Source organism: Haematobia irritans, chromosome 1 (genome assembly GCF_050003625.1).
Source record: "Haematobia irritans isolate KBUSLIRL chromosome 1, ASM5000362v1, whole genome shotgun sequence".
In the NCBI taxonomy this organism is placed as follows: domain Eukaryota; kingdom Metazoa; phylum Arthropoda; class Insecta; order Diptera; family Muscidae; genus Haematobia; species Haematobia irritans.
The window spans coordinates 108,924,826-108,996,914 of record NC_134397.1 but is presented as its reverse complement, the minus strand read 5'-3'; the positions used below and the strand labels follow the sequence as shown (position 1 = coordinate 108,996,914).

The window sequence follows — 72,089 nt, the reverse complement described above, 5'->3', positions numbered from 1 at the left end:
CTCCTGACTCGCGAAATAAAACATATTTTAATTTCAATGGGATCCAAAAAAATGTATATGTTATTGATATAAGATAGCTGGTTCAATTTTTTATATAAGATTGTTGTTTATTTTTATTAATTTATATTTAATATTTTTATATAATATTGTAATGTCCGTTAGTAGTACATTGTAATTCGTTAAATTGGCCCTGTAAAGGCTTTGAATTGCTTAAATAAATGGAAATAAATGAGATTTTTTTGTTGTTGCCTAAAATTTAACATTGTTTCATTAGGAAAATTAAGTTTTTCATTTAAAAAATAAAAAAGAAAACAAATAAAAAAATTCAAACATGTATGGAACTAGTTCAAGAGAGAAGTTCACCAATGCGGTATCACTAAGTGAGCATGATACATCGGGCTGCCACCTAACCTAACCTATGAAACTAACACCGTCAATGCAAGATTTGGTGTGACGCATGCCAATCTCCCATCTTCCTAAGTGTATTGTGTTTGTTATTTATACATTTACTCCGGATGAACCAATTCAACATAATTGCCAACTAATACATACAAAAAACGAACTCAAGCTTGAATAATTATTTTCTATTTTTTTTTTTAATAAATTTTATTTGTATAATTTTAACACTTTTTTTTTGTTATAAATTTAAAATTTCGTAATAAACTAATATTCTGAATTTTTATTTTAACTTTATGACATTGTAGCAGATGGACCAATTAAAGGGTGATTCTTTTGAGGTTAGGATTTTCATGCATTAGTATTTGACAGATCACGTGGGATTTCAGACATGGTGTCAAAGAGAAAGATGCTCAGTATGCTTTGACATTTCATCATGAATAGACTTACTAACGAGCAACGCTTGCAAATCATTGAATTTTATTACCAAAATCAGTGTTCGGTTCGAAATGAGTTTCGCGCTTTACGTCCGATTTATGGTCTACATAATCGACCAAGTGAGCAAACAATTAATGCGATTGTGACCAAGTTTCGCACTCAGTTTACTTTATTGGACATTAAACCAACCACACGAATGCGTACAGTGCGTGCAGAAGAGAATATTGCGTCTGTTTCTGAGAGTGTTGCTGAAGACCGTGAAATGTCGATTCGTCGCCGTTCGCAGCAATTGGGTTTGTGTTATTCGACCACATGGAAGATTTTACGCAAAGATCTTGGTGTAAAACCGTATAAAATACAGCACGTGCAAGAACTGAAGCCGAACGATCTGCCACAACGTCGAATTTTCAGTGAATGGGCCCTAGAAAAGTTGGCAGAAAATCCGCTTTTTTATCGACAAATTTTGTTCAGCGATGAGGCTCATTTCTGGTTGAATGGCTACGTAAATAAGCAAAATTGCCGCATTTGGAGTGAAGAGCAACCAGAAGCCGTTCAAGAACTGCCCATGCATCCCGAAAAATGCACTGTTTGGTGTGGTTTGTACGCTGGTGGAATCATTGGACCGTATTTTTTCAAAGATGCTGTTGGACGCAACGTTACGGTGAATGGCGATCGCTATCGTTCGATGCTAACAAACTTTTTGTTGCCAAAAATGGAAGAACTGAACTTGGTTGACATGTGGTTTCAACAAGATGGCGCTACATGCCACACAGCTCGCGATTCTATGGCCATTTTGAGGGAAAACTTCGGAGAACAATTCATCTCAAGAAATGGACCGGTAAGTTGGCCACCAAGATCATGCGATTTGACGCCTTTAGACTATTTTTTGTGGGGCTACGTCAAGTCTAAAGTCTACAGAAATAAGCCAGCAACTATTCCAGCTTTGGAAGACAACATTTCCGAAGAAATTCGGGCTATTCCGGCCGAAATGCTCGAAAAAGTTGCCCAAAATTGGACTTTCCGAATGGACCACCTAAGACGCAGCCGCGGTCAACATTTAAATGAAATTATCTTCAAAAAGTAAATGTCATGGACCAATCTAACGTTTCAAATAAAGAACCGATGAGATTTTGCAAATTTTATGCGTTTTTTTTTAAAAAAAAGTTATCAAGCTCTTAACAAATCACCCTTTATTAGAAATAAAAACCCACTTGAAAGAATCTGAAAACATGTTTTTGTTGCAATATTTACACTCATTTATTTTATAGGGAACGTCACGTTATCTTTTCAAACTTATTCCACAACAGCTTGCCCTACTCAATAATTTCCTCATTTACCTTTTAAATTGGCCCCTTTTTGTTTGGTTGAGGTTTTTCTGTGCAAAAAAAACAAAAACGAAAAAATACACAAGAAATACAGCAGATGTTCTTCCACCACTACAAAGGTATGTGTAGAGTAGTGCCGTCTCCTATGATATTTTACCATACTTAATGTTGCTAATTACACGTTGCTCGAAAGCCTAAGTACATGAGACAATTTTAAGATAGAAGAGGGTCAATCATCAAAAATAACAATTGGACGAGAAAGAAGAAATCATCTGTTCTAGAGGCAACGAGAGCAGTTTGGAAAGAGCACCTCTCTAAGGCAACTAATTAACTGCATTTATTTCTAAACAATATTCGAAAATAGCATACATGACAATTAGTATTAAAAGACACGTTTTAATGCATTTTTTAGTTTTTTTTTCATTACCTCCTTCCGGGGATTCGGAAAATTTGTTCTTCTCCTCCTTGATAGATTTCAAGCAACATTGCAATATACGCTGAAATAAATTGTGTATTTTTTTTTTTAATTCCATAAAAAAATATTTTTGGAGAACAAAGATAAGAAGCCAAGAATTTGTTTTACATCTAGCCAATAATGGGATTGCACCAAAAAAATCGTGGAAGTGGGGAACCCCAAAATATTTACGTTTAAGTAAGTCCGCAACTAAAAGGCTGATTTGTTATTCAAGATATTTGCCATATAAATATTTCCGAAATTATTTCCAGTGCAATAAATTACAATACAATCTGTGTATAGACAATGGCCACAAATAAATGTTCAATATGTTTACATATACAATTTTCTCTCCACTGCAGAATTAAGAAACAAACAAAAAACTGGCATTCGCAGTCAATGGAAAAGGAAAAAATAACAGGCTTGTGTTCTGTTTTTTGTCTTCCATTGAAATTTTAATTGCTATGAATTTGGCAGCTATAGACACTTATTGTGTAGTATCCCTTAGACGAGAGAGAAACATTAAACTGTATTTTCAATAATACCAGTGTCAAGAGTATGTTTCTATATTGACTTGCCTATTTTTCAAAAGCCTAAGAAGAAATATATGTATTTCAAACTTCATATAATTGTCGACGAAAACCACTGTTTTCGAAATTCGAAGGAAAATTAAAATTCGTTTTGTTTTGTTATTGTTTATCACAATGGACTGAATAGTCTAAGTGAGCCTGAATCTTAATCGGGCTGCCACTTTAACCTAACCTTTGTTATTGTTGTTTTATTCTTCAATCATTTTTTTTTGTTTTTGATTTCAGTTTAAAACCATGCATTGACTAAACTACAAGTGTAGCTTAACCAACAGAGGAAAAGAATGTTTGTTAAATTTATTTGGGCAAAACCCTATAGACTGCAAGATGGTTGGATGGACGCACGTTTCGGAATTACCACATTCCTCATCAGCATCCTCTATTTGCAGCAAAACTATCAACCATTATCAGTACACCCCTGGATCACCTTTATGCGGAGACCAAGATCATCCCAGTGCGTCGACACAACTACATGTTGTGTCGACCTCTTGGGTTGCAGTACCTCTTGGGTTGCCATCGAAGTTGTCATCTGAATCACCATCTTGTGGATAAACAACCTCCACCCAGGAATGTAAGGGTTGATCTTCACCTTCTAGAGCCAGAGATCCAGCGTTACAAAAGAGAGCCTCTAGATCAGGCAGCATACCAGACAGGTCTGAACAGGATTCATGAGGATACTGTAGCTGAAGCGGTGAGAAGCTACAAGGTTAATCCTGTTCTCGGAGTCCGACCGCCGCCCATTGCACCGGAGGAGAGGGACCTCCCACGGCAGACAAGGGTAGTTTTGGCCCAACTAAGATCAGGCAAGTGCAGCCGCCTCAATTCATACTTATCAGTGATTGATGGCAGCGTAGCTGACGTGTGTCCCATATGTAATCAAGGGCCACATGACACTCGTCACCTTTTTGCTTGCCCAGCTAAGCCTACCCGTCTCACTACCAGATCACTCTGGACACACCCCATCCTTGATCTGGCTACCAGCTGAACTACACAAGCATAGAACAAAATGGATGAAACTACATTAAAAACTGTTACAACAACAACAACCATTATCAGAATAAATTCAGGCAGTTCACTAAACCCAAAGTGAACCACACTTGAACCTTCCGAAAAAAGGTTTATGATAGCCGGCCTTTGCCGAAATAAATTTGTACAACATATCTCTTTTCCTTTGCCACTGTAAAATCATCGATTTGAGTGCAGTTGAAAAATTAAAAATTAAAATTATTTTTATAGTAAGAGAGAGATCAACATAAAATATAAATAAAGGCATACCCTGAGATCATTTTTCAAGGAAAGTTAAATCCTTTTACGAGATATTTTTAGAACTTTAACAATTGAATTATGCGAATTTCGTCGAACCATTTAGTTCTTTACTACCACCATGGTGATTGGCAACACTACCAATACCATCAAAATGATTTATGGTGCGATAAGCAAACATTGTGTTCACTTTGAGGTGTTTGAACTCACCACCAATAGATGGGTGTGATTTTTACAACCAATTACAAATCAATTTCTTTTTAAATAAAATCTATATAATTTATATGGAACAATGACACTTCGATCATTTATCTATGAACTAAGTATAGAACATATTTGTTTTTGTTGAATACAATAATTAATAAATTAAATGTTAAATAAACAAGTTTCTACTGTAAATATGATTACTTATCAGCATTAGACCATTTTACCATATTTGTTCCATTAGATATTTTAGTAAATAAATCAAGGTCAGTACAGGTAGTGTTAGAGAGAAATGAACGTACTCGTGCCACTTGGTAAGAAATATATTAAATTTTCTTATCATCTATTTCTTCTAATTTTTATTCCGATTAATACGAAAAGATCCATAAGTTTATTGAAAGGGGTCTTACATTTTATATTCATTCATTTATATCGGTCCTTAATAATCAATATCGAAATATTTCACGTACAACATACAATGCCACGAAATAGAAGTAGTTTGAAAATAAAAGAAATCACTACATGAATGAGAAACATGAGCATGTTAATTGTTGCAACATGAGTAATTAGTACATTTAAAGATGGTTGCTGACAAAACAGAGCTCAATGATGTTGGAGGATATACCAAATAAATTAACACAAGATAAGAAAAATTAAATGTGGCATTCGTGAAACAAATCAAGTGAAACATACATTCTTCGGAAATATTTAGAACATCTTAGAATATATATTTCTCGAGTACTAGGTCATGTTAAGGTTTAGGTTAGGTATGGTGTCTGTCTATAAATTAGGGGATCTCCTAATCAGAATTTCGGTCAATTTCTTGCATCTGAATCGATAGTATGAAAAAGAATGAAAGTGAATGAAAAGAAAGTTGGAAAAATCATGGGCCCAATCTAGCTCGGAGACTATTTGGAAAAGTGCCCATGATTGAGATCGTAAACGTCATCAATCTTGTAAATGTGATAATCATTGCAAGTGCGATATTGTAAAGGGAATTCTCTAAATAATTTACCCATCTGCACTCACGAACGAATTAATTTTGGGAATCAAAAAAATTTTTTGTTAGATCGCTACAGACTTCAAGCGTGACTCACGCTAGTCTTGTCATTGAGCTAAATACCGAATTGATCACAATCAATGATCAGAAAGACCATCTAAAATAGTTTTCGAAATATAAGCAATCCAATATCGGAGATATGTGTAACCGATATCTGTTGACGCTATATCCGATTTTTGATTTGATTATGTCAAGGAGAATATCTAACACTGGTATTTTGCTTAGTGAAAACAGGCAAAAAAAAACTGTTCGCTTTGAAAACAGCAAATAAACGGGTCGCTTATAAAACATGAGCCAGAAAACTGTTAGCTAATTAGATTTTATATTTTTTTGATTTTATATGCTTAGTAATTATAGCTCTAAACGAATTTACCTTTTGCATTTCCCATGGTGCAAACAAATTCGTTCTCTGTGTGTGTGTGTTTTCCAAAGTGCTCTTAGTATTAATAATATACATTTTGCAAAACCACCTCACTGCATTGTTGTTATTTTTCAAACCATGGAAGTGTTAATTTTCCCCACATTTTATTTTTTTCGTCGAATTACATGTGACTTCTCAACTGCAATTTAATTTGATAACGTGATTTTTCGTTACGTTATGTTAAACACTTTGCCATGGTTTGGTTTTTCGCATTTGAGGTGCTATTTGCAACACTCAACACCCTCATTTATGTTTTCGAAATGAAGTGATCTTTGGGTCGTTTGCTATTTGATGTTGTAATTAAGTTGTGGATGTTAATGTTGGACTCGAGTTGCAGCAAGCAACTTCATTCAAGTGTTATTTTTCCCTAATGCCTGGCTGGCTGAAAGATAATTGAATTTCAAACACGTTTCTCCATTTGTGGTTCGCACAAACCACGCCCTCACTCATTCGCTCACAGCCATGTAAAGTCGTTTTGTTCCCTTCCACTATTTATTCTATGCAATTTTTATTTACTCTTGGCAAGCAACTACACATAAAAAACTATCAACAACATTTTTTCAATTAAACACTTGAAACAATTGAATTTGGAAATGGATTCAATTAATATGATGATTGATTCAATTAATTATTTAATCAAATCTGAATAAAAACCAATTAAAAATGATTGATATTTGTTATCAAAATATTAATTGATTCAATCATGTTGTTAATAAATTCGGAAATAATATTCAATTACAAACGCGACTGAAAAATTGTTTGTTTCCAATTACACATGTGATTGATCCAATCACCTTTGTGATTGAAATTGAATAATTTTGAGCAATAGAAAGAGCGAAAGAGAACAAGAGAATGGATATTTATTCAACATTGTATGATGGGGAGATCAGTCTGTGGAAGTAACTCGTAAAGAACGGTTGGGTTTTTGGTTTTCGCGTAAATTGAAAAACATGATTGGCGACATTCCGTCTGCTGCATTCAAAATGTGTGCATAAATATTTTGAACGCATTGCCAAGGGTTGAAATAAATAGTGTGCAACAAGAAATGGCCACGTGGTAAAGGTTTGAAAAAATATATGATAGAACGCATTTGAAATTACCTGTGTTTGTGTTTTGTGGTATTTTAAAAATGGAAAACAATTTGCGTTTATTGAAGGTAAGAAATTGTGAAATGTGATTGATTGGTTCAAATTTTAATAGACGATTTCAATGTGTGGAAATTTTGGAAAGGAATTGTTACTAACATTGAATTACCGTGGTCCTTAATACACCTTTTTATGCTAAAAGACTACAACTGCAAAATAAGATTATAAATCTGCAACCTGGAACTAAGAATTGAATTTGATATTCTATGCAGGTAATGTTTAACAAAATTAACTTTTACGGTCATTTTCATGTAGCTCCGTTAGGCTTTAACTGCCAGTTAACAGAAAGTAAATTGCAAATATCTTCTCTCCAGTTAACTTTAACTGAAAAAGTTTCGGTCGAAGCAGGAATCGAACCCACGACCTTGTGTATGCAAGGCGGGCATGCTAACCATTGCACCACGGTGGCTAGTAAGTTATGTTAGAACAAAATACACAAATGACAAGAACCAAATTTATTTGTCTATTGCATAATTCGAAAAATAATAAAATATTTTCTTTTATTTCAAATAAAACTAAATACAATTTTGTGGGCGCAATGTATAAATTTTTTGATTGAAATTTATAGCCAATTTCAATTAATTATTTAATTGAATGAATCAAATAGTTGATTGATTTTTGTAGCGAAATTAATTAAAATTTTAATTGATTCAATTAAAACTAAAAAATTGAATTTGAAAAAATGTTCAACCAACTTTACGACTTGTCGACCAACAAGTTAAAAATGTTCAAACGTGTTCATACGCTTATTCCTGCGGCTAGAATTTCTTAGGGCCGATAAGAAATTGGCAAAATGATTACGCACTGATAACGTGTGGTATGGCACATGGGGTTGGGAGCTGAGTACATTGCTCTTTTTCAGTTAGCAACGTGTGCCATTTGCTGTTCTTCGAGTATTTCGAGACCCAATGAAAGGAATATGTATTGGATCTACTATAGTCAATAACAACGATATATGAGGTTTTAAGTATGTTATTTGCTTTAGACATACAGTTAACAGGTTGATGATGATGGGCATGCATGTGATGGGAAAACCAATATTCAAGATAACGACCCAACAGGATTGCTCATAGCTGATAGATTATTAATTAAAATTATTTCATTTTCATTTTATTTATTTTTTAATTCACTTATTTTATTTTTATTTTACTTATTCACAATGATAAGTATGATAACTATGAGTGCAATGACTTTTGCTGCCCACTGTATAAACTTTTTGACTTTTATTAATTTTAAAGGACTTTTCTACAAACGCTAAGTGCTACAAGTGTAAACACGACTTGTTCAAAGTTTAGAAAATGTCTAACAAACCAATTTTTTCAAATTTTTAAATGTTTTAAACCGATTTTTTTAATATAGAAAATGCCCAAAAATAATCCATGCAAGTTTTAGAATGTCTTTAATAACAGCTCGCGTATAGGGAACACAAAAACTTACAACATACGCCTTTAGAAAATCAACCATTCAATTTGTCATGTTGGGAAAATTAGACCAATTTTAATTTAAGTTAAAATGTTATTTTCCTTCAATTAAAAAATAAAATAAATTAAAGTGTGAAATAGAAGTTAATACCGACCTAAAATGTAAAAAAGGAAAACATTTAAAAAAATTTAAAAGTTGAAAACATGATGAAACTATATTAGGTGACGGTACTTTTTCTAGTGAAAATCAATTAACATCATTTTTTGTTTGCCTTTATGGAACAACACTAATCTAAATTATTTTTAATCAAAAATATCAAACATAAAAAAATTAGCAGTTCAATGTATTAAGATGTTGTTTTTGCAATAGTGAGAATACCTCTTGCATTGTATCGCGGTTGAAATGGTAACTTTCCCAAATGTGGAACATATGGGCTAAATCTATTTTTAATTAATTTTTACTCTCTTTAAGGTTTCTAATGGTGGATTTTATTTTAAAGGTTCGCGAACACACCTAATAAATATTACACTCAACTAATAAATTGTCACATTTACTTTTTTCTAATGTTTGTATTTTATGGAAAGGAAATATTTTGGTACTTTGGATCATTCCCTCAAAGTTGTGTTGAGAAGACGTATCTCTATAGCTATTTTGTAGTTCCAAATTTAATTCCCACTCGCAAGACATGAACTCAGTACCGGTCTTTAGATATAAGTACTGCGACCAATAGCAGACTTTGTTATAAGCTCACAAGCAGAAAAACCCGGAATCAAGTTTCCATTAAATTGTCCTTTATTTTGTAGATGTCAATGACGATCCTTTATCCATTTAAAATGGCAATCAATCCCATATCCATTTTGGAATGACATACTATGAAAGAATTAACATTACGATTACGCTTAACAAGAGGGTACTTACGAACTGTGACCATTTTCGGATCATACGCACTAACACGTCTCTCAACTGCTATAATTTTCTTCTGCACCACACGCGCCCTATCGCCCACTGTTTGTAGTTCCCTTTGCAAATCATCAAATATATCACTGGCTATCAATACCAACGAAGCCAATTGCCGCAAAGCATTACTCAAAGCGATATTGCTGATCGAATCAAATTCATAACCAGCGACAATTTTTGTTGCGGTTGGAGTTTGTGGCGAGCGCAAACGTTGCAATTGGCGCTGTGAGGACGATGAACGCATTGCCGCCGGACTCGAACCTGAATTGCCAGATCTGGTGGCATGGGTACGGGTAGGTGATGGTATATTCGAAAGAAACTCAACATGTTGTTTTAATTTTTTCATGGGCATAGTGGGAGCAGGTGATACGGGTGGCATGACTCCATCATCTTCATGGTCTGTCGTATAGGAGAAACTATTGGCAAAACCATCATTGAAGTTATCCACAACTGTTGAAGAATCCTTGTCATTGATAGTATCAAAGGGGCCACCAACAGCGCCAGAACCTTCACCATTACTTCCTGCGCCACCATTATTGTGTATTATGGCTGTTGTTACGGTAGTGGTGGATGAGGCTGTTGTCGAGGACGTTAAGGACGGTGATATTAGGCCATCCTTGGTATTACTGTTTAGCAGTGAAGTTGCCCTTGACAATAACAAGTCTCCATTATTCAAAGGTGGTGACGATGGTAAGAGCTGGGACTCGGTTTTGTGTAGAGGAGTGGATGATGGGGTGTCTCTTGTCAAATTCTTTTGTTGTTGTGTTGATAATTTATTGTTGACGCAATTGTTGTTTTGGCATTTGCCAGGTATGCATAGGAATTTTGTGGGTTTCGAATTACCGGAACCGGATGTGGGACATGCTTGTGCAAGATTAACCGGTTGCACAACGCGCTGTACAAAAGGCATTTTGGTTCAAAAACAAGTCACACTAATTTATCATCAATTATTACCCCATCGAATAAACCATTTGTTGCCATAGATGTGGCCAGATACCAGTTGAAGCACTCTAAATCTTTTAATTTTTTTTGCCAAGCCGCTTGTGTGATACCGACTGATTCTCGTTTTATTTTTATATTCAAATTTTCATGCCACTTTAATTTTTTTTTTTCATATTTTTAAAAAACTTAATCATTTTTTTTTTCAACTCTATTCACTAATCTTAGGCCGCTACGAACATCGATCGTAACGTGGACATACACTCAAAAAACCTCTGCACACAGATGTATCATAAAATCATAAAACCGGTAAAACCACTTTATCCATTTGAACTATCGAACGCATAAATCCTCCTCCTTGTCTCATCTTTGAACACAACTACACTTTCCTTTATATATGTAAGCCGGGTGTTTGGTGATTCCAACGTAAAGGTATGCCCGCTGTTCTCTTGTTTTGTTAATGGTTTCATAAAACAGTCCGCGATGCCTGGTTTACGTATTGTTTTACATCTCAAACACCAATTATTTTATCACTTGTATATGAAACCTTGATTCACACTATGTAAAGGCATTTTTGCTTTTATTTGTTTTTATAAAGAAGACATGTGATCATATTTTAAACGAATAATTCATGTACGTATTATCATTTTGCCATATCTAAAAATTTCATTCATAAATAATTGTATAAAATCCGTTATTAGCATCCACACTGACATCTGATTCTCACTTATTCGTTGATAACAATAGCCATCTCACGCCGCCGCTCCCGACGTTCACTACGGCTCAAATAATTTACTACTGGCCACTATAGGCTGTTCATAGTGTGGAGAGTTCTACAACAACAAAATAATATCTCTCCATGGCGATAACAATGAATAATGTTTGACATTTCACAATTGACAAACTTCGATAACTCAAATGTGAATTTATCGATACTATGTATAAATATAATTACTGGAACGTAACGCAATAACGTTAGCGTACAATAGCTGATGGTTAATGCGCTTTATGCGCTTTACAGACTATCAGTTATTCCGGATGACAGTGCTCGTGTCGAATATATCCCATATATTGTGCACATTAAGGCCGGTACTATGTTCATTCTTGCGAAAAATTTTTATGGAAACCATTATTTCGCACATAGAAAGCGGCGTTTTTTTAGGTAGCTTGGAGCGCTATTTTACAGGGACCGATATTGGATTAAGTTGGTGGTTGTTGCTTGTTTTTACAAAATAACATTTTATTTTTCCTTGGGCAATTGATCTGCTATTCCTTTGATCCTTTGTATAGTTTCGGAACAAAAATATGGCCCGTGTTTGATTTATAAACCCGCACAAATAGTTTTTAATAAATAAATTATTTCTTAATTCACATTGCAAATGGCGCCGTGCTATAAACGTCAGTTTTTCAACACGAAAAAACAAAGTATCACAAATGGAAAAAATTTCGCAAATTTTTCGCATTTTTTGGTTTTGTATGGAGTTTCAACGCGAAAACCGAACAGAGTACCGGCCTTTATAAGTTAAGTCTGAAGGCATAATCGATACTGCTGTATGTTTATGGGATCGATAACACATTTACCGATTATTTAGTCATCGCCGACATGTCATATCGATCCGACACACTGTAAGATTCTTTACAAACACCGACATTCCGTCCGGAATAACTGATAGTCTGTAAAGCGCATTACAGGCTATAAGTTATTCCGGACGACAGTGCTCGTGTCGAACATATCCCATATATTGTACACATTATAAGTTAAGTCCGAAGGCATAATCGATACTGCTGCATGTTTATGGGATCGATAACACATTTGCCGATTATTTAGTCATCGCCGACATGTCGTATCGATCCGACACACTGTAAGATTCTTTACAAACACCGACATTCCGTCCGGAATAACTGATAATATGTAAAGCGCATTACAGATTATAGGCCGGTATGCACCTCTAGCGAAATTTTCGGTAGCAAAAATTTATTTAAGTCTACAACAAAAAAAAACAGGGCTGTGTACACAAATTTTAAACCAGCTAATCGCTTTTAAAAATTGTTAGTATATGTTCCAAATATTCCTCAAATAAATTGTTTATTATTTACAGACCTTTTAAAACTTTTACGCACACAATGATTGTAATAAATTAAATGTTTGCTGCCAAAATATGCTTTTGACAACCCTGTTATTTTCATTAGAGGTGCGTACCAGCTTACGAAATTGAACGCTACCGAAAATTTCGTTAGCATAAATAGCAATGCATTTCTTATGGGAATGAAATTTTTCGCTAGAGGTGCATACCGGCCTTATAGGTGGAATTACATACCATGCGAGCATGCGTGTGGTTTCGTTTGGTGTGATCCCAACATGCGAGGGTGTCCATATAAAGGTAACAGTCGAAATATATGAGTTGTTGATTTTTTCCAGTATGTTGTTGACTAAATAGTTGTGAGCCGAATTGTTGCTTATAAGCAAACATGCATTTTTGCTATCAGTGAAGATAACAGCATTGCATATTCCTTCCTCTAATATTAGATCAATCGCTTTGTCAATAGCATGTAGTTCTCCAGTGAGAGGAAACCTTGTGTGGTATGGAAAAAAGAAAATTTTGATTTGTCGAGATGTTGCAAACCGCACATCCTGAGGACTGTGCGCCGATCGATGCATCCGTGGCCCAAATGGAATAACCCATTGTTTTGAAATCATTTATAGACTGACGATATATAGCAATTACACATTCTTTGTTAGTATTGTTTTTGTTTCCATCAAACAAATTTAGCAGGACTTTTATTTTATATGAAGGTTTTTTGTTCTCATTTGTTACAATATTATCAAAAATATATTTGAATTTGTGATAAACCATACCCAAGCTTGTATTAGAAGACGAGGAGGTGATATATTGGTATAAAGATAGATTAAAGGTTTTTAGTTTTATAAGTTATTTAGCAGCAATGAGTTGCGTTCTTTGTTTGGGAGGTAAGGTTCCAGCTAAAGCATAGATTACATGCGTGGGTGTTGTTCGAGTTAGACCAAGATTCCTAAGTAGAATCTGATATTCAAAACTAGTAATTTTTTTGTTTAGGTATGTTGGCATATGCGCCATGGAGGAGTTGAGATATTCTGTCTTGGAGAATATAATGGATTTTGTTATGTTATTGGCAACGTAGGGGTGTATACCATAATTCAGAGTTGTTATCATTCTGATGGCCTTGAGAGAAAAGCTGCAGGAATTTATGATTTCATCATAATGTTCTTTTAGAGACAGACTGTTTTTGATATTTCTACAAAGGAATTTTATACTTGTAACCGGTTTTATCAGTTGACCAGCGAGATATATTAGTGGAACTTTTCTTGCACCTTTAGCCACATACATTGTAGATGTTTTCTCTATGTTTATTTTGAGATTTAAGTCTTTTAAAAGCGAAGCAAAACTGATTACTTTATTTTGCAGTTTTTTAATAGCATCATCAAAGTCATGACTATGAGTGAGGATTATGAAGTCATCCGCAAATTGAAAGACGTGCGTATTATCATCTTCTACGCCATGGAGACCCAACGTGTAGATATTAACAGCCTGTTTCTGTATGTCGAACGAGCTCTATCGATCGACTGAAATGCACAGAAACAGCTGATTTTTGGTTATAAATTCAGCTGTTAGTCTCCGTTTCAGTCGATCGATAGAGCTCGTTCGACATACAGAAACAGGCTGTAAATAATAATGGGCTCAGACAACTGCCTTGTGGGATGCCATTAAAAATTTCTATTTGATTGTTTCCCATAACTAATATTCTTTTGCAAAGAAATGACATTATCCATAGTATTATTTGGTTAGGGCAGTTTAATTCAAGTAATATAGATTGCAGTACACTGATTTTAACCCGCTCATAAGCATTGCTAACGTCCATTGTTACTAGTACAACTTTTCTTCCCTTTTCTTTTTGGAGATTCATAGTGTGAATTCGGTCGTTGTTAATGCAGTGTGAAGCCGACATATTTTTTCTGTAAAGGCCGGTATGCACCTCTAGCGAAATTTTCGGTAGCAAAAATGTATTTAAGTCTACAACAAAAAAACAGGGCTGTGTACACAAATTTTAATCCAGCTAATCGCTTTTAAAAATTGTTAATATATGTTCCAAATATTCCTCAAATAAATTGTTTATTATTTACAGACCTTTTAAAACTTTTACGCACACAATGATTGTAATAAATTAAATGTTTGCTGCCAAAATATGCTTTTGACAACCCTGTTATTTTCATTAGAGGTGCGTACCAGCTTACGAAATTGAACGCTACCGAAAATTTCGTTAGCATAAATAGCAATGCATTTCTTATGGGAATGAAATTTTTCGCTAGAGGTGCATACCGGCCTTAAGCGTATGACCTATTTGGCAATATGTGGCTTAGATTAATGAATGTATTTAAGCGTTCTTTTACCATTAGATTTGTAATTTTGATGAGTACCGAGATGAGAGCTATTGGTCGAAAATTTGTATAGATATCAAGATCCTTACCTTTTTTTTGGTACTGGTACTATTTTGATTTTTCTCAAATTATCACTAATCTCGTATGATCTCCAAGAATTATTGAGAGCTTCAAGCAGTCTTTTTTTACATACCAATGATAGTTGATGGATCATTTCATATGTAATACCATCTAGACCAGCGGCTGAGGGGGTAGTTTTTCCTTTCAAGACGTGGACTAATTCATCCAGTGAAAAATCATGTGATATAGCAAAGTGCGTTATTGGAGTAACAAATGTGTTATCCGGAACTTGAAGTTTCATGTGGTTTAGGAATTCCATGTTATTTTCTTCACACCATTTGGAGCTTGTTGACGTTTCTTGTGACTCCTTACATCCTCTAATAAATTTAAAAAGTGACTTTGAGTCAGGTTTATTGTTGAGCTTTTCAACTTTATCACAGAAAGATTGTTTTTTTGCCCTCTTGGCTGCATTTTGAAAATTTGTTATTGCTTGGTGTAGTTTTGAGGCATTTATATTGTCTTTTTTGAGATCAAAAGTTTTTTGAGCTGCTTGTTTTAGTCTGTATAGTTTATCTACTTCTTTATTCCACCACTTTTTGGGTACTCTGTTTTTAATTAAAGTGAACGTTGATTTCTTAATTTCAGACTTAAAGCAATTTTGGATATCCCGCATGTTGTTCGGTATTGTATTTTTTTTAATATTTTCCAATAGTAAGTTTTTTGCCAGAAATTTTGTTTTTTTTTAATTTATTGCTCATAATTTTGATTTCTATGGGGTAGTGATGACTACCACCAATATAGTTTTTTAATACTGACCATGAAGTAGGCATGTTCGTGTTTGTGAATGAAAGGTCGAGAACTGAACCATGAGAGTAGTCATTTATATTCTTCCGAAAGGTGACACTGCCATCATTTAAGCATCGAAAAATTGATTGGTTAAAAATCATTTTGATTGCATTACCTCGGGATGAGTCAAAGGTGTCTCCGAAAGCTTTTGACCGGGCATTGAAATCACCTAGTATGAAAACATTTTGCTTGTATTCTAAAAAGAAAAATAGTTTTTCCAATTCAATTTTTAAGGTATTAGTGCTAATTGAATGAGGGAAGTATACTGAAACAAATATTAAATTTGTGTTTAGATTTTTTGTTTCACAAATCAGAATATCCAGTGAACTAGAAAATTGTATTTTTTTAATTTTTATACTTTTTTTACTAAGTATAGCAACACCTCCAAAATTATTATGGCGTTTCTTAGTTATAATATTGTAGTTGTTAAGGCACGTTTTAGTGTCTTTGTCTTCATAATTAAAAATTTCACTAAGAATGCACACATCAACATTTAATTTGTTTAGATGATAGTCTAAAAATAATTTATTTTTTGGTAGGCTTTGAATATTATATTGTAGAATGATCATTCACAGTTGTATAATTATTTTTAAGATTATGTGTTTTAATTTTACTTGTAGATGGTACACTTTTGATAGCTTCTTGGAAATTCTGTAGGATATTTGCCCCTCCGAGCATTTGATTGATTCAAGAACTGCCGTCATTTGAGTATTGAATAGCGTGACTACATTTTCAAAATCAGAGACAGTAGAAAAGTTTTTGTATTCGTATGTGGGTCTGGTGGGAGTAATTGTCGCTGGTGTGGCACCCGGATTTATTCTCGCTGGTGAGAGTCTAGTAACTTTATTATATTTCAACTTGGTAATTCTTCTGTTGATTTCCTCATTTATGGAATTGGAGACAATATTGGAGTTTTGATGTTTTTTGGTAGTAATTTCAGGAAAATTTTTGGCATATTCCTCTTCTCCAAGAATTTCAAAATAGTTCGTGCTTTGATGTGATTGCAGGCATTCTTTGCGGGATTTATTTGATAAGGCCATAATTGTTCTTACTGATTTTTCCACTTCCCATTTTTTACACTTTGTTGAATCGTTGGCTGAATGGTCTGATTGATTACAGAGAATGCATCTCGGTGTTATACAAGGAGCAGCGCATTGGGTTGTCATTAGACAATCTTTACATTTTATTTCTTTACAGTTTTTTTCGCATGGGATAAAATTTCCACATAGTAAACATCTCTTTTTTGAACGACATCGAGTTGCAATATGACCCAATCTTCCACAGTTTTTGCAAAGACGGAGAGGGGGTACATATAAGTTCACTGTAGCAAATGTTCCAAACATGTCCACTTTTCGAATCACTTCATTGTGAATACAACCAATCTTAATTGTCCCACTTGGATATTCTATACCTTCATCATTTTTATTTATATATCGGTATACAGAGACGCATTTAAAAATATTCTTCCTGTTGATTTCATTCATTATTTTCTCACCCGACCAGGATGTGGGAACATTTTTAATTATATAAAATTTTTGGACAAAACGATCCGGAATGAATGTTTTCATTTCCAGACTTAGCAGTTTCTTGTTATTGACGAAATCATTTGCTTCATTTGATTTCCTAAATTCCAGTCTGAAGGTGTTTAGACCAACATGTTTGGATTGGAAGCTATTTGGAATGTTTAATTTTTCCAATTTTTCAAATAGGTGGAGTTCACAGTTTCTCCGACTGGAGCTAATTTCATTTTTAGTTTGGAGAATTATATAAAAAGGGCCTGGATGATTTTCCGGGTATAGAATCTGGGTATTTTCATACGTATTAAAATTGTAATTTATCTTTATATTAGATGGAGATTGTGTTGTGTAGTTTGTTGTGACACTTTTGAATTTTTTGCTCTCAGGCATGAATGTTGGGCGGTTCTTTTTTCTTTTCATTTCCCACCATGATTGGTGGAAAAGTTTTTTAGAATTGCAATTTTATAATAAACACTGCACTGGTTTGTTTTTGTTTTCCTTTTAATAATGAGGTTTTGGAATAACACTGCACTTGTTTTTGTTTTGATAACGATATTTGGAAATAACCGTTTATAAACGAAGGAGTTTTTGTTTGTTTTTTTTTCGTAATGCCAACCAAAATAGCTAACGAGAACAAACAGATAAGCGACCGGCGCGTAGAAGTCTGACATCAACAAAAGTTGAGGCTAAACAGATTATTATGCCAAATATGCTGTTAGCGCCGGCTGCCCAATCTCCACCGCCTTATCAATAAGAGACGCACAATGTAAAGTTCAGGAATTACTCTGGAATGAATGGTCTGATGATTACAAGGAAGGAGTTCTACATAAAGGCACATACTTCAAACTGTTCTTCCATGAACTTCCGAAGACCCAATGGTTCAAAAATGTAACAATGGCTCCCACCGACATTAAGACGATTAATAGATTATTAACTGGCCATACTTATTGCAAAAAATTCTTACATCGTATTGGCATAGCTCCATCAAACTTATGTGACACCTGTAATGTGGTAGAAGATGAGCATCATTTAATTTTTAGCTGTATAAAATTTGAACAAAATCGACCAAATTTTGAAATGTTCAAGCATTTCAACAACTTACCTGACCTCCTTCAAAAACGGAACATGGCGGATATTGCAGAATTAGTTGACTTCATCAAACACAATAAAATTTCGCTATAAAGCTCGCCATTTTTTCTCAAATGTCAAACACATCACACAATGTAATAACGACCTACAATTCAAATCATGGAGATTTATACTAAGACATAGACCCTAAATATTGGCATGTCTCTCATCAATTCCTGGTATATGAGCACTATGTGACTCTACCAACACACACTGACGTGGAACTAAAACCAAAAAAAAGAGCATGCGTGCGTACGTTATATATTATTGTCAAAAAAAGTTAAAATGTGGGAACTACTGTTGTTTGAGTCACACGACAAAAGTAACGTATGCATATGACGCATAAAGTTGACGAACTTTTAACTTCTCAATGCGTCGGGTGCGTTGACAACATTAAACAACATGTAAACAAATCAAGAACCGAAAGTCAATCTAAAATATTGACGAGGAATTATTGATTGATATGTATTTTAACATAATATTATATACTTTAAAAAGTGCGTGGAATACAAAATCATAATAAAAAGCACAGGGACAAGGAATGTGATCAGCAAATTCATTGGTGTTCCGACGCATTCTGTGTAACTCAATGGAAGAATCGTATTCGTCAACGCATTCGAATACAACGTACGCACGCTTGACCGCATTGTATGTAATTCCACCTTATCAGTTATTCCGGACGGAATGTCAGTGTTTGCAAAGAATCTTACAGTGTGTCGGATCGATACGACTTGTCGGCGATGACTAAATAAGCGGTAAAGGTGTTATCGATCCCATAAACATGCAGCAGTATCGATTATGCCTTTGGACTTAAAGCGGACCTTAGACGGTCGGATAAACTCTACGACAGAGGTTCGCCTATTTGTTCAAGTTTTACCCTCACACTGCACGAACAATTATGATAACTCCTCCTTTTCCGATTTTGAGTTTGCTTGCATTCGGCCATGTGACGCATTCGCTAGTTGTATGTCAATAAAATCCGAAGCCGTTGGTATAAACTGCTGTCATCCGAAATTTATTAAGATCTGTCTGCAACTTTTAGAAAACCATATAAAGGCCGGTACTCTGTTCGGTTTTCGCGTTGAAACTCCATACAAAACCAAAACATGCGAAAAACTAGCGAAATTTTTTCCATTTGTGGTACTTTGTTTTTTTTTCGAGTTGAAAAACTGACGTAACTCGCGTATTCAGTATTTTCATAACATGGCGCCATTTGCAATGTGAATTAAGAAATAATTTATTTATTAAACTGATTTTTGTGAATTTATAACACAAAAGTGGATCTGATTATTATTTAAAAATGTAATCTGATGATTGATAAAACTAACATGGAGTTGTATTTCCATAATAAACTAGCAACCAACATCTAGCCGCTCCCTACTATATGGTAGAATATAAATAATTTATATAATATGAAATTTAAACACAAATGTTAACAAAATAAAAGCTTTATTTGGTGAATTATATTTTACAATCGTTTCATTTGTACTGGGCATCGGGATAATAAACACAAAACATAATTGAAACAACAGGAGGCACAGCAATTGATGTTCCAAACAAGCATTAGCACTTCAAGCAACATGTATAGTACCGAGGTAGCAATGAATGGAATCACAAGAATTAATTGCTATGTTCCAAAAAATAAAATGCAGCACTGTAAAATTAGTTTTTTAATTCCAAAGATATTTGTAAAATAACTTCGCCTGCTTCTTCTTTTTCAAATTATTTATTTTGTATGCGAGTGTGTGTAAATCGAGCAACTAGTTGCGTATGTATATGTAATCATTTCGTGACAGTCTGCGATGTTGTCAATACATTTCGACGAAATAAACGCAAAAAAATCCCAAAATGGCTGTTTTTTCCCCCTCAAAATATATTGTCAACACTATCATTTTTCAACGCGAAACAATGATTTAGGGGAACTTTTTTCGCACCAACAAACAGAGTACCGGCCTTAACGCACATATTTAATACCATAATAACAACAAGCGAGTTTCCGAACTGCTGGAAACACGCTAAGATTCTTCCTATCCCTAAGAATGTTGATGGTACAGAACATCGTCCCATATCTATACTGCCTTATCTTTCAAAGGCATTTGAAAGAATTATACACATTCAGACCTCTGAGCACATACAAAACCATAACTTACTATATAACAAACAATCGAGCTTCAGGCCAAAACACAGTTGCGTCACAGCGATGGTTGATGTTGCGGATGATATTTGTTGTTCAATAGATGATGGACTTGTCAGCTGTCTCACGTTATTGGACCACTCTAAAGCGTTCGACTGTGTGAGCCACGAGATACTGTGTACGAAACTGATATACGATATATGATATATGAATACTTCTTTAATTTTTCAACAGCTGCTGTCTCACTAATTTCATCCTATTTGCGGCAACGAACACAGGCTGTGGAAATGAGTGGTACAATCTCCAGACCTTTAACTGTTACTAAGGGTGTACCCCAAGGATCGATATTGGGCCCTCTCCTTTTTTGCCTTTATATAAATGATCTTCCAAGCTGTCTAAAGTTTTCAAAAATTCATATATATGCTGATGATGTGCAAATCTACTTGAGTTGTAAAAAATCTGGGTTAACAGATGGAATCGACAAATTAAATTTGGATCTACTGAACATACATGAATGGGCTACATATTAATCCAAATAAATCAAAACTATTAATCATGAGCAATCGTACACATGTCGTTTCGTCTGATCTACGTGTTAAGTGTGTAAATATAACCATAGCGATAGGCGGTAGGCGAACACTTATTTACTTGTATTTCTTATGGGAAGCCCAAAATCCGCGACGGAATACCGTGACGGCTAGCGGCGTGTCGCTCAATTAAGTGTGTAAATATAACCATAGCGATAGGCGGTAGGCGAACACTTATTTACGTGTATTTCTTATGGGAAGCCCAAAATCCGCGACGGAATACCGTGACGGCTAGCGGCGTGTCGCTAAATTAAAACTTATTCTAACTCCTTGGCGAAAACTGGTATAGTGTTGCCATCGCTTATCAATTTTTTTTAACTCACCACTAGGAATTGCTGTTGCCTGGACACGTGTAGATTATTTTTTCTTGAAATAACTCAACAAATAACAAGCCATTGTATGTTTTTATTCAACTTCATTGTTTAATATTGTCAAAGCGTGCTGTATTGACAACAAAAACGCTAGGAAACGTGAAAAAGGGAATTATTCGCCGTCAAGCTTATTGTATTTGCCGTTGCGGCAAAAATGTTTCGCCTACCGCCTATCGCTATGGTTATATTTACACACTAAGTGTGTAACGAAACTTGAACGAACAAACAACAAATAGGTGAACCTCTGTTGTAGTGTTATCCGACCGTGTAAGGTCCGCTTAAGATTCTTTACAAACACCGACATTTCATCCGAAATAACTGATAGTCTGTAATGCGCCTAACGAGTACTTGTAATCACGTACTCGTTACTTTCCCAACACTATTGCCGTATTCACTTTTCTGTTTGATAGCATATTATTATCGTCCTTGTTCTAAAAAAATACTTCAAGTGGAGTGAATATGCCTAAATATTACTGCGACTATTGTGATACGTACTTGACCCACGACTCACCGTCTGTAAGAAAAACACACTGTACGGGACGCAAACATCGTGACAATGTAAAGTTTTACTATCAGAAATGGATGGAGGAACAGGCACAACATTTAATCGACGCTACCACCGCTGCATTCAAAGCTGGCAAAATAACTCAAAATCCCTTCGCTGGCGGTCCTAAGCCAGGCGCTGGAGTTGCTTTGCCTCCGCCACCCAATATGAATATGACCGGACCACCAAGACCAGGCATGATGCCACCAGGTATGCCACAAATGATGATGGGACATCACCCGCAAGGTGGTGCAATGCCGCCACCTATGTTGGGAATGCGTCCTCCGCCAATTATGGGTCCAATGGGTATGATGGGCCCCCCGCCACCTTTGGGAGCAATCCGACCACCTATTTTGAGTGGACCACCGCCTAAATAACAAGGTCCAAATCAAAAAGGGTAAGGTTGCTGATTGTGAAGTAATAATTTCAACTCAAACTAATTATTTGTGATTAAGTTTTAGCGTATTCATAATTTTCTATATTGTACTAATAAACAAATCGAAAACACTAATATACGTGTATTATATACCCGTATTTTCTTTTTTATATTGCAAATTTGTGTAAGGCATAATGTAGCCTTTTGCCCTGGTTTATGGAATCATTAGACAACAATAGAATTCATAAAGCAGAACATAAACGTTAAAATGGAATGAGTATTGTTTTGTGGTCTTTTTGTTTTCCTTGTCTAAATGTATGCAATTCAAATGGTAGCAAATGCTTATATTTCTCAAACCACTCCGCCAATTGATAGACTTATAATACAATGGGCTAATCACGGCATTCGATATCGAATTCATAACCATATCGAAAAAATTGTCGATACGATTAAAAGTTTGGATCACGTCATTCGATCGAAATTTGATGCAATTTCTCTAGCAATGCCAACAGCAAAAAACGAAGCGGAACAAAATTAAGTTAGCGGCACAAAATAGAATGTAGAAAAACAAATGTTTTTGAAATTTTCAAAGTAAAGGTGGGTATTAAGTTCGTAATTTTTTCAGTAAAGGTGGGTATTAAGTTTGAGTTTAGCCGCTAATTTTCACTAAAGTGAAAACTAAATGAGTAAAAAACGTCATAAAATTATACATATTTGTCGCAGATTTCATTATAACTTGATGGGGAATATCCCAAAGCTAATTTTCACAAAATTTATATTCCTTAAAATGGATTATTGAAGAAAAGTAATCGTGAAAAATTGACGATTTTAGCGGCTAAAATCGAACTTAATACCCACCTAACCACGCTAAAGTGAAAACTAAATCAGTAAGAAAAAGGCTTGACTGGGAAAAAGCCATATCTCTTTTTACATTCCTCCGAATTCCTTCCTAATTGGAGGATAAGATGAATATAAAATAATTCGGCGAAAAATAAGGAATAAAAGTGCACATTGTTATTGGTGTAAGTACATGGGTTTGAAATGGTGTGCACTGTTAGAAAGTCACCTTTGGAAGCTCAATGTACGATTTCGGCTGACGAAGGAGTCGCTCAAATGGAAAATAATTTTTGTGGCATGTCAACGTCAATTCTATCGCTTTGCAATTGTCTGCCGTCTTAAAACTTTTTGCCAGTGGAAGCCTTCATCATTCACTATTCTTACAAGGTGGTCCAGAAGCGTTATGTTGTCACGGAATGGTACGGTAATTGCTTAATCACAATCGCTTGGATATCGATCTAGCATGTGCACCTTATATATATTTCTTTGCCAAGCTAGGATGCTCGCTCTCGAACTCGTCTGGGACCAATTTTTGTTTAACTTTTATTGGAGTTGCATTAGTCCTAAATATTCAAAATATGTTCATTATATGTAAATTTACTAAAAATTAGCAACAATTCGAACTAAAACTAATATATTTACTATTCCTATATGGCGAAAATAATGTAAAAAACAAGTGCAAATGTTTTACGATTGCAATTTACTAGAGGTGTTCGCGTGACTGAAATTTCACTCACACTCACGCACATTCACGAAGCAAAATGTTTATTCACGCTCACGCACGAACTACTTTTAAAGACTCACACTCACGCACGTGATTCACGAGACTTACGACATTTTCCAAACGGAAATCAGCAGAGGCAACAAAATTCAAAAATAGAATATAGTTCGAGAGCTAAATTAATTTCAGTTTACATACGAGTATGAATTAAATATTGATTTTTTTCGTGAGCGTGATTTTGCAGAAATTTTATTCACGCACACTCACGAACCGATTTTATTTATCACGCACGCTCACGCACGACATATTAATTTTAGTCCCATTCACGCACATTCACGAGAGTTCCTTCAAACTTTGTTCACGACTCACGTGTTTCACGCGTGAATCACGCGCACACCTCTACAATTTACCAATCGAAAAAAATGTCGATCAATAAACTCGATATCGACTCCTGTGATCCGAAAAATTTAGATTTCGATCAAAAGTTCTCGATATCGAATGCCGTGATTAGCCCCCAGTAGTAGGGACCGTAATTTCTAAAATCCTGCATTCCAATGGAAATCGGAGTGATTAAATAAATAAAATGAAATTCGAAAACAAATCACATAGAACCTTTGGTTGCTGTGTATGGTTAAAAATAGCATTAATGATTTTCAATACGGCTATTAATCGTTACTAGAAACTTTCGCCGCCGAGGATAATTTGACCAAACATCACGTGTGAGCATACTTCAGATTTAAAGTTTTTAACGCGCTACCCTCAACTTTGAGAACATTCAACGTTTCCTGTCCTACATATCGAAAAAAGCTACTTCTTCATTTTGCTAATCTGACATAAAAAAAAAATAAATAAATAAACTTTATAGTATGCAGTGTCCATTACTTGTCTTACCGCTTAATATGATCGTCATGTACAATTATTAACACTAATCAATAAATATGTGATTTAATTATTATTATTTATAGTATTTTTTTCTTTTTTTATAAACATAAATTTATATTTATATATTGTTTCCTTTTTTTAAATAATTGTTACCCATATTATTATTATTTTTAGTCTTAAGTCATTATGTTTTTATAATTTTGTATTCTAAATTTTGGAGTAGACTTTATTGTAATTTAATCTATATCGGCCCATGGCTTCAAATTACAAAATCGAGAAAATAAATAAAATAAAAAAAAGATATCTGAAATAGAGTAGTACGTTATCTACATTCGCTTGGACGTTCTGATCATGTTTCAGACTATATCCAATACTTCTTAGGATATTCCTTCCCAGGATTTGCTGATTTCAGATCGCTGTTTATTATTTTACAAGATTTTTGAGAAACAAACTCCTTTTTCTCGTCAACTTGTTTGCTTTTGGACGCTTTCGTCACAATCAATTAATTATTCCAACTTCTATTCGATACATGAACAAATCATTTCATGTGAAGATTGGTCGACTGTATAAAATTCTGAAGCATTTTTATCTGTCCTACAACCCCTACCGAAAGAACCTTCTTCAATATTTTATATCAGCTGGATGATTTAAAGATAATACAAACTTTGTTTAATTTGACTACTTAACTCACGAATAAAAATATAATTTAATTTCAATTGGAAATAAATAAGTACTATGTATTCTACCCAATATATTTCGGGTTTTTAATCTAATGGCAACCTCACCGGCTCACATTTCACTCAGCCATATTGGGCTAGAAGCAATATTCCTTACTCTCTTGACTTTGTCCTTGTTTTTGTTTCATGATTACTTCATATGAGGAAATCTTGGCCGCCACGGATATTTATTTTGTGAAATGTGCATAATTGATCATTAATTCTGTACGTTCGTTGACTATTTTGATACGTGATTTATGTACAAAACATTGATTCAATTTCCAACTGTCTAATCTTTCGTTAATTTCATACCTTTCGGGATCCGAAGAAAATTGCGGACCCGTGAGGCTCAAGAAGTTGAATCTGGGGATCGGTTCATGTGGGGTTATGTGAGCTAATTTTTCTATGGTAGATATACGTCATACACTGATATCATATGTCGAATTTTTAACGGATCGGTTCATATGAGTGCGATTTGGATGATTGGCATCGCCATCATTTCAATTTCAAGCAGATAACTTGATTCGTTCGTGAGCTGGCTTGATTCAACAGACGCGTGGATGGACTTAGCTGTATGGACTTGTGCCATTTTCGTGTAGCTCCGCCAATATATTCCATGTGACAGTTAGGAACTTAACTGATGTAAAATTTTCAGTTAAAGTTAACCGGAGAGAAGACATTTCCAATTTACATTTTGTTAGCTGCTAGTTAAAGCCTAACGGAGCTACATGAAAATGGCCGTTAGAAGTTTTAGAAATTATATGCTTGTTACATAAATACTTTGTGGATTCTAAGACAAACATTTCGATGTGTTGTGACAATGTTAATACACCTCCATTCCCTATAAAAATTTTCTAATAAACATTTTGTATAACGGATATAAGAAACTCGGAAAACACATTTTTCTCATATTTTTTTTAATAGCCAAATATTGATAAGAAAATAATAACTTAGGCCGTTTTGACCAAACTTTCTTATATGAAGTTTTCTTACATTCATCAGTTTAGATTTTAAAAGAATGATACAAAACGGATCCAATATTTAAAAAATATATTTTTAGTGTTCACATACAATTCTTGGTAACTATCTTAAAACTAATTACAATGTTTATTCAATTAGACAATAGTGCAACTTCCCAACAAGTTAAGTATATATTGTTTAGAAAAATAGTGAAATGCTTTTAAAAGTTTAAAAGAAATGCCTTTTGTTATAAGTTATTCCACTTATGCCAGCACTGGAAAATTGTTTTAGAACATAGAATAACAATTGCACAATATTCGATCATGATGGGGAGGGAAATTTGTCCAATTTAAAAATACATATATATGGCCATCAAGACCTTTAGTAATACGTAACAAAAGACTAACAAATAATTAAAATGAATTACATTTTTTTATAGTGGAGATTGTTCTAATTAAGGTTATTTGTCTAATTTTAAGTTAGATAAACTACAACTAATAATTTTGTCTGTAGGAATATAAAGCTAAATGTCCAAATAGGTAGTATATATTATTTTAAGTGTAAATGTGATTTTTTTAATATGCACGGATTGTTCATAGTGTAGAATGAATATATACTCCAATAATGTTATTCCATATGGGGACGTTTACTGGGCGAAACTAAAACAGCCTGCTGTTGTCTTGTATAGGTCGGATTGATTATATGGTTTTCATAGCGTTTATATTCGGATCCTATATGATCCAAGTCTAAATTGGCATTTAACACTATAACCTGTAATGAGAAAGTGTTTTAGATTTTACGTTAAAATATTTTACAAATAACCTACATTTGTATTAAAAGCCCGATTTTTAATTAACCATTCTTCGTGTAGCTTATGTAATTCTTCGAGATACTTTAAAGGAACGCAACTTTCTTCTGAACGTGCTCTTTTTCGCATACGCTCATATACGACTTCTGGAGATGTTCGCAAATATACTGTAAATAATGTGAAATTCATAAGTGCAAACTGGGAAGCGAATTTTAACACCATAATTATTATTACCTATTAAATCAGCTTGTAAATGTATGGAATTGTCTATGAAATGATACCATTCTTGAAGTACATGATACATTCCAGGGTCAATTATTTTATTTCTGTACATATTTTCGACAAAGCAATATCTGGAAAAAAGAAAAATGTAATTTATAAAATAAGTTGAATAAGTTTACAATAATGAAGAACCAAATGCAGTATTTGGCCTTCGTCTCTTTCCCTTGAACTCTATATTCGGATGGGAGGGTTTGTGCATTTTTTTATTACATTTGTTTCATGTATTTTATGTAATCATTACGTTTGACAAATGTCGCAAATTTTTAATTTTAAAAATTAAACTTGTCACTCGAGCCAAAAATAATCTACCAACATTTGGGGAACATTTTGCCATGATCTTTTAATCTTATTTAAAAAATATTTCTATAGAAAACTTTGTCAACATTTTATTTCTATCAAAAATTTGTGAAGTACCTCTTAGTGGGAGAGGTATATTTATATACGTCTCCCACTACATATTTTGTAAAATCTACCAAAACATCAAGAATTCTACCAATTCTACCAACTGTGGCAACCGTGTCTGTGAAGCTTCGTAAGCGTTTTTGGTATGATTGAAGGAGACGAATGACCGATTAGAAGCTATGAATGAGCCCCAAAAAGTAGGACCCCAAACATTATATGGAAAACAATACCATATTTTTGGTTTTTATGCATTAACTTTTTATTTTTGGGCCACGTTTGCATTGCGAAAATAAACTCCAATATTTAAAACGAATACGGACTCTAAATTCCTTTTTCATATTGTGTTTCGTTTATTCTCCGAAACGCGAAATCAAAGTAATGTGGGTGTTATGGCTTTATCCTTAGAACTTAGTCTAAAGTGCGGGCGCTAAAGCGTTCCCAAATGTCCACAAAGTATTTTAATCATAACTGAAAATATGCCCTAATTGAAAGGGTAAAGTGAATCATATAATGAAGATGATTAAAAATTTTCAAATGTGTAAATATTTTTTTTATTTCATGTGATCCACAATAAAAATTCTTTGTGAAATTACATTCTTTGGAAAAAAAACTGTGATCTAATCTACCAACAAATAAAAGTTCATGGAAATTTAACAAAGCGCGCATCACATTTATCTAATATAGAGCAATTTCTTTACAATTGTTTTTTCATTCTTTTCATTATTTAGTTCTCTACATTCTAAAGAAATACGAAACTATTGTATATTTGGATTACTTAACATTTTCCATAAAAATATTGACATTTTAATGAAATGCATGCAACAAGTACAGTAGATACTCAATTTTCATTATTACCTCCATACAACCCCCAGCTGTTTCCTATTTCATGTTTTAAAAGCCAAAACATGGGATGCAGTCATTGAACCCCTTTAGAATTTAATGAATGGGGGTTTAAATAAAATATACCATTACACACATATTTTGTATTCTGCCTTGAATGCTATATCTTACATATTTGGTTTTTTACCTTGAATTCCTGTCATACAATAACATAAAATTCCAAATAATTTGGTCTTACCTTGCACTATATATAGAGCGTTCCATTAGCTTTACTGGTTTTTGAGTCTGAAGAGTGTGGCTTTGTAGCATGGTCAACGTTACATACGATTGGAATGGCATTGCCCAGCGTTCTGGTTCCTTATACATAAGTTCCTATAAATATTTTATAAAGTGCATATTTATTTTTGTAAATGAAAGCTACCAAACGCACAATAGAAACATTTACATGTCTGTATGTGCCAGTATAGTACTCACTAGTAAGTTGACACCTCGAACATTACGCCATTTTTCGACTGGTTCGGTAATAAGGCAGATTTTTTCTTGGAACTGCTGGAAATGATTTAGAAAAGTTGTTTTACCACTTCCTATATTTCCCTCAATAAATACGGTGAATGGTTGTGTTCCTGCGGCATATTTGGGAACTTTCACAACAGAGTTATTGCTTCCAGACATCATTGAGGAGATAATGCGACCTGTAAAATTTACATTATTCAGAAAACTATACTAACAAAATACCAAAATGTATTACAATATGTTAATCCAAATTAGTTTCTACCGCTTTCCCAAAGCGAAATTACAAAACACAACACAAAACTGTTACGGCTGTAATATTTTTTCTCTAATAAATCTCCTCAACTATGTATTTTCACTTTGCAGTCTCTTAAATTTTCCACAGATAATGTGATCGTGTGAAAATGACTTTGTTAATGAAAAAAGCGGGAATGTTTGCCTCGCGCCCAAAGCGAAATGTCAGTATTGTTTTGTTTACGTTTAAATCTTCTGAACGGCTGCACTATTAGTTTGAAAAGCGTTGAAAATACATAGGAGTTGCCACGTATATTGTTTACACATTCGAGTAGTGCGAACGTATCGTAGAATGGTTCTGTTCAACCGCCACGAGAAAATGCTTTATGCGCTTTACAGACTATCAGTTATTGCAAGTTTGTCAAGAATCTTACAGTGTGTCGGATCGATACGACTGGTCGGCGATGACTAAATAATCGGTAAATGTGTTATCGATCCCATAAACATGCAACAGTATCGATTGTGCCTTCGGACTTAACTTATAATGTGCACAATATATGGGATATGTTCGACACGAGCACTGTCGTCCGGAATAACTGATAATCTGTAATGCGCTTTACAGACTATCAGTTATTCCGGGCGGAATGTCGGTGTTTGTAAAGAATCTTACAATGTGTCGGATCGATACGACTTGTCGGCGATGACTAAATAATCGGTAAATGTGTTACCGATCCCATAAACATGCAGCTGACTTAACTTATAATCTGCACAATATATGGGATATGTTCCACACGAGCACTGTCGTCCGGAATAACTGATAGTCTGTAAAGCGCATAAAGCGCATTATAAAGAATTGGCTTAGAAATCAATTTGAGAAATTGAAATTGTTGAGAATATCGTATTTTCATCAAAATACAAGTATTGCCCTCACCATAGAATTGAATACATTAGCGACAAGTTCTCAAAAAATAAATTAATTTCTATGCTTCAAACATATTAGAGAATGTTTTGAATGCGAACAATTTGTAAGGTCAGTTGAATGTATGTTGAGTATTATATTGGATATTAGACACAGACAAATTAGTCTCTGTTTACTGAAATGGCAAAGATTGTCTGATATTTTTTAAGCTCGATTATATTAAAACAAACTTCACACGTTTTTCTTATATCTCCATTAGAATTATCTAAGTTAGGCATGTTATTTGTTAAGATGAGTACTATGTTCGTATTTTTCACCAAAACACTAAATTAAAAGTACAAAAATTTATATGAAGACGATTATATTTATAAAAAGTAATAAATTTAACATGAATTGTGCTCAAATTGAATTCAATTATCTCCAATAATGATATTATTGTCTAATGTAGTGTAATGTAAATTTAATTAGTTTTGTTTGTCTGCAACTTTTCTTTTTCCCAACCCACTATTCACTGAAAGGAAATTAGTACTACTTTAAGGTAAGTACTATGTTAGCTTTTCGCGTTGAAAGTTTCGCGGTTACTTTATTAAAAAAGTTAAATATAAAGCAGATAGATTAACTCAATTGATGTGCAATTTCTTGTTCCTTTAGATTTCGGCAAGGCTTTACAGGAATATGTATGTTTGCATTTATAATTTTGATTATTTCAGGAAAAATAATCGCGATTTTCAACTCGAATCCCCAACATAGAACACACCTTTAGATAATATGTTGTACAGAAATAGTTTGTCAACACTTCGGACATAATTGGTTCGTATTAGGGCTTTCACCCGGAATAAATCCCGTCCCTAAAGCCCGGGATTTTTGGGACAGCATTTATCGCGAATCCCGGGATTTTTTTTTTGAATCCCGCGATTTTTCGGGATCCCGAAAAAATAATTCCAATTTGTTATAATTATGGGTTTTTATGATTGTTTATTAATAAATTGGAGTCTTAACTCAGTGTAAACGGCCCTTAGATTTCATACCCGAGAAATAGAGTTAATAAACATGAGGTATAATAAACAGCACAATTTCATCAAAAATCGAAGTAAACGATAAGGTCCTTTAAATAATGAGTTAATGTGAAATGGAATTCGTGTCACATAAAATAAAAAGCAATGACAAAAGGTCGGTGGAAAATATGACAAGATCGCGTTTATTTAATAAAAATTTGGATGCCTTGATAAAGGGTGATTCTTTTGAGGTTAGGATTTTCATGCATTAGTATTTGACAGATCACGTGGGATTTCAGACATGGTGTCAAAGAGAAAGATGCTCAGTATGCTTTGACATTTCATCATGAATAGACTTACTAACGAGCAACGCTTGCAAATCATTGAATTTTATTACCAAAATTAGTGTTCGGTTCGAAATGTGTTTATCGACAAATTTTGTTCAGCGATGAGGCTCATTTCTGGTTGAATGGCTACGTAAATAAGCAAAATTGCCGCATTTGGAGTGAAGAGCAACCAGAAGCCGTTCAAGAACTGCCCATGCATCCCGAAAAATGCACTGTTTGGTGTGGTTTGTACGCTGGTGGAATCATTGGACCGTATTTTTTCAAAGATGCTGTTGGACGCAACGTTACGGTGAATGGCGATCGCTATCGTTCGATGCTAACAAACTTTTTGTTGCCAAAAATGGAAGAACTGAACTTGGTTGACATGTGGTTTCAACAAGATGGCGCTACATGCCACACAGCTCGCGATTCTATGGCCATTTTGAGGGAAAACTTCGGAGAACAATTCATCTCAAGAAATGGACCGGTAAGTTGGCCACCAAGATCATGCGATTTGACGCCTTTAGACTATTTTTTGTGGGGCTACGTCAAGTCTAAAGTCTACAGAAATAAGCCAGCAACTATTCCAGCTTTGGAAGACAACATTTCCGAAGAAATTCGGGCTATTCCGGCCGAAATGCTCGAAAAAGTTGCCCAAAATTGGACTTTCCGAATGGACCACCTAAGACGCAGCCGCGGTCAACATTTAAATGAAATTATCTTCAAAAAGTAAATGTCATGGACCAATCTAACGTTTCAAATAAAGAACCGATGAGATTTTGCAAATTTTATGCGTTTTTTTTTTTTTAAAAAAGTTATCAAGCTCTTAACAAATCACCCTTTACTTAAATCGAAGTACAAATGGATTTTCACAAGTATATGAAAATACGCCTTTAATGTACAAAAATTTTTTGGCGCTGTAGATTGTTATTAATTAAAATATTTAAGGAATCCCGAAAAAATCCCGGAAAATCCCCGGGATTCTAAATTTTTAAATCCCAAATCCAAGGATTTTTAAAAATCGATCCCAAATGACAGCCCTAGTTCGTATCTTATTTAAGAGATGTTGGTGTAGCTCATGCGAAGAAGAGAGAATATACGCCCAATAATGACAAGATGATCATTTTTCAAATGCAGCACCTTTTCATTTTGAGAGTAAACATCATTTCCAATATAAATTCAACTTGATACGGCCTACCTTCAATACATTTTCAAATAGTTTGCGAATTACTCCCAAATCGCCAAAATGGTGAAGAAATCTTTGAAAATGAGTTGTAAATAATTGGAGAAAATATACTAACATTAAATGAAACAAACAACATTCGGCTTCAGTATTACTGCTGCAACGAAGTTGGAAGTTTCAGTACTACTTGTGCAACGAAGATGGAAGAAAAAACAAATATGGAACATTTTGGACAATTAACTGAAATTATTCCAAATAGTATATAAGTAAATAATAAAATAAAACAAGTATATATGACCGTAAGTTCGGTCAGTCCGAATCTTGCGAATCTTGGAACTTCCACTAAATACTGTCACCCACAATCGAATTAGTTGGGTTGTGGTAATACTTGCCGATGGCAAGGTATATTGAAATTTTATCTTCTAAATTGTAAGTTCATGTCTATATAATTCAGTTCTTGACCGGTATATATAGGGGAGTCTATAAACAATTATGAAGTCTTTCACGATAATTAGAGAGACGTGAAATATGGGGGCTATATACAATTATGAACCGATATGGACCAATTTTTGTTGTATTGGAGATCGTTTTATCTGGGGACCATATAAAGCTATACCAAAATTGGTCCATATCGGCGTCATGGTTGTTAGCGACCATATACTAGCACAATGTACCAAAATGTCAACCGAATTGGATGAAATTTGCTTCTCCAAGAGGCTCCGGAGGTCAAATCTGGGGATCGGTTTATATGGGGGCTATAAATAATTATGGACCGATATGGGCAAAATTTTTCATGGTTGTTTGAGTCCATATACTTACACAAAATACAAAATTTCAACTGAACCGGATAAATTTTGCTCCAACAAGAGGCTCCGGAGGTCAGATCTGGCGATCGGTTCATATGGGGCCTATATAAATTTATGGACCGATATGGATCAATTTTCGCATGGTTATTAGAGACCATATAATAACACCACGTAACAAATTTCAACCGGATTGGATGCATTTTTCTTCTCCATGAGGCCCTGGAGGTCAAATGTGGGGTTCGGTTTATATGGGGGCTATATATAATTATGGACCGATATGGACCAATTTATGCATGGTTGTTAGAGACCATATACTAACACCACGTACCAAATTTCAACCGCATCCGATGAAATTTGCTTCTCTAAGAGGCTCCGCAATCCAAATCTGAGGGTCGGTTTATATGGGGGCTATGCGTAAAAGTGGTCCGATATGGCCCATTTGCAATACCATCCGACTTCAACTCGATAGCTTTCGTTCGGAAGTTGGCGTGACTTCAACAGAGGGACGGATGTGGCTAGATCGACTCAAAATTTCACCACAACGCAGAATATATATACTTTATGGGGTCTTAGAGCAATAGTTCGATGTGTTACAAACGGAATGACAAAGTTAATATAACCCCCATCCCATGGTGGAGGGTATAAAAATGAAATGAAAAATTTAAGGAAATCTTTTTGCAGAAAACAAACTCTTTGACTGCTACATTCTTGGAAACAATAAGAAGCTGACCCATGAACAAATTAAGGTGGCTTATTGAAAGCAACAAAAAAAATTGGTAGAAGGTTAGATAAGTTTACGTTAAAGTGGCAGCAGGATTTAGTTTCAGGCACACAAACTATTCAGTCCATTGTGATACCACATTGAAACATTGGCAACAATGTTAATTTATAATTTGTCACACATTGAAAACTGTTCGAGAAATTATTGGGTGACTATGCATTTTAATTTGGAACACGTAATTTGTTGCTTAGAATAATGGTTTACTGGTTTCTCTAGTTCTTTAAAGGGATAATCCTAAAAAATACAACAGAAGGCGATTTCTAATTTAATCTAAAGGTGGATACTAAATTCGAGTATAGCCGCTAAAATTAAAATTCAATCAGTAAAAAATGTGTGATTTTACCTCTTTGATGTAAACTTTATAACTTGTTGGGGAATAGCCCAAAACAACTTTTCATTCTGTTTCAATGCAGTCGACAGAAAATTATAGTTTACAGTTTTCAATGAAATGGTTTACTCACTAGTCGAGGAAAAACCGAGTCGTTTTGGTTTTATAAATTTTATAGAACACAATTCTTGGGAAGGAACATCCTAAGAAGCGTCGGATACTGTCCGAGACATGATCAAAACGCCCAAGAGAATTTTCAAATGATAAAACTTTAAGGAAAAGATATTTAATTACGAAAAAAGTAACAAAAAAAACACTGGTTCCGGCTCAATCATAGTGCATATATTTTAACCTTAAAAGTATTAACGAGAAATTCACGAGATTTCTCAAACATTTCGCGAAAGCAGACAATGACGTACCAGGCTAGATATACTTAAGGGATAACAGTATGCATCTTTTGGATATAAATTAAGATTTATTTGTAACTTTAACAATGTGTATTCCAGGTTAATGCTAGTACAATATTCATGTTTTGTTTTCTACACACTCACAATGAATACTAGGCTCGCGTTTTTCAAGTGCAGCATTAATTTATTAATTAAATTTCACTCACCTATTAATTTGGTGATCATTATTATTTATAATATACCCACAAGTTCTGGTGAAATTATCATTTACATTCTCCTTTTGCACTTTAATTCTACAACGACAACAATCGTCTTCTTCTGGACGTAACTAATGAACATCTGATGATAGAAACCATATGCGTGCAACAGGAACATAATAAAATTACGTTCCATTAAATGCTGTCAAAAATAAATCCGTTAATTTCAAATAGTGTCATTATTTCAAAGTTTGATTCCATTCTCAATTGTAACTGCATGATAGTATGTTGGACCAACTTTGCATTGGTTGTCTCAATATCATATTATTTGTTTGGTTTGTAGGTGCAACCGCCTCGATGTTATTTATTATTACCCTAACCAATTGTTAGATATACTTACCGATATTAAATGAAAAGCGCAGATTATATTAAGATTCTATTTATTTATTACAAGATTTACAATCATAATAAATTATGAAAATAAATATAAAAAAGATTAGTTGCTAACAACAAAGTTTTTTGACATATATTTATGTGAGATCGATTTACAGAGGGATGAAATAACGCTTGTCTATTCCCTGCCAACATTTTTTTAATTTGGGGGCGCTTCTGAGAATCCCCACTACGTCAAAAACAATCATATACAACATCCAAAACTCATCGGAAAAGCACCGTCACTATTGAGAAGTTGTACCACGTCAAGTTACTACAAAAAAAGTATTGCATGAGTACAATTATTAGGTGCATTTTTTAATAAATTTAGAACGACGCCAATAAGAGCCCCTTCATACTAACACAAAAAGTGAATTTTAAGGTAGTTGTAAAAGAATCATTGTAGTGAAGTAAACACGATTGTTTAGATGTTTATTAATTTGATTAAACATTTATAAATTCCTATAAATATAACATTTATACGACTATTACATCACATTTAACATAATTTTTTGCATTAACAAAAGAATGATGTTGAGTTACAAGTTGCATGTTGCAGCATCTATCATCCGTTTGTTCATTCTCGATGGAGGCAGCGTGTCTGGAAAAGTTTCCCGGCCCAGATCCTCGACACCAAGAGGCTGGTTGGTATCAAGGACGATTTAAGCTAGTCGCATTTGAGGATCAGAGGTCTATAGAATGTTTTAAAACTGCTCCGATACTAATTGGTGAAGTTTGGGAAGGAGCTGCTCTAGAGTTAGTCGAGAAGAAAGACATACCGGCTAGACCTAGAGCACATGCGTGGATACCTGCAAACCCTTCTGACCCTGAATCTATTTTAAATAGGCTGAAACGATGCAATCCAGATATTCCAACAGCTGATTGGAAAGTTGGCCGTTTGGATGGAGTGGAGGGACCAAGACGGCATGCAGTGTTTATATTGCCTCATCTAGCAAAGTCTCAGGGCCGTGTATGTTATGGCTTTCATTATATCCAAATGAAGGTATATAAAACGATCAGCTAAAGAATTCAGAGATGGACAAGCATCTGTCTGAATCAGAAGTAAGCGGATCCTCTTGCGAAGTCGAGGGAGATACCAAAGTTGAAGACATGGATAGATACCGTATGCGTGAGGAGGTTTCTACTGCCTCAGATCTCACCAAAGTTGAACCTATGGTTATTGCGAGAGTCACCGAGATCTCTGAAGAGGACATTATTGATGACTCGATTGAAGCGGCTGATGTGATGGTTGTTGAAAATCTCGATGGTCCTACGGATCCTCCAGAAAAATCTTCATCATTGTAAGGCTGCATGTGCTGCCTTAAAAGTTCTCCTGATGAAAGGGGACATAGACATAGTTCTTATTCAAGAACCATTGTAATGTACACGAAGTAAAATTTCGTTGTTGATGCATATTTTCAAACCTTATGAAAGCATCGTGGATCCTGGATAGAGTTAGGACTGCGGGAGCCTTTTATTCCGCTAGCAACAGTCGTAGGGGGGTTCGTGTCCTGCTCTAACCAAGCCATGTTCCCAGTACAGAGATTATTATAGACTCCCTTTTTATTTGTAATACGCAAGCTGAATGAAAATGGTCTGGACTAAATTGAAAACGGAATCTAACACAACAAAAGTTCCCCATCAACAAAAACAAAAAAATATATATAAATAAAGAAACTGACTACTTTGGATTTTTCTTTTACTATTCCGAAATACAGTCGAAGCTCGGTTTAACGAACGATATACAGTCGAAGCTCGGTTTAACGAACGATATATTGTCAGGCCCTTTCGTTATTTAGAAACATTCGTTAAATCGAACAGGAATATTAAATGTTAACTTTTATTGAAAATCGTAGTTTTTATACCAGATGAGTAAAAATTCAGAAGCATTTGGCAAAACTAAACTACAGAGGCACTTACACAAAAGTTACTTGAAATAATCCTTAAAAACTGATGAACTTTACATATCTAGGTTATAACCTAGATATATAAATATATATATATATAGGTTAGATTAAAAAGAGGATCCAAGATTCGCTGTCTTATGGGGGCTTACATACAACCACGTCAATATTTGTGTGCTCCAACTTCTTACACGAATTGCCTAATTTGTTTCCGGTCTCAAGATGGACCATGCATAGATAGTGTTCATAGTAACATCTTCCTAAAACTTCTTACATACACCATTACTCTGCTACTCCTGTCGGCATAAATTTACTCTCAACGGTAGATTACCGTTTCGACCGAGCACCAAAAAAGTTTTTCAGCGGTTTTTCACTAATGATGTTGACATTCCTGTGTATTTCATAGTTTCTCTTCAGATATAAGAAGGAGAATCCATATCATTGAGCTAAATATAGAATCGGATAGCACTCATTAATAAGAGAAAAATTCGTCACCTGTACAACTGGCGATCCTACGAAAATTTGGTGCATATTGCAACTAAAGGACCTATCACAGGACTAGTACCAGTGCTCCAGTTTTCGTTTTCATACAATTTATTTGTTTCCATACTCTCTTGATTTAAAAATTTTATTGGAATTAGACATTTATGTATTGGCCAACATATTCCAAAAGCTTTTCTTTCTGGTGCAATTGGGATGATCAAAATAATACCGGTTCCTAAGTGTTTGTCCCAGACTGGTTCATGTCAAGTCTAGTCCTACTACTGTCTAGTCCTACTAAGTTCTACCAGGTCATGTACTTTGGAATGAGTCCAAGCCGTGTCCTGCAGTCTAAATTTACCCCGGTCAATGACAAACCCGTGTTAAAGTGATGGGTCCTTTCCACACGTTTCGACCAGGAGTTTCCAAACTTTTGATGAAATCTAAATATTTTGGGAATGCCGTACTTTGTGGACATTTTCTAAGGACTTAAGCCATTCTCACAATCGTCAAATATTGTTGAGTTTTTGTTGTTTATTTACTTAAGATTAAATGCATTTTCGTTAAATCGAACGTAAAGTTCGGTCAACCGTTCGTTATTTAGAATACTCAATGGTAAGAATTTGGACGTTCGTTAAATTGGATTTTCGCTAAATGGGATATTCGTTAAACAGAGCTTCGACTGTAATAGCTAAAAGTATTTCTCAGGTGGTATGAGAAATGCCTCGAAACCCTCACCTGCCTATATCCTATGTGGCTTCTTATATAGGCTTCTTATATAGTCATCCCTATTGTAGGAAAACGTCCAGTTAATTTCACACATTCATTTTTGAATAAAAATCGTTCATTCACATTATAAAATAATTCAGAAAATTTATTAGGAAAAATTTTATATATTAAAAAATACTAGTTCGAACGAATAATCATAGTCTATAAGAAATCTTAGTTTACAGAAATATCTTATTATAGAAAATTTTAATTTATAGAAAACTCATAGTTTTGTCACAGCCCGGAGGGTACTGCCATCTGGAGGGAGGAACCGAGTTGCCGTACGCTGGTTGCTGATCGGTGTTGCCGGCTTTTGGCTCAGTCTATGGGGCGCGGTTCATTGGCAACTCAGTCCTCTGGCAGCTGACAAAAAAACAAAACATTCAACCAGCTTTGGAGGACAGCACAAAGACCAACAAGTACGTATCACAAAAATTAACATCCACACAACTTACCACCCATATTGGCTTGCCGGCATGCCGGTTTTCCAAGGCATGCCGTGGCCTGACCCTCCCCAACTATGGTGTCCCCGTGGCCCATCAACTCGGGACACCCCAAATGCTACTCACCTGTTCTTCAAATCACCTTTTACCTTCTCCCTTTAAAACTTCTCTAGGCTTCCATATTTAAATTAAATCTTATACGCCAATATTTCAATTCATTACGTTATAAATATCTTATGGTTTTATTGAAACTAATTCTAACAATATTTTTCAAATTAAAACAAAATCCAAAAACAAAATTTATAAAAATTCTATTACTAATTATTGTTGTTTATTTTCCAGGAATAAATGATGAAACCGTCTTCCTCCTTTTCGTTTCCTGTCTTTTCCGTCCGTCCGTCAAGGTAAGGTAAGTATAGTGTAACGTTAAGTAATTTTCTGTTAATAAAAATTTTTATTTTTCTTCTTTTCAGATGTAGTTTTTGTTTACAAGGAATCACTGTCCGGCCTAGAGTCTTATGGGGAACACATTAGACATATATATGGGGGACACACTCTCTTTGTCCACGCAGTTTAAAATAGAGTCCTAGGGTGAGCTCAGCCTAACACTATTGTCCAAATCTGACACTATTTACAAAACCCAAATGTTAATGACTATCCCCCTTAATACCCTACAGCAAACTAGTGAAAAAGTGCCACTAAACTTACTAATATTTTAACAATTTTTATTTACAGAAGCGAAAAATATACAAGTCCGTCCGTCCGTCAGCGTCCCAAAATGCGTATCCGTCCAAGTTTTGCGAGACTAAGAATAAGAAAAAATATCACGGTACCTGGGCACTGTAGGATGACCAGCGCAATGCAATTATACCCCACTGATGACGCTGACAAGGATGCTGTTGATACCAATAGATACAAATGGATCAAAAAGGGTCATGTGAATCCTGCCTTCTGGGAACGCTCGGGACCGCAAATGAGGTGTTGAATGGAGGTGGACGTTCGGTGAGTATAGCAATAGTTTAGATTGATGGTTTTCTTTTTAATTAAAATGTCTTTGTTTTTTTTTCTTTCAGGTTGTCTTCTTATCTTTTACAATTTATTTCTTTTTACTATATTATTCCATCTGCTCGTTCATTAAAGTACCTTTTTCTTGCTTCTTTTTCGTTTCAGTTTAATTATAATTTAGCATGTAAGATTAGCTTTTAAGCTTGGTTACTTTTCTTTTAACTTTTAATTGTATCTTACTTTTATTTTTAGCTTTTAAGTTTAGTTTTAAGTCTATTTTAACTTTTCTTCTTCAATGTATAACTTTAGCATTAAGTTTATTCCACAGTAGCATTGAATTTCGCCAACATTTAGCACAATAAACAGATTCATTTGCCAATAATAAATATAAACATTTGTTTCGATTGTCTTGTTGTGTTTTTATTTAAACGACTTTTGGGTACATTAGGCAGACTTTCACAACTTCAAAAAATAAACAACCGCACTTTCTTTCAACCATCAACCTCACTCGCTCGCGTCCAAAACCAGAATGATCTGACGCTTCAATCATCAAAACCTCCATTATTGACGCTCCATTCGCCATCATCCCAAGCTTTCCCAGCCATTTTTCTTCACACACCCAGAAAAAAGTGACCCCTTCTTTAAGTTAAAATGAACTCATTGTGAAGAAAGTTGAACTTCGTATAGCGCCAAAGACATTTTTATTTGTTTGAACGATGTGATTTTCGTAGAAATTAGGTATAATGCATTCCATATATTAGTTAACGTTTTCCTATATTTATGTACCACTATACTACAGAATGAAAAAATTTAACTGATTTGAATTCATATATGGAATAATTTTATTGAAAATTTTTCATTCATTTGGACAAATCTTACACATTTGTGGTAAAACGTTTACTTCATAATTAGAACTGCTTACCTTCGTTTTTAAATACAATTTTATTTATTTATATAGGCAATTTTTTCTTCAATAAAATACACGTTTTATTAAGATATTAAATATATTTATTAAGAATCAACAGCATCGACTGGCCTTGAAATACTAGTTTATTATTCCACTATTTCCAATTTCCATGTAATGTCATCAACTGTAAAACGCATTTTTCTTCTTGTACCTTTCACTTTTAATAAGTTGCTGCATAACGATTTTGTCCTCCTTTTATAATTTCAATACCTACAAATATAAAAAATCATAAACCATTTTTGTTACAAAAGGTTAGCGTCACTGAATATTACCTGTTAATTGAAGATTCCAAAATGAAGACAAATGAAAGGGTTGTTATTCTGCTGGTGTTTTCTTTCTTTATACGCCATCACGAACATTGATAGATTTATTTTCAAAAAACGAAAATTGTTCTCACTAATTTAAAATAATAAATATTTTATATATGTTATTTATTATATTATTTTACCATATTATTTTTTCACAATCTCTCCGTATACCACAACAACGCGATTCCAACTAAAAAAACAACCCACGCGCAAACATATCGATTACACCCACGCGCAAACACATCGATTACGATGACAGGTATCGATTACAGGTAGACAATAGAAATATAGGAAAATTCTAACAAGTATTCTAACAAGTGTGTTTCCTTAAGTTTTGAAAGGATTGCATACTTCTTAGTACGAATGAACTAAAATATTTTTTTATGTCAAGTGTTGTTCGTATGTATGAAAAACTTTCTATTATAAAGGAAGTCGCAATTATCATGTTATAAGAAATTTTACTAATTTTGAGGAAACTTGGTTTTAGTTCGGTTTTTGTTTATTTTTACGAATGCTTTGTTATCGGTGAATAAAATTTTCTTGTTCAGTAGTAAATTCTTATACCCAGCGAAGAAAATAGTATGAGTAAAATTCCATGCCTTATTCTAGTTAATGAACTATTCCTAACTGCTTACAGTTTAGGTTTTTTTACTGAAACGAGTAAATTTTATTATTTCTCACAAAAATTTACCTTAATGGAAATAAAATGGATAAACTATATTGATGAAAATTTTTTCCTTTAGTTTCGAAGGCACTTTTTTCTGGGTGCAATTTCCAAAACACCATTGAAACCAATCATCTGTCTGTCATAACTGCACAGAGAATTTATACTGTCATCTATCCTCTCTCCCTCTGCCTATTTCCTCATGCAACCGGTAGATGGCGCTGGCCTCCATAGTATTACCAATCAAACTACTGGGCGCACATGACAGTTTATAGAAAAATCGTAGTTTGTAGATAAATCGTAATTCATAGGAAAATTTGTATTCACAGAAAATTAATAGTTTATAGGAAAATCATAGTTTATAGAATTAGTTTAATATGTAATTAGCTAAATATATGTAGGGACATTTTTAACCGGAATGCAAATGTTCAAAGCAAAATTCAAAATGTTACACTCATTATATTACCCACTTTCAATGGATTAATAAGTTATAATTTTTAAGAAATTATGATGAGAAGCAAAATCAAAACAAACATTCAAAAATCACTTCCAGATACTTTTCTAAGCGAGAGATAGAGACAAATCAAATATAAGTGATGATCAAAACAGAATAAACAATTACATTTTTATAGCAATGTAAAGAAACAAAATTACATAGTGATATATTACGCTTTCATGCGTAAATTCTCTTGCTCTCACTCTCTGAAGTAAGTGAACGGGATTTATGAATGGCAGGCAAAAATATCATCAATGAAATAGTAAAAACACAAAGCAAAAAAACTGACTTACCACCGCTCCCCGATCATGTTGAAGGCCTTCGACGATCTGGATGCTGGTTGCTAGTTATGTTTGCAAATTAAAAATGTAGGTGAGTATGTATGCTTTATGTGCAGGAATACCTTTTTGGCGTGATGAGTATTCACTATTTCTTACATGATGATAGATAAAAACACTTAATTTATGAAAATGGCACTTAGGCTTTGAATGCTTGCTTTTACAATTTTGTACTATTTTAATATATTTATAGAAAAAGAATTTAACGTATTTTAGAACTTTTAGAAATAAATTTTATGCAATCCATTTTTTTTTTCGAGTATTAGGCATGTAATTGTGAAATTTTCTGTGATATTTGTAGGAAAATATTTTATAATATCATTTAAAAATTTTAAGTGGGAAATGTGCAATTCTAATAGACTAAGAAAGATGTATGGTAAATTTAAAGAATTGGAAAATAATTTTTTCCACATATGTTTCATATTTACGTATCATAATTTTATGCTTAAAATTGATTGAGGATATTTTCAATATAAAGGTGAGTATTAAGTTCGAGTTTGGCGGCTAAAATCGCCATTTTTTCACGATTACTTTTCTTTAATAATACTTTTTAAGGAATATAAACTTTGTGAAAACGTGCTTTAGGCTATTCCCCATCAAGTTATAATAAAATATGCAACAAATATGTATAATTTTATGCCTTTTTTTACTGATTTAATTTTCACTTCAGTGAAAAAACTCGAACTTAATACCCACCTTAAGGTGGAAAAATCGGCACATTTATGAGTTTAGGTAGGTACTATGTTCGGTTTCTGAAGCGAAATCCCATACAAAACCAAAAATGCGAAAAACTACCGAAATATTTTTTCATTTGTGGTACTTTGTTTTTTTCGAGTTGAAAAACTGACATAAAGTGCATAGTCCCTAATTAGGTCGGCTTTAAATCCTTCCATATGTTGAGATTAGTTAGTTTCAAAACATGGCGCCATTTGTAATGTGAATTAAGAAATAATTGATTTATTCAAATGATTTGTGTTAAATTAGAATACAAAAGTGGTTCGCGTTGTTATTTAAAAATGCAATTCGATTGACGAAATAAAAATAACGGAGTGCTATATGTATATAACATATATAACAGCATCTGGTTCTGTAGCCGTTTCTGCCCCAGTAGCATCTGCCCTCACATCCCTGACTACATCAGCTACAGTGAACAACTCCAACATAGCACCCACAACACCTGCCACGACCACAGTGGCTGTGACCGCAAATATTGTATTGCAACAACCAAATACAACGGCCGCCCAAGTAGTGAGTGGTCCCACTGGGGTGGCAGCAAATACTCCAACATTAGCCACTATTACTAATTCTTCAAATGCAATATCGACTGTTGCTGCCGTTAGTAATACAAATGCAATACTAATGCAATGGTGGTTTCACAATCATCCACAATAGTATCACCAGCAGCTGGATCGAATGTTGTTGTTCCCACCACTACAATGGCTTTAGCAGGAGCTACCGTGGGACTTAAGTCTGGTCCAGATATTACAATGACATTGAACCGTATAAATACGGCGGAGAATGAAGTTGATGTGGAGGAATGTTTACCAGGTGATGTTGTTAAATTGGATTTTGCTGGCGAAGAAATGGTTGGTGAAATTTTACCCCTAAGGAATGTCTTCTAGGAGTTTCCAATCGGCGACCGGTGCCCGTTGGAAACTCCGCCTATTACAACAGTACCATCATCGCTTCAGCCATCAGCAACAATAGCATTCCATCAGCGTCATATTGTAGAGATACAACCAGGCCACCATTTATCATCATCCCCTGATAATTTAGAATTGACTAATGTTATGCAACATAATGTTTGCACAGAACACGAAGAAGTAGAAGAAGCTAATTGTCATAATACTGCAGATGTAATCGATGAAGATTTCTTTTTTAAAATATGCTTAAAAACGATTTCGTCTTATCTCTGTAAACCCAGTGCTTCTACATTCAACACCCATTTTTTACAAAGAAATGAATTGTATTTTTTTTATTATTTTACCGCTCCTCGTAATTGCTCCCTTTTCTATTTGTTAAGCGAGCTCGTTTTTTGTGTGTAAGAGGCGTAAATGAATGAGAACTGAACAAAAGAAATGTTAATGCAATTTTAATTTTTAATGGAAACAACATGAAAGCTAAATATGAGAAATGATAATTAAACATTTTTAAATATAACAATATTAATGAAAGAAAGCTGATAATCCAGAAAAGAAAACATTGTGTTCTAGGGTCTTTAAATAGTGTATAAATGTACAAATTAATAAAAAATCATAATAAAATTATAATCGAACTTGTCTCATTTTTATATACCGGGGTATAAGTAATTGGGTGGACTTATACGTTTTATACTTTTTAAATTAAAATTAGTAAATTTTTCTGAACAAAGTTATATCCAAAATAAATGTTTATAGCAAATAATTAAATAATTTTTATTTTAGTAGCAAAATAATTTTCTTGTATTCATCATTTGTCCAAAATGATTGCGATAGGCTGGAATGAAACGATTTAATTTCGTTGTGGCTTTTAAATTTCAGTTAGCGGCATTCTTGCATTTTATCAATTCAAAACACTGGTTGAATTTCATAACGTGACTGAAATAGTTATTGGAACTTATACATTGGGAGAGTATAACATCCTTCAGTAAACCAGCCAATTGCTTCTCAATGTATTAATTTCAGTCAACGAAGAGTGTGGTATAGAACACTAACATCCCTTTGTGACGAAATATAAGTCGGGAACAGTGACTTTGGCTTAGGAACTACCCTTGAACTTGAGTTATGGGCTTAAGTTGGTTGTTCCCCCCGATGTAACAACATTGGCAAATGAAATGGCGTTATTATCCTTTGTGGGAAATGTGGTGGTGACCACTGGAGTTGAAATTGCTAGTGAGGCGGCAACAGCATGTGCATAAGTACACTCTTGGCCACTGTTAATGCAATGCGATTATGTAGATATTGTGGACACCAACGAATTAAGTTTGTTGCTGAACGAATTATGAACCCATTGCTGCGGATGATGTAAAAGATTGCATAACACCGGAATTATATGTTTTTTTGATGTGCGTTACAAATTGACGGTATCCATTTGGAAAAGCTGAAGACGACAATGTACCACATGTTGTAAAAGCTGTTGCAGAATGTGGTAAGACACCAGGAGTAGAGCGGCTGGAGCTTTATTCTTAACAATTATTAGTGTCCAGTGCTGTATGAGATTTTTTTGCAAAACAATCCAAAAACTGGTAGAAAAACACTTTTCAAAACAATTATCATGAATGCGTGTATGTAAACAATCAGCTGCTGCGTATGTATAAGTAAAAATAGTATGACATTTTGCGATGTTGTCAATTAAATTGCGGAGAAATAAACGCGGAATAGCTCCAAAATAGCTGTTTTCTTCGTTCGAAATGTATTGTCAACACTCTCATTTTTCAACGCGAAAGAATGGTTAAGTGAAGTTTTTTTCGTGCCAACAAACATAGTACCCACCTTTTGACCGAAAAAATCATAGCAAATTGAGTCGGAAAAAACTCCAGTACAAAACATAATTTTTATAATTTTTAACTCATTAGATTCAGGCAATATTCGGGAATTGGGCATTTAGGTTAAGTAAGTTGTTTTAAAATTTAGAGTATTTTGTGAAATTTCATGTGGACATCTGGGTTCAATTTTACACATTTTTTGTAAAATATTTTAGGCATTTTAGATAAATTCATAAAGCTAGCAAAAACTCCAAAGCAACATTCTTTTGTTAATTTTTTTAACTAATTGATATGTGGTATGGTGTATCACAAAATTCTTCGGAAAATCGTCTTGGTCGCACGCTTTCCTGTGGGAAGCTGCACCTCAGATTGGTTTTGGATGATATTAGGTGGCAGGCTTGGCAAGATTCCACGGAAAAAATGTATTTGTCCAGGATGGAAATCTGGTCACAATAATCTCTTGGAAAATCTAAAATTTGGGAATTTATCAAACTGATGTCTGGCAAAAAGAAAATTAAATTTGCATGGCCAGTTACCTTTACAATATTGGTGTAATTGATTTTGCTTAAATCAGCTCGTGATGAACTCTTCTCTACCCAGTTGAGAGTTCATGAAGTTTAGGGAGAACGCCTTTCCCAGTGAAAAAAGAAACCAGAAGCACTTTCGTTTCTAAAGGCAAGACAACTGGCTTTATTGACGAGTTACTTATAACTAACAACAAAAGAAAACTTAAAAACTATTGACACCAGGTCATATTCAAGAAATTCATGAGAAAAAGAGATACATATACTAGTAAAGTTAAAGCGAATTCAAAATCTTATCGATACTTCACATCATATGAAAAATCAAACCAATTCAATTAAAAAATATAGATGATAAAAAATAAAATATTAGAAATAGAATGATCTTACATATTGTTGAATTCGGGATTCAACATATTCCCCGACTCATTATTGGAATGGATCGCAGAGGCATCCTTCAATCACCACTCCAAATTCTGTATTTTGCACCTTCACGTGAGGGTATTTATCTAGAGGGGCTCTCTTACCCTTCAAGACCTTCCAGTACATGTCACGACCAATTACCCCGTGTATCGGCCCGAAGTCGTGAGGCATAGGGTGTGCCCACATATCACGGACGACACCGCTGGTTTCCAAAAGGAACGGTAGAAGTTGTCGATTTACGGAAGCTGGTATATCCATCTTAAATTCGTCAACCACCGCAAAATCTTGGAACCAAGACTTTCCCTTCTTGGTCTTAATTTTGAATACGCCATAGGGGACGTTTTTAACCCATTTAGCGCGATATGGTAGGGTTTCAACTATGTTGAAGCGGACATGGGACACTTTTACATTCGGATTTAGAGCCATTGTAACCGTGATGACTTTCCCTTTGCCTCTAAATCACATAGGACGACTGGAGCGATCACCATACAATTTGCCCCATGTGGTTTTTCGGTAGCCTGATACTCCATTGTTTTCCGTACCAGTTTTGAAGTTTGAGTCCCGACACCACTTACAACAACGGTATCCGGGCTCACTTCGATGACCTCGTCATTGGCTTCTTTACGCTTTATAGCTTCTAAAATTTCCAGTTTGTAGCCTTGTGCGATGTTGTAAAAGTTAACCGGCTTATTGGGGGCGAACTTGGCCAGGGAAGCAATGGGGTAGCCTTTCAAATCTTTTACGGTCGGATTCTCTGGCAATTCTTCCAAGGTGGAAGAGCTTGCATTTATGTCGTCATGATGAAGCATCGTGTGGTGACGGCGGCCACATATACTGCAACGATTTTGCGAGGTACACTCGACTCGCTTGTGCCAGTCAGTCAAGCAATTGAGGCAAAGATTACATTTTTTGGCAGCCTCTCGCCGTTCATCCGTTAACATCCATCTAAAGCTTGGGCATCTTTTAAAGAGATGGTTTCGATGACATAGTTGGCATCTGCCTTTGCGCTCCATTATCCTGGCGGGAAAGAAACAAAAAAAAAAAAGAGAAGAGGAAAAGAAACAAGTATATGTAATGAGTAATTAGTATTCTAAAAGTTGATCGTATGCAAGATATATTTAATTTGTGTTTTATTGTTTAGGGATATCAGTTTGTTGGGTTGGGAGAACACATAGTTTGACGATCGGACGCGTAATAATACCGTTTTGAGTTTTAATCTCTGCAACACGAACGTTATTGTCTTTGCCGCATATCACTCTCACGACACGACCGAGCCGCCATTCCGTCGGAGGCAAGTGATCGTCTTTTACGATTACGAAGTCGTTCTCTTTTAGGTTATTTCTTGTCGACTTCCATTTATATCTTCTCTGCAATTCGGTTATATATTCAGACTTCCACCTCTGGCTGAATATATGTTGTAAAGCTTGTAATCTTCTCCATCTGGATAAATACGACATATTTTCTCTTGGAGGATCTTCCGGGGCTTCCGGAGGAGCTGTTAACGGAGCACCACGCAAAAAATGTCCTGGTGTTAAAGGTAGTATTTCAGAAATGTTGTCTGTTAATGGTGATAACGGCCTGGAATTCATTATGGCTTCAATGCGAACTAATAACGTACTGAACTCCTCATACGTAAAGTTAAAGTTACTAGTCTGCTTCTTAAGGTGAGATTTCATTATCTTCACGGCAGATTCCCATAGCCCTCCCATGTGAGGTGCATATGGGGGTATAAAGGACCAAGCAAACCCTTGTATACCAAACTTATCAGTTAAACATTTTCCTGATGACTTTAAAAACATATGATGTGCCTGAAGCAGTTTATTACTCGCACCGACAAAATTCTTTCCATTGTCGGAAAACATTGTTTTCGGCAAACCTCTTCTGCCGGTGAACCGCGTAAAAGCTGCTAAGAAAGCCTCTGTGGACATATCTGAGCACACTTCCAAATGCACAGCTTTTGTCGAAAAACAAACAAAAACTGCGGCGTAACCTTTTATAACTTTTGCATTTCTCAAAGTTGACGTTTTGAGGTTGAATGGACCTGCGAAGTCCACTCCAGTGTAAGTGAAAGGTAGCGAGTAAGTTGCTCTTTCAGGTGGCAATGACGCCATCATTTGATTCTGAAATTTCCGTTTGAAAATAGTACAAGCCTTGCATGCTCTTATACATTTCCTTATTCCATTTTTAAGTCTAGTAATATAGAAACCTTGACGAATAGCTCTCAACATCACATTGTATTCGGCATGACATAGAATCTGATGTGTATAATTTATTAAAAGATACGCAAAATGTGATTTCTCTGGTATGATGACAGGATGTCTTTCATCATAACTCAATCCTGAATTTTCCAGACGCCCGCCAACTCTCATGACTCCATTCTTATCAAGAAAAGGAGCTAATGCACTTATGTTGCTTTTACTATTAACGAACTTATTCCGCAGTAGGTAATCATATTCATGGGTAAAATAAATTTGTTGAGCAATCATTATTAAACGATTTTTAGTTCTTTCGATTTCCTTAGTTGAAATATCAACACTCTTGGGACGACAATTAGATTTCTGAAATACTCGTAGAATATAACTCATAACACGTAAGGCACGAGCATATGATGAAAACCTCGAAATTAGACACTCAGTTGCAGTTACATGAAAGTTAGACGTTCTTTTGGTTTCAAGATCAGTTGGATCAAAAGTGCGCGGCTTTGGCCAAAGATTTTCGGGAGCTCGAATCCATGAAGGACCAGTCCACCATAGGCAGTTTTCAATCAGATCTTGTGGTAAGCTGCCACGGGTACCCAAATCTGCTGGGTTATCATCAGTTTTAATATGTTTCCAGTTTGCTATATTGGTAAATTGCTGAATCTCCGATACTCGATTTGCTACGAATGTTTTGAGTGTTTGGGGAGATTTTTGGAGCCATCCTAGCACTACCGATGAATCCGTCCATAAGTGTATTTGAAATTCGCAGGTCAAAGATTCAATCACAACTTTAACTAAATTGGTGAGTAACAATGCTCCACACAGCTCAAGTTTAGGTATTGTTGTTTTCTTAATCGGTGCAACTCTGGTTTTTGCGACCAGTAAGTTGCTGGAAATATTATCTGAATCGTCAATTCTCATGTATACGGCAGCACAATAGGCACGCTCCGACGCGTCGCAGAAGCCGTGGATCTGAACGCGTACACCAGGTGAAAAACATACCCATCTTGGTATTCTCAGATTTTGAAGACTCGGCAAACTCTCTCTAAACGAATTCCACTTTTCTAGTAAATGTGGTGAGACAGCTTCATCCCAATCGACATTGGATTCCCAAAGCTGCTGCATAAGTATTTTCGCTATGATGACGATTGGACCAAGCCAACCTAGCGGATCAAAAAGGCGTGCGATAACGGAAAGGATCTGTCGTTTCGTGACGATTGGAGAATCAATAATTGGGCCAACCACATAGTAAAAATTATCATATTTCGCATTCCAGCGAATGCCCAATGTTTTGACGGTGCTAGAATCGTCGAATTTTAAAAACTCTTCGTCGAGAAGATCCTCCCGGGCCACATCTTGTAATAAAAGTCTGTTGTTTGCCGTGATCTTCTTAAAAGGGAAAGATGCTGTTGACAAAATGTGCATAAGTTGTACCTGCTTCGCTTTTGCCTCCTTCAATGTGTATCCTCCCGACAGAATGTCATCGACGTAGACCTCATGTTTCAGAATGTCTGCAGCTTTTGGACTCGTTTCTGCACAATCATAACTCAACTGCTTCAATGTTCTTATGGCGAGAAACGGCGCGCAATTAATTCCAAATGTAACTGTCTTGAGCTCAAATGATTTAATTGCTTCATCAGAACGAGGTCGAAAAAGAATTCTCTGATAAGCTCGATCAGATTTATGTACCACGATCTGGCGGTACATTTTTTCTATGTCCCCTGTGAATACGAACTCATAATGTCGCCAGCGTAGAATAATTTTTACGATGTCTGTCTGGAGTATTGGACCAGGACACAAAACGTTGTTAAGAGAGTAACCACTACCGCTTTTCTTAGATCCATTAAAAACAACCCGCACTTTTGTTGTTTTACTCTCTGGTTTAACGACCGCATGGTGGGGTAAATAAAAACAGCTTTTCTTGACTTCAGAATTTTCAAAACATTTAACCTCTTCCATGTGGTCCAATTCAATGTATTCTCGTAAAACACGTTCATATTGGGCTTTCAATTCTGGCGTTTTACCTAACGTCTTCTCCATACGATGATATTGTGCAAGGGCCATATTTCGAGAAGGGCCCAGGTAAATTGTATCAGGAAAATCTTTACGGAATGGTAACCGCACAACATATCTCCCATCTGTTTGTCGATATGTTGTCTGACGATAGAATTCCTCGCAATATTCATCTTCCTCGGAGACTGATGTGGTTTCCTTAACTTCTTCGATTTCCCAAAATCGCTTAAGTTGAGCATTGAGAGCGGAATTCGCAGAATCAGTAACTAAAGTTGAAAACGTGTTAATTGTTGTCGTCGGTAAGGGGCCGGACAAATACCAGCCGAAATGTGACTCTCTGGCCTCTAATCCATTCTCACGATACGAAAGCACACCCTCCAAATTAATAAGTGGCAAAAAATCACTTCCAATAATCATGTCAATTGCCGCTGGTCTAAAAAAATTAGGATCTGCTAATTTTATATTTTTCAAATCTGGCAAAATTTCTATCCGAATTCGTCTAGAAGGTAAAAAATGCGAAAGTTTAGATACCACAATCGCTCGAATTCGAATTTTGAATTTTGCATCAGTCGATGTCAAATCTACAAAGCACTGATGACTCGAATTTCCAACAACAGTCCCTCCTAACCCTGAAATTTGTGTATGATGACAATCCGTTGGTAGAGAGAGACCTTGTTGTATCCGTTTTGTAATAAAACTTTTCTCGGATCCAGCATCCAGTAGGGCTCGTATTGTAAATATTTCTCCTGCATGGTCAATGTTAACAGTTGCTGTTGGCAAAATTGTCGTTCCCTCATGTTGAGAAAAATGTGTTTGCACTGACGAAGTTGTTGGATTTTCTGGTAAATTTGGTATAGGTTGGACATTTGAAGACGTCGACGACTGCTCCATTGACGATGATGGACTTCTGCGTGCCTGAGTAACATGTGATGAATTTCGATCTTTTGACTCAAGATGGAGTAGTGAATGATGTTTTTTGTTTTCGACTATCGTATATAATTTTGCAAAATAACAGCCATATAAATAAATTTGAAGTCAGCTTTCAAAATATATTTCCAAAATTTCTCGGTTGATGAATGTCCTCGCTTCACAGTAAAAATTTTTTAAAATTTAAATTGCCAATTTTGTAGCATATTCGTGCAAAACGACGAATTTTTATTTTTATCTGAACAATTCCACGCCAGACCATATCATTGTCCGAAATAATCTCATGATTTTGATTCAGAAATATCGTATAGATTATTCTTTAGTTATCGACAAACATTATTTAAATTTAAACAATCCTACACTCCAGAAAATTGGATTGTATATGCCATCCAAATCAATTCTATTTAACACTAAATAAATTTTTGATAACTTTCTTTACCACTAACTTCCATTTAAATTTTGAAAATGTTCATATATGTTATTTCAAAAAAAAATATATATATGTAATTGTAATTGTTCGTATTTAGTGCCAGTAATTGTTTTTCATGATTTAGTGATTTTTTATTATCCCGTACAATTCCCGATTCAATATTTCAGAAATATTAAATTTTAGTTGACAGTAGGTATTTTCGTTCAATTCTGAAGAAAAAAAAATCGCAACCTGCATACCCTATTTTTTCTCCTGGTAGGCAAACCCTATTTTTCTTCCAATGGGTATGACGTCACATCAACAACATTGACTACCCATATATGTATGTACGTGTGTATATATCAGCTTACCGCTTGCACCTTTGACTGCTTGCTGCTTGACGAAGAAAAAACACACAACGCCACAAACTCCAATATGTTGTTGTTGTTTCCCTAAAGAAGATCTTCTCCGTTTTGTCTATCAATATTTGGCCACCGAAGAATTCACGCACCGCAACTTAAATGTTGTTGTTGGTTTTTTTTTCTATTAGTGGTTCTTCGTTTTCGCACTTTCCTATGTTGTAGTTGTTGTTAAATTGTACGGTACTTTTAGGTTTTTTTCTTTCAAATATTTCTGACGAAATTCTTATTGGCATTAAATAAACACTCATTAGAAAAAAATTGAAACACTCACCCTTCAATTTAAACTTCTTTTCTTGTGTTTTCAATAATGCTCCTGCACAATGATGGTGCTTACTTTGCCGGCACACAATTGTTGTTGCACTTTTGTATTTCTTTTTAAATTGTCTCTACTGCGACTAAAATGTTTTATGTTTTTAACCACGACTGTCGCTACTTTTTAGCAAATATATTGTTACGTTTTTTATATTTAGGCGTTTTTAATTACCGGACAATTAAAACACAGTTCTTTTAAATAACGACAATCTACAATTTATTTACTATGACTTCACACTTTACGATTCGTTCACACTGAAGTTATTCGTTTGACGCTTTAATTAAGACTGCCTCGTTAGCAGCATGCGAGCGCTTTTATATATGACGGTGTGGCAATACGAGAACATTCTGGTAGCACTACAATATTCTGGCAACGCCAGAACATTCTTAGACAATGCTAGAAGGATCTACGATCATTAAGTTATTCGTCTGGTGGCTGCCAAACACATACACACTCACATAGATATATGCTCGCATTACTACAACAACAATGACAATAGACAATGAGATGAAATGAGAATGCAGAATAACAAAGCAAAGGGGTTGCTATTCTATGAGAGAGTAAGAACTAACATTTCGGTAAGCAAACAAAAGAACATAAAAGAAATTCAGGAAAATACTAGAAAATGAATAGATGATTCCAACAAGTGATAGCGAAATTTTATCGTTACAATTTGAAATTTTAAATTAACGGAAACTAATTTAAATAAACTTATATCTATAATTATCAAATTCGTAACACTGCCTCCCGCTTAAGCCTGTTCGTCCCGAACAGGCACAGAACCTGTTCCGTAAGGAGCCAATCGTTCCAGATGTACAACTTTCATCTTCGATCTAGGGCTGTCGTCCTTCTGAATCCGGTATACAACATCATTAATCTTCTTGATGACTTTGTATGGGCCTTCCCACTGTGTTTGCAGTTTAGGACACAATCCTTTCTTTCGTTGCGGGTTAAATAGCAGAACCAATTCTTCTTCTTGGAAGCCCTCAGTATTTACAGCACGATCGTATCTCGCCTTCATTCTGTTGCTGACCATTTTTATTTTGTTGCGCACTGATTCGTGAACTTCACCGAAAGTGTTTGGGATGTCGTTTCTGTTTTCTTCCATGGCGAGCTCATTAGGTTTAGCGCCGAATATCAGATCTCCAGGCAACTTCAACTCAGTTCCGAATAGAACATTGGCCGGTGTTCGAGAGGTGGAATCATGAATGGCGGATCTATACGACAGCAAAAACTTTGGTATATGCTCGTCCCAGTCCCTCTGGCCGTTGTCCACCACTTTTCGAAGATGTTCCTCCAGGGTGCGATTAAACCTTTCTACCATGCCGTCGGATTGTGGATGTAATGGCGTAGTCCTCGTTTTCTTGATACCAAGGGATTCACACATCTCTTTGAATATGGCCGATTCAAAATTTCTTCCCTGGTCTGAGTGAATCTCGGACGGCACACCGTAGCGACATATCCAGTTTTTGTTGACCACATCCACAATCGTTTTTGCCTCTTGGTTTGGAATTGCATACACCTCCGGCCATTTGCTGAAGTAATCCATGACCACAAGGACATAACGGTTTCCAGAATCACTTACTGGGAAAGGGCCTGCCACGTCCATTGCTATTCTTTCAAACGGGGCTCCTGGTCTATATTCTTGCATAGGACCTCGAATTTTCCTTGTTGGACCTTTCGCCTTCATGCACTTCTCGCAATTGGCTACCCATTCAGCAATTGATTTCTGGCATCCAACCCAGTAGAATCGTTGCTTCACTTTCTCGGCGGTTTTGGTTATTCCCAGATGACCTCCACTGGGACCATTATGGAACTCCGCCAAAACGTCTCTTATTTTGGAATCTGGAACGATGATCAAATTTCGGCTGCTCTTGCCATCTTCGCTTTCCCATTTACGTTGCAGGGATCCATTGACTAGAACTAAACTATCCCATTGAGCCCAGTATGATTTCATAAGTGGACTTTCGGCTGCTATGTCTTTCTTACTGGGCTTCTTGTTCTCTTCCTTTGCTGAAATAATTTTGTTCAAAATGGGATCTTTACGCTGTTCTGTTGGCCAGTCCACTCCAGATTCGATGTGTAACAGCCGAATATCAACAATCTCCTCCTTATGTTCAGCTTTCGAGCAGTGCTTGCATTCTATACTGCAAGGTCGACGTGACAAAGCGTCAGCGTTACCGTGTTTTCCACCTTTTCTATGCTCGATACTGAAATCATAGCTTTGGAGCCTCTCGATCCAACGTGCCAGTTGAGCTTCCGGATTCTTGAATTGGAGCAACCATCGTAGAGCTGAGTGATCAGTCCTGAGCAAGAAGTGTTGTCCATACAAATATTTATGATAATGTTTTACACCCTCTATGACGGCTAGCAGCTCTCGTCGCGTTACACAGTAGTTCTTTTCGGGCTTGGACAACGTTCGGCTGAAATATCCGATGACCTTCTCCTTGCCGTCTATCTGTTGGGATAGCACACCTCCAATACCATGCGCGCTAGCATCTGTATCCAAAACAAATTTTTCGCCCGGAATAGGATACGCTAGAACAGGAGCTGAACATAAAAGTTCTTTTAAATGTTGGAATGAATCCTCCTGTTCGTCGCTCCACTGGAACTTCTGACCTTTTTGCGTCAATGTATGGAGACTAGCGGCGATGCTGGCGAAGTTTGGGACGAATCGTCGGTAATATGTACATAACCCAAGGAAACTTCTTAATTCGTGGAGATTTCGGGGTCGTGGCCAATCTCTGACAGCTTGGATTTTGTCTTCATCGGTGGATATGCCCTCTGCAGTCACATGATGACCCAGGTATTTAACTTCCCGCTGGAAAAGGGAGCATTTCTTTGCGTTAAGGCGTAGACCAGCGGCTGACAATTGCTGGATAACGTCTTTCAAGTTCTTAAGGTGCTCGTCAAATGTTTTGCCCATCACTATGATGTCGTCCAAGTATATCAAGCACGACTTCCAGTGCAACCCCTTCAGTACACGCTCCATCAATCTTTCGAAGGTAGCCGGAGCGTTGCAGAGCCCGAACGGCATTACATTGAATTGCCAGAGACCGCCATTAACGCCAAAAGCCGTCTTTTCCTTGTCTTTCTCGGCGATCTCTACTTGCCAATATCCACTCTGCAAATCAAGCGTAGAAAACCATGTTGTTCCGGCTAGTGTGTCCAACGTGTCATCAATGCGTGGAAGCGGATAACTGTCCTTTTTGGTGACATCATTCAGTTTTCTGTAGTCCACGCAGAATCGGGTACTTCCATCTTTCTTTTTGACCAGCACAACTGGGGAACACCAAGGACTTGATGATGGCTCGATCACTCCACTCTCCGCCATTTCCTTTATGAGCTTTTGAACTTCGCCTCTTTTTGCCAGGGGAACACTTCGTGGTGCCTGTTTTATGGGCCTTTCTTCTGCGGTTTTAATTTCATGTTTCACTACAGATGTTCTTCCTTGATTTCCCTTTTCAGAAGCAAAAGCAGAGGCGTTTTTCCACAACAATTGCTTGGCTTTATTTCTCTCTGACGGCGATAGATGACGTGTCCAAGCCTCGAAATACCCTTCTAAGTGTTTTCTCACTGCTCCATGTGTCTTTGATGAGTTGCCTTCCAAATTGACTATTGCCTCGGCTGGTGTACATTTTCCAATATCAGAAAATTTTACAATTTGCTCATGATTGTCAGACAAGTTCAAGACCCGAACTGGTATTAGTCTCTCTTCGTTCGGTGTTACCAGGGCATTTGCTATCAAGATGTTGTTGCTTTTGTTTTCTGCTGGTTCAACAACCCACAATTGGCCGACTTCACAATCTCCATTCATAGAAACCCATATAATTGCTTCGGCATTCGGTGGTATAGACTCTGACTGGCACGTTGTCAAACGTCTGACAGGTGTATTCTCGTCGTATCCCACGTTTACCGTTATTTCGGCATCGCACCATGTCATTACACGACGCTTCATATCCAGATTGAGGCCAAAAGCAATCATGAAATCCGCTCCAATTATAACTTCGTCTACTATATCGGCCACAATGAAATCATAAGTAACGGATTTGTTAGCAATAGTTAATTTTACGGCGACCTTTCCATATACGGTTGCGGGTTCCCCTGTAGCCGTGCGTAGCTTGACTCCAATCAGTGGTGTAACTTTTCCTTTTACTAAATCAGATCTAATGATAGACTTTGATGCACCAGTATCCAACGTCAAAGTACGCTTGTCGCCATTAATAACACCCGCAATAGTTAAATTGTTATTTTTCTGTTGAACTATTGCTATGGAGATGGTGGGGCCATCGTCTGTGGGAGCCAGCTCTTGCCCCGCTGAACTAGCTCGATTTAGTTTAAAGGTGACTCACTTGACTGTGGGGTCACCTTCTTATGGCTATTGTTTAATGGAGATGGTGATGTGGACCTTGACCGTTTGCGTCGTGCTTTGCATTCTCGAGCTAGATGTCCCGGCTTATCACAGTTATAGCATTTGATCCGGGATTTATTTGCCTCTTGCTTCATTTCTTGCATTGCCTGCTTCATGGCCTCTTTCATCGACTCAATAACGGACTTTGGTTCGTCACACTCTGTCTCTACTTTACGTACCTTGTGAATTTGAGGCCGCGCTAGCAATCTTGCAGTCTCTTGTGCAAGTGCGAATGTAACTGTTTCAGCGAATGTAGCCTTTTGTGACGCATATGTTGCACATTTTATATCTGGGTCTCGAATTCCATTGACGAAGGTCTCAATCTTGATGCGGTCCACAAGAGGATGACTCTCACCTGGGTATGTCAAAAGCACTAGCCGCTCAACTTCTGTTGCGAAATCTTGTAGGGTTTCGTTCGATTTCTGGATTCTTCCTCTCAATTCCATTCTGAAGATGTCCTGCTTATGCTCTCCGCCATACTTGCGTTGGAGTGCCGCTATTACTTCATTATAGTTATTTCTAGAAGCAGCGGGAATGCTTTGTATCACATCAGCAGCATTGCCCTTTAATGCCAATAGAAGTTCAATTGCTTTATCATCGTCATTCCACAAATTTCTACAAGCAACCATTTCGAATTGGAATTTGAAGACATCAAATGACGTTGAGCCATCGAAAACAGGAGTTTTGATTTTTGAGCCCTCGATGACGCGCACTGGACCACCTTTAATTTCCAGCTCTGACATTTTTTTCTCGATGTGCAGAAACTTCTCATCATGAACCATAATTTTCTCATCCACAGAAAGAACTTTCTTATCCAATTCCACAATTTGATTTTCTATATGGTCCACACGTTTTTCCATGCCTTCAGAAATTTGTTGTAGTTTTTCATTGAGAATTCTAGAATTTTCGTCCATCTTTTTTGAATTTTCGTCGAATTTTTCTTCCAATTTTCTAGAATTCTCATCCATGATTTTTCTAGAATTTTCGTCGAATTTTTCTTCCATTTTTCTAGAATTTGCTTCCATCATTTTGCTCAAAACATTGAGCATTGATGTGTAATCCACAACACTCGAAGCCACAGATGGAGTTTCTACACTGCTTGTATTGGCGAGTATTGATTCATCAATGTCTTCCTTATAATCAAACTCATGCGTCGCAATGTCCATATTACGCCGTTCAAACTCTTCCAGTAGACGCTTTTGAAGCTGGGCCTTATTGCCTGTTGTCGGCAGCTCCTCAATTCCTCAATTCCTTTTTTAAGTCTTCCACTCGAAGCTCATTAAACTTCATTGTAGATTTTTTTTCGTTATCCCACTTCTGACACCAATTGTTACGTTTTTTATATTTAGGCGTTTTTAATTACCGGACAATTAAAACACAGTTCTTTTAAATAACGACAATCTACAATTTATTTACTATGACTTCACACTTTACGATTCGTTCACACTGAAGTTATTCGTTTGACGCTTTAATTAAGACTGCCTCGTTAGCAGCATGCGAGCGCTTTTATATATGACGGTGTGGCAATACGAGAACATTCTGGTAGCACTACAATATTCTGGCAACGCCAGAACATTCTTAGACAATGCTAGAAGGATCTACGATCATTAAGTTATTCGTCTGGTGGCTGCCAAACACATACACACTCACATAGATATATGCTCGCATTACTACAACAACAATGACAATAGACAATGAGATGAAATGAGAATGCAGAATAACAAAGCAAAGGGGTTGCTATTCTATGAGAGAGTAAGAACTAACATTTCGGTAAGCAAACAAAAGAACATAAAAGAAATTCAGGAAAATACTAGAAAATGAATAGATGATTCCAACAAGTGATAGCGAAATTTTATCGTTACAATTTGAAATTTTAAATTAACGGAAACTAATTTAAATAAACTTATATCTATAATTATCAAATTCGTAACAATATTGAAACAATTTTTCACTTTATAGTCCACTTTGATTTCTATAATTTATATTAAACTTTGAACTTCTTTTGCAACACATGAAAATTATTCGGTCAACGTTACCGGCACTTGATCACTTTTAATTTCCTCTTCTTGGTTCATTTGTCTTTGCCGATGGCGAGAACGAGAGAGCGGCGTTGAAGTTTGACATATGAGCTATGTTCTGTAAAAATGTTGCTACTTTCGCGTTTTTTCAGTTTTGATTCTAGTTGCTATTCACATGAACAGTTTAAGAGAGTGATGTTTTTTAATGTTGTTCTCTTTAACAGAAAATAAATGATATCAAATTATGGAACGGCAAAGAATGATTTTCAATTTATTTGTTTCGCCCATAATATTAGGGTGATATCAAAAACAGTTTTTTCAATTGTTATATAAATTTTAGTTTATGAAATTGTTCTCGTATATAATTTGTTTTTCCACTTTTGTTCGTATTATTCGAGTTCCAACTTTTTTAACGGTTTTTTATGCTTTTTTCAATATTAACACTTATTTATATGTTCATTTGCGGTACCGTTTTAAAATTTTTTCAGTTTCTTTCTTTCAATTTTTGGATTTTTTCCTTTTGAACACTTTCTTCTAGTTTTTTATTTGCTTGCAAAGATCACACTTTAAGAAACCAACTACCACCACACATACCTGCTCTAATCCCTTACTCTTTTCGAGCTTTGGATACCCTTGGAGCACTGATGATTGGTTGTCGTCTTCTAGCTTGCACTCCTCCACTCGTAGGATGCCCGCTGCCAGCAGACCACAAATTTCGATGCAAGCTTCTAAGATGGAAACCCAACTTTTTCCTTTTTGATGATGTGTTGAACAACACTTTTTCCTTTGTGTTTTATATTCACACATATGTAGACTCTTTCTACACTGCTTCGATGATGGAAAGCTCGGTCTTTTTGAAAATTTGTTGATATCAAAAAGATACTGGTACACATCTAGTCTCAAATCCAATTTGAGACGTTTTTCCGAAGGACCATATGATGATATGGCTCGAAGGACCATATGATGAACTCTTCTCTACCCAGTTGAGAGTTCATGAAGTTTAGGGAGAACGCCTTTCCCAGTGAAAAAAGAAACCAGAAGCACTTTCGTTTCTAAAGGCAAGACAACTGGCTTTATTGACGAGTTACTTATAACTAACAACAAAAGAAAACTTAAAAACTATTGACACCAGGTCATATTCAAGAAATTCATGAGAAAAAGAGATACATATACTAGTAAAGTTAAAGCGAATTCAAAATCTTATCGATACTTCACATCATATGAAAAATCAAACCAATTCAATTAAAAAATATAGATGATAAAAAATAAAATATTAGAAATAGAATGATCTTACATATTGTTGAATTCGGGATTCAACAGCTCGAAAAAATGAACTTTTTAAATATTCCAAAATCACTTTGATTATTCAGAAAATTTTAAAAATTTTTGCGGGCTACTTAATGATTTGACCTATATGGTTTGAGATCTTACAGGAAATAGACTGTTCTCTTAGAGTTTCTGATTTTTGTCAATTTCTGTATGCCTCTCTACTTTTAAGGCCAACGAAGAAATTGTCAAAATGACATATCAGTCGGGAGAGATTTTTGAGTTGCCAATTTCAGAATCATTTTGGCCAAGCAAATGTATCTTACCAATATATAATCTAATTAAAAATTTGGGCTCAGAAATGGCTATGAATATTGATCAGACTAGAAATTAAATAATCAATTTCTGGCAAAAGAAAAAATTTGGTCTCGAATTTGATATTTCAAGTATCATCCGCGACACAAACCGTCCAGATAGTATCCCCTGTGCATACGCTCCCAGGTGGCGTAAATGAATAATTGAATGAAGAATAAAAAAACAGCTGGCACAGTCGGTGATGAGAGAACCAGAGAGATGAGGGAGAGTCTTGTTTTTAGTTTTTTCTTTTTTTTCAAATCGATGATTCTATCAAAACCCATTGCCCCATAGCAAATATAAAGAATACCAAATCTTAATGACTTGTTTTCTTTCGGTTCATACTTTTTCATTCATGCTTGGGAAGTATACCCAAATGGTGAAAATGGATTTCCATAAAAAAACGCAAATAAACTTTATAGAAGTTTATACGAATGCTTTCATTCATTACTGAAGTAATTTGAAAAGAAAAAAATCAACTCAAGCCAATGTGCCAAGGAATTATTTTTTTGGAAAAAACATTTCCTAATGGGAAAACAAATGTATGTGTAGACGTCCACTACAAAACCAGATAATTAACTTAGATATTCTAAAGTTAATTAGATGGAAAAAGGACTTTTATGTCCGAATATCCTTTCCATGATATGTCCCAGTCGTTTTCCCTTCAAAATCTTCCAAGACATAGTAATGTTTTCCTAACTTCTCCCTTACTTTAGCCTTCACAAAAACAGGAGCCAGCTTTGCATTGAAGGATTTCTCAAAACTGCTTTGAGCGAAATTCCTTCGATAAATTGTTGGGGTCTTGTTGGGGTCTTCCGATATTAAATTGTTGGGGTCTTGTCCGAAGGTTATAGGAGGATTGGTTTCTGTCGTAAGCCTCTTTAATGTGCTTTCCGAGATTTTGTCGGATCAGCTGTAAATGATCATCTTTTGCTAATAGTGCAGGCGTGGACTCATTAAGAAGGTTTAATTTTTTAGCAAGTCATATGACGAAGCGTGGGTCACCATATCGAACCCAAAGAGGGCGTGATATGGAGAACACTTAATTGATTGATGAAATGCGTTTCGGAGGGCACAGCTTATGTGGCTCAGTTTATCATCCCACACCCAGAAAAAAGTGCCTTCGAAACTAAAGGAAAAAAATTTCATCAATATAGTTTATCCATTTTATTTCCATTAAGGTAAATTTTTGTGAAAAATAATAAAATTTACTCGTTTCAGTAAAAAAAAAATCCTAAACTGTAAGCAGTTAGGAATAGTTTATTAACTAGAATAAGGCATGGAATTTTACTCATACTATTTTCTTCGCTGGGTATAAGAATTTACTACTGAAAAAGAAAATTTTATTCACCGATAACAAAGCATTCGTAAAAATAAACAAAAATCGAACTAAAACCAAGTTTCCTCAAAATTAGTAAAATTTCTTATAAAATGATAATTGCGACTTCCTTTATAATAGAAAGTTTTTCATACATACGAACAACACTTGGCATAGAAAAATATTTTAGTTCATTCGTACTAAGAAGTATGCAATCCTTTCAAAACTTAAGGAAACACACTTGTTAGAATATAGGAAATTTTCCTAAATTTCTATTGTCTACCTGTAATCGATACCTGTCATCGTAATCGATGTGTTTGCGCGTGGGTGTAGTCGATATATTTGCGCGTCGGTTGTTTTTTTAGTTGGAATCGCGTTGTTTTGGTATACGGAGAGATTGTTAAAAAATAATATGGTAAAATAATATAATAAATAACAAATAAAATATATAAAATGTTTGTTATTTTAAATTAGTGAGAAAAATTTTCGTTTTTTTAAATAAATCTATCAATGTTCGTGATAGTGTATAAAGAAAGAAAACACCAGCAGAATAACAACCCTTTCATTTGTCTTCATTTTGGAATCTTCAATTATCAGGTAATATTCAGTGTCGCTAACCTTTTGCAACAAAAATGTTTTATGATTTTTTATATTTGTAGGTATTGAAATTGTAAAAGGAGGACAAAATCGTTAGGCAGCAACTTGTTAAAAGTGAAAAGCACAAGAAGAAGAAAAAGTGCGTTTTACAGTTGATAATATCACACGGAAATTGGAAATAGTGGAATAATAAACTAATATTTCAAAGAGATTCGATGCTGTTGATTCTTAATAAATATATTCAATATATTAATAAAACATGTCTTTTATTGAAGATAAAATTGCTTATAGAAATAAATAAAATTGTATTTAAAAACGAAGGTAAGCAGTTCTAATTATGAAGTAAAAGTTTTACCACAAATGTGTAAGATTTGTCGAAATGAATGAAAAAATTTCAATAAAATCATTCCATATATGAATTCAAATTAGTTAAATTTTTTCATTCTGTAGTATAATGGTATATAAATATAGGAAAATGTTAACTAATATATGGAATGCATTATTCCTAATTTCTACGAAAATCGCATCGTTCAAACAAATAAAAATGTCTTTGGCGCTATACGAAGTTCAACTTTCTTCACAATGAGTTCATTTTAACTTAAAGAAGGGGTCACTTTTTTCTGGGTGCATTCCTTGCGGTTACCCTTAAGGTACGATCTAATACCAGCAATGAAGGATCGGTTTACCCGCTCCGACGCATTTGATTGCGGTGAGTAAAGAGCCGTATATATATATATGCTTAACACCATACATAGTCAAAAAAGAGTTCAGCTCGTTTGACCGAAATTGACTTCCATTGTCGCTAACAATACACTCAGGCACACCATAGACATGGAAAATGTGCTTCAAGAGGAAATCTTGGATAGGAGATGTATTAAATTTTCGAAGCGGACAAAGCCAGTGAAATTTAGTCAGATGGTCTAGGACTATGAGAATTCCGATATAACCGGACTTACTCCTAGGGTATGGGCCTAAAATGTCCACGTATAAACGTTGAAATGGCCGCAAGGTTTCAGGCAATGTACTAATTGGAGGTCTCATAACCATATTTGGTGATTTTGTTGTCTTACAGACTTCACAATCACGAATGTAGTCTCGCACATCGCGTACCATACCTGGCCAAAAGAATGTTCGCCTTAAAACGTCCAAAGTTTTGGCCATACCACCATGGGCACATTCTGGCACATCATGTGACTTGGAAATTGTTTCCGTTTGCAAACTCGTTGGAATCCAAAGATTCCAGCTTTGTTGCTCCTGTGGCTCTTCTCCAGAGTAGGGTTCTGTACGATAGTACACATATTTGTCCACTACTTTTACATCAGGGTACTTGTTCTGGTTCTTAACCACCATATCCCTTAAGTCTATGTAATCAGGGTCGTCAAAAGCGGGTGAATTGAAGTCGACGCCTGGGTCAACTATCTCTAATGACGAAATGTCATCCATAGGTATTCTAGAGAGGGCGTCAGGAACTACGTGGTCCTTGCCTTTTCTATGGCTAATGTAAATTTGTAGGGTTGTAACTTGAATACCCAACGGGCCAACCTGTCGCTGAGATCAGGCTGCCGCATTAGCCACAGAAGGCTTGAATGGTCTGTGACCACTTCAAATTCTTGAAGTTCAAGATAGCATCTGAACTTCTTAATAGCTTCTAGAGCAGCTAAACACTCACGCTCCGTAACACTGTAGTTACGTTGCGCGGTGTTTAACTTCTTGCTCATGAAAGCTATTGGACGCTCATTCCCCCCATCATCCATCTGCACAAGGACTGCGCCGACGACAAAGTCGCTTGCGTCACAGTGGAGATAAAACTTACGAGTAAAGTCAGGGTTACTCAACACTGGGGCTGTCGTCAGCAAGGACTTAACTCTCTCAAATGCCACTTGAGCCTCGTCTGTCCGTTTGAATTTTCTTTTCGTGGATAGCACCTCGGTTATGGGAAAAGTTTCGGTTGAAAAATTTGGAAGAAACCGGCGATACCAACCAGCAAGGCCAAGAAAACCACGAACTTGTTTTAAGTTCTTGGACACTGGCCAGTTGGTAATCGCGGTTATCTTCTCGGGGTCTGTCGTAATTCCCCCATTAAGGTAGGTACTATGTTCGGTTTCCGAAGCGAAATCCCATACAAAACCAAAAATGCGAAAAACTACCGAAATATTTTTTCATTTGTGGTACTTTGTTTTTTTCGAGTTGAAAAACTGACATAAAGTGCATAGTACCTAATTAGGTCGGCTTTAAATCCTTCCATATGTTGAGATTAGTTAGTTTCAAAACATGGCGCCATTTGTAATGTGAATTAAGAAATAATTGATTTATTCAAATGATTTGTGTTAAATTAGAATACAAAAGTGGTTCGCGTTGTTATTTAAAAATGCAATTAGATTGACGAAATAAAAATAACGGAGTGCTATATGTATATAACATATATAACAGCATCTGGTTCTGTAGCCGTTTCTGCCACAGTAGCATCTGCCCTCACATCCCTGACACCCACAATTGCAGCCACTACATCAGCTACAGTGAACAACTCCAACATAGCACCCTCAACACCTGCCACGACCACAGTGGCTGTGACCGCAAATATTGTATTGCAACAACCAAATACAACGGCCGCCCAAGTAGTGAGTGGTCCCATTGGGGTGGCAGCAAATACTACTCCAACATTAGCCACTATTACTAATTCTTCAAATGCAATATCGACTGTTGCTGCCGTTAGTAATACAAATGCAATACTAATGCAATGGTGGTTTCACAATCATCCACAATAGTATCACCAGCAGCTGGATCGAATATTGTTGTTCCCACCACTACAATGGCTTTAGCAGGAGCTACCGTGGGACTTAAGTCTGGTCCAGATATTACAATGACATTGAACCGTATAAATACGGCAGAGAATGAAGTTGATGTGGAGGAATGTTTACCAGGTGATGTTGTTAAATTGGATTTTGCTGGCGAAGAAGTGGCTGGGTGAAATTTTACCCCTAAGGAATGTCTTCTAGGAGTTTCCAATCGGCGACCGGTGCCCGTTGAAAACTCCGCCTATTACAACAGTACCATCATCGCTTCAGCCATCAGCAACAATAGCATTCCACCAGCGTCATATTGTAGAGATACAACAGGCCACCATTTATCATCATCCCCTGCTAATTTAGAATTGACTAATGTTATGCAACATAATGTTTGCACAGAACACGAAGAAGTAGAAGAAGCTAATTGTCATAATACTGCAGATGTAATCGATGAAGATTTCTTTTTTAAAATATGCTTAAAAACGATTTCGTCTTATCTCTGTAAACCCAGTGCTTCTACATTCAACACCCATTTTTTTACAAAGAAATGAATCGTATATTTTTTTATTATTTTACCGCTCCTCGTAATTGCTCCCTTTTCTATTTGTTAAGCGAGCTCGTTTTTTGTGTGTAAGAGGCGTAAATGAATGAGAACTGAACAAAAGAAATGTTAATGCAATTTTAATTTTTAATGGAAACAACATGAAAGCTAAATATGAGAAATGATAATTAAAAATTTTTAAATATAACAATATTAATGAAAGAAAGCTGATAATCCAGAAAAGAAAACATTGTGTTCTAGGGTCTTTAATTAGTGTATAAATGTACAAATTAATAAAAACTCATAATAAAATTATAATCGAACTTGTCTTATTTTTATATACCGGGGTATAGGTAATTGGGTGGTCTTATACGTTTTATACTTTTTTAATATAAAATTAGTAAATTTTTCTGAACAAAGTTATATCCAAAATAAATGTTTATAGCAAATAAATCAATAATTTTTATTTAAGTAGCAATGATGTATTCATCATTTGTCCAAAATGATTGCGATAGGCTGGAATGAAACGATTTAATTTCGTTGTGGCTTTTAAATTTCAGTTAGCGGCATTCTTGCATTTTATCAATTCAAAACACTGGTTGAATTTCATAACGTGACTGAAATAGTTATTGGAACTTATACATTGGGAGAGTATAACATCCTTCAGTAAACCAGCCAATTGCTTCTTGTATTAATTTCAGTCAACGAAGAGTCTGGTATAGAACACTAACATCCCTTTGTGACGAAATATAAGTCGGGAACAGTGACTTTGGCTTAGGAACTACCCTTGAACTTGAGTTATGGGCTTAAGTTGGTTGTTCCCCCCGATGTAACAACATTGGCAAATGAAATGGCATTATTATCCTTTGTGGGAACCGTGGTGGTGACCACTGGATTTGAAATTGCTAGTGAGGCGGCAACAGCATGGTATTGCAATGCGATTGTGTAGATATTGTGGACACCAACGAATTAAGTTTGTTGATGAATGAGTCCATTGCTGCTCATGATGTAAAAGTTAGCATAACACCGGAATTATATGTTTTTTTGATGTGCGTTACAAATTGACGGTATCCATTTGGAAAAGCTGAAGAAGACAATGTACCACATGTTGTAAAAGCTGTTGCAGAATGTGGTAAGACACCAGGGGTAGAGCGGCTGGAGCTTTATTCTTAACAATTATTAGTGTCCAGTGCTGTATGAGATTTTTTTGCAAAACAATCCAAAAACTGGTAGAAAAACACTTTTCTTTTTTTTTTTTTTTTTTTTTCCGTATTTATTGTTGTTCCGGAGAAGTGACCGTATCTCCGAGAAATAATTAAAAACACTTTTCAAAACAATTATCATGAATGCGTGTATGTAAACAATCAGCTGCTGCGTATGTATAAGTAAAAATAGTATAACATTTGGCGATGTTGTCAATTAAATTGCGGAGAAATAAACGTGGAATAGCTCCAAAATAGCTGTTTTCTTCATTCGAAATGTATTGTCAACACTCTCATTTTTCAACGCGAAAGAATGGTTAAGTGAAGTTTTTTTCGTGCCAACAAACATAGTACCCACCTTTACCAATAACATAACCGAGATAACTAACTTTGGTGACACAAAATTTGCTTTTAGAGACATTAAGCGTGAGATTAGCCTTTCTAAATTGAGCTGAAATCCTCATCAAAATACCCAAATGATCTTCGAAATTCTCCGATACAATGACGAGATCGTCTAAGTATCCAAATACCGAATGACGAAGATCGGGAGGTATAAGTGCATCCATCAGGCACATCGTTTGAGGGGCGTTGCACAGCCCGAACGGCATTACCACGAATTGATATAAAGGCCGTCCGGGTACTGTGAATGCCGTCAAATGTTTCGACTTCTCCTCAAGGCCAATTTGCCAGAAGGCATCTTTCAAGTCCAAAGCCGTATTCAGGGGGGGATGAGGGGGATCAACCCCCCCCCCCCGAAATTAATGAATATTTTTATATAAATAAATGTATATTTATAGCTGCATAGAAAAATCTTATCGAAGATGTTGAAGAAAAGCTGAAGGTTTTATTTTGAAAAACGCTTACCTATAAAACTTGCACAAATCATAGAATACTAGTTGAAAAGTCCGTCAAACGACGGCCGAAAAAACAAATTGTTTTTGTTCTCGCACCACAAATTTCATTTTTGGAAAATGTCTTTCTGCTTTTTATTTGTGTTTGTTGTTCTTTTTGTGAACATGACTCGCTTTGTTTAGCCATAGCAACAACAACGAAATAGCCAAACACACATGTGTAAATGAAATGGCGCAAAACCTGCGAAAAGAACCTGCCTAATTCAGCGATGGAAGCACTTGGAGAGTGCAATAAAGAGATATTTCCAAACGTGCATATTCTTTTAAAACTTTTGGTCAATTTGCCAGTTACTCAGGGATGAAAAATACAATTTTTAAGAAAGTACAAAAAAGGTATTTTTTGAGCGGAAAGGTACTTTGTACAAAAATTTCACTGGAAAATTATTGTCAAGAGACTAAATTTTAAAGAAAATAAAATTTTGACAAAATTTTCTATATAAATAAAATTTTGCAAAAATTTTCTATAGAAATAAAATTTTGCAAAAAAAATCTGTAGAAAAAAAATGTTGCAAAATTTTTTCTATAGAAATAAATTTTTGCAAAAATTTCCTATAGAAATAAAATTTTTACAAAATTTTCAATTGAAATAAAATTTTGACAACATTTTCTACCGAAATAAAAAATCGATAATATAGAATCGCATTCTTTTTTCGACTAAAACGTTCTTGAAGATCAATAAAATCCTGTTTTTGACTATGTCTTTTAGAAAATCGAGATTTTCTTCCTACATGAACATGTCTGTTTTGCCATATTTGTAAAAGACTATTAGCAGATAAGGTTGATAAAGACTTTCTCAAAATATTAAAATATTTTGTCAAAGATATTGTACCATAAATCCGATATCGACTCAAAAATGTCTACACAAAAGGTACTAAATCATTCGCGGGGGTACTACGGTACTAACCGGGTTGAAAAAGTATTGAAAAAGTACTATAGTACTGCATTTTCCCAGCAGTTACTACGTACTCATCCGAACTTTCATTTTCAACAATGAAGAGATTAAAGACGTATCTTAGAAATTCGACTAGCGAGAGTAGACTCAATGGATTGGCATTAATGTCGGTTCATCGCCGAATAAATGTGCCGACTGAAGAAGTCATTGATTTATTTGCTGCCCAAAAAGCCCGTCGGCTCAATTTAATATTGTAAAAATATTGTACACATACCTATGCATAAATAAAATTATCTACACATGAGATTATATGAATATTTTTTTTAAGTTAAATATCAACAGCGCCTAACAAATTCTGTAGGAGATTAAAAGACTTCCAAAAGTCGATTCCTAAAATTAAATTTTGAGCAATTGAAGGGACAATGTATAATTTAAGATCCTTGGTGATATTTCTGAATGTTACATTCACCATAATCCATCCAAGAACATTCTGTTTCTTACCATCCGCAGTATTGACGGAGGATTTAAAACTGACAAAGTTAGGACATTTCGAAAAATCATTTTGAGCCAATCTCCCACCAAAACAGCTCACATTTGCACCAGTATCCAAGAGTCCATACTCGTGAAAATCTAAAAAGGATACTTTAGCGTAGTACCGCATGTCTTTTGGATTGGAAATTATCGTTGAAATTTGTATCTTACGACACAATTTACGCATTTTGCAAAATCTCCGAAGGCGAATTGTTGATCTCTTCGGTTTCTTAAAATTGATGATTTCAGAGACATTGAAAATTTCATTTCTTTTTTAATGTATAATTCCCACCTCTTATGAAGTGGTAATCTAGGAAAGATTATCTTTTCTCAGAATCTACATTATGTTTACAATCTCTTTCCAAAATAGTGAACTTAGAAGAGTCATAATTTGTTTTATAAGTGTGGTTGTCAGAGCCGGGTATGTTAAAGTTGGTATTTACCAAATTATCTGTCACATCTAGGGCAAGCGATTGTTCTCCGGAGGAGGATTCTACCTCAAGTTTTTTGAAGCCTGATTACGGGCTTTACATTGGGTACAATTTGGTTTATATATATTTTTAAGGCTGCAACCATAACAAAATATGGTACGATCTTGCAAACAGTCCTGCCAATGATGGTCAGGTCTATCGCAATTCCAACATTTCGAAGAAACGTCCGGTTTTGAGACAGCGTCAATCAATGCTATGGGTTCTGAATCGGTCAGTATTTCCTGATCGATCTCAGCTACATGTCTGCGTTGCGGAAAATTTGAATTAACATTACGTTGAGCTAATGTTCGACGGACATGTTCGTCATTCCAAAGATTTTCCCGCATCTGAACCAGCTTACGTAAATGCGATAAAGATCGAATGGGGACGTAAAGCAAATCCTGGCGGATCTCTATGGGTTCTGAATCGGTCAGTATTTCCTGATCGATCTCAGCTACATGTCTGCGTTGCGGAAAATTTGAATTAACATTACGTTGAGCTAATGTTCGACGGACATGTTCGTCATTCCAAAGATTTTCCCGCATCTGAACCAGCTTACGTAAATGCGATAAAGAT

The 72,089-nt window shown here is 35.4% G+C and overlaps 6 protein-coding genes and 2 long non-coding RNA genes across 9 annotated transcripts in view; 1 reads left to right on the top strand and 7 right to left on the bottom strand.

Moving 5' to 3' along the window:
- gukh (NHS actin remodeling regulator GUK-holder) overlaps window positions 1–11,399 on the bottom strand; it is a gene marked incomplete in the record, with an annotated part of 172,588 nt that extends 161,189 nt beyond the window's left edge. Inside the window, 2 exon segments of the mRNA XM_075291400.1 lie at window positions 9,634–10,567; window positions 10,627–11,399. Coding sequence (XP_075147515.1) covers window positions 9,634–10,567; window positions 10,627–10,653 — 961 coding nt within the window.
- A 10,631-nt stretch (window positions 11,400–22,030) lies between these two features.
- On the top strand, window positions 22,031–22,723 carry snRNP-U1-C (small ribonucleoprotein particle U1 subunit C). The gene has a single exon (XM_075291403.1). The coding sequence runs from the start codon at window positions 22,128–22,130 to the stop codon at window positions 22,587–22,589; it is 462 nt and encodes a 153-aa protein (XP_075147518.1). The 5' UTR covers window positions 22,031–22,127; the 3' UTR covers window positions 22,590–22,723.
- A 4,056-nt stretch (window positions 22,724–26,779) lies between these two features.
- Window positions 26,780–35,880, bottom strand: dnk (deoxynucleoside kinase). Of its 2 annotated transcripts, none has more exons than XM_075291401.1 (6): window positions 35,732–35,880; window positions 29,511–29,728; window positions 29,275–29,408; window positions 27,747–27,865; window positions 27,531–27,679; window positions 26,780–27,475 (listed from the first exon to the last, which is right to left on the bottom strand). In XM_075291401.1, the coding sequence occupies exons 1-6, from the start codon at window positions 35,748–35,750 to the stop codon at window positions 27,332–27,334; spliced, it is 783 nt and encodes a 260-aa protein (XP_075147516.1). In that variant the 5' UTR covers window positions 35,751–35,880; the 3' UTR covers window positions 26,780–27,331. The 2 variants fall into 2 exon arrangements, with proteins under 2 accessions (XP_075147516.1, XP_075147517.1); XM_075291402.1 differs by lacking the exon at window positions 35,732–35,880 and adding an exon at window positions 29,785–30,006.
- A 265-nt stretch (window positions 35,881–36,145) lies between these two features.
- LOC142221649 (uncharacterized) lies at window positions 36,146–40,720 on the bottom strand. Its single transcript, XR_012718170.1, has 2 exons — window positions 40,583–40,720; window positions 36,146–36,428 (listed from the first exon to the last, which is right to left on the bottom strand). It is a non-coding gene; the product is annotated as an uncharacterized LOC142221649 (long non-coding RNA).
- A 996-nt stretch (window positions 40,721–41,716) lies between these two features.
- On the bottom strand, window positions 41,717–42,255 carry LOC142241238 (uncharacterized). The gene is made up of 3 exons (XR_012723542.1): window positions 42,170–42,255; window positions 41,994–42,117; window positions 41,717–41,931 (listed from the first exon to the last, which is right to left on the bottom strand). It is a non-coding gene; the product is annotated as an uncharacterized LOC142241238 (long non-coding RNA).
- A 5,396-nt stretch (window positions 42,256–47,651) lies between these two features.
- On the bottom strand, window positions 47,652–54,337 carry LOC142241226 (uncharacterized). Its single transcript, XM_075312974.1, has 2 exons — window positions 54,175–54,337; window positions 47,652–48,951 (listed from the first exon to the last, which is right to left on the bottom strand). Exon 2 carries the CDS (start codon window positions 48,945–48,947, stop codon window positions 48,351–48,353), a length of 597 nt encoding a protein of 198 aa, XP_075169089.1. The 5' UTR covers window positions 48,948–48,951; window positions 54,175–54,337; the 3' UTR covers window positions 47,652–48,350.
- Window positions 49,065–53,036, bottom strand: LOC142230855 (uncharacterized). The gene has a single exon (XM_075301481.1). It carries the CDS (start codon window positions 53,034–53,036, stop codon window positions 49,065–49,067), a length of 3,972 nt encoding a protein of 1,323 aa, XP_075157596.1.
- A 4,179-nt stretch (window positions 54,338–58,516) lies between the features above and the next one.
- Window positions 58,517–59,917, bottom strand: LOC142230849 (uncharacterized). The gene is given in 3 exon segments (XM_075301473.1): window positions 58,517–59,697; window positions 59,824–59,859; window positions 59,861–59,917. Coding segments are annotated over 3 exon segments (1,242 nt in total). The 3' UTR covers window positions 58,517–58,548.
- Between the last annotated feature and the right edge of the window lie 12,172 nt (window positions 59,918–72,089).

Bases quoted from the DNA above. Each gene is read 5' to 3' on its own strand.
- LOC142241226 (XM_075312974.1), bottom strand. From the start codon at position 48,947: ATGGAGCGCAAAGGCAGATGCCAACTATGTCATCGAAACCATCTCTTT.
- dnk (XM_075291401.1), bottom strand. The intron at 27,866-29,274 runs GTAAGACCAAAT...TCTTTTTTCCAG, and splicing joins CGCTCTATATATAGTGCAAG to ATATTGCTTTGTCGAAAATA. The intron at 27,680-27,746 runs GTAATAATAATT...CATTATTTACAG, and splicing joins TTTACAAGCTGATTTAATAG to TATATTTGCGAACATCTCCA.
- LOC142230855 (XM_075301481.1), bottom strand. From the start codon at position 53,036: ATGGAGCAGTCGTCGACGTCTTCAAATGTCCAACCTATACCAAATTTA.
- snRNP-U1-C (XM_075291403.1), top strand. From the start codon at position 22,128: ATGCCTAAATATTACTGCGACTATTGTGATACGTACTTGACCCACGAC.